Below are 72,089 nucleotides of genomic sequence, written 5' to 3'. Positions count from 1 at the left end.
TTTCATATACAATGAAACTCTGGAGATTATATATATATATATATACACACATATATACATATATATATATTCATTCTTATATACATTTCACCCATACTTATTTCTTTTCTGAAATTAAAACTTTGAATCAGCCGAAACTGGTTTGGCTCAGTGGATAGAGAGTCGGCCTGCGGACTGAAAGGTCCCAGGTTCGATTCCAGTCAAGGGCATGTACCTGGGTTGCGGGCACAATCCTGTAGGAGATGTGCAGGAGGCAGCTGATCGATGTTTCTCTCTCATCGATGTTTCTAACTCTCTATCTCTCTCCCTTCCTCTCTGTAAAAAAAAAAATCAATAAAACATATTTAAAAACAAACAAACAAAAAAAAACTTTGAATCATAGCGCAGTCACAAAATGTGAGTAAAACATATTTTTCAATAAATTATTTGGAAGAGAACAGCTCAATCACACACAAAAGGACACGTGATATGACTTAATTTATATGAGATTCCTCAAGTAATCAAGTTCGTAGAGATAGAAAATGAAGTGAAGGTTACAGGAGCTGGGAAACGAGTAATAGGACTGGTTAATGAAGACAGTTTCAGTTTGAGATGATGAAAAAGTTCTGGAAGTGGATGTTGATGTTGGTTGCACAACAATGTAAATGTACTTAATGCCACTGAGCTGTACACTTAGAAATGGTAAAGAGGGTTAATTTTATCTTATAAATATTGGAGAGAGGGAAAGAGGAAAGAGAAAGCTGTGTAAGTACAACTCTGATCAAGTAATCAACAGTTTTAGCTCCATAGAAGTCACCCATGTACCATTGCCAGTCACAAATCCTCCTGCTTCAAAGATAATCATGACCCTTTCTTTTATGGTATCTACTTTGTCACTTTTCTTTCTCAATTTGCTTCCTAAACATGCACTGCAGAATTTTGTAATTTTATTTTATTTTATTTTTAATCACATCTTTATTGAGATACCGTAATTCACATACCTTACATAATTCACATACCTTAACATTCATCCTTTAAAGCAGGGGTCCTCAAACTACAGCCCATGGGCCACATGCAAATACAAATGTATTTGTTCCCGTTTTGTTTTTTTACTTCAAAATAAGATATGTGCAGTGTGCATAGGAATTTGTTCATAGTTTTTTTTAAACTATAGTCCGGCCCTCCAACGGTCTGAGGGACAGTGAACTGGCCCCCTGTTTAAAAAGTTTGAGGACCCCTGCTTTAAAGTGTACATGTCGGTGGTTTGTACTGTGTTCAGAAACTTATGTAACTGTCACCAAATCAATTTTAGAACATTTTCTCACCCCCAAGGAAAATTCTAGTATCTATTAGCATTCCTCCCCATCCTCCCCTCCCCACAGCTCATGGCTCCCACCACTCTACTCTCTAGCTCAATGATTTTGTTTATTCTGGACACTTCATAGCAGTGGAATCCTACATGTGGTAATTTTCTGTGACTGGCAAATTTCACCTAGCATAATGTTTCCAAGGATCAGCCATGTGGTAGATTATGTCAAAACTTCCTTTCCTTTGGCCAAATAATGTTCTTTTTGTGTGCATATACCACATTTTTTATTAGATACATCAGCTGATGAAAATTTTGGTTATTTCTACTTTGGGACTATTGTGAATAATATTGCTATGGACATTTGAGTACAAGTTTTTGCATGGACATATGTTTGCATTTCCCTTAGGTAGATACTTAGGAGTGGAATGTTTGGTCATGTGAGAACTCTACATTTATCCTCTGGAGGAATTGGCCAACTATTTCCAAAGCATCTACACAATTTCACATTCCTGCCAGCAATGAGTAAGGATTTCATTTTCTTCTCATCATCACTAATATTTGTACCCCAATCAGGTATCAAACTCGCAACCTGGGTATGTACTCTGACTGGGAATCAAACCTGGAACCTTTTTGGTATAAGGGATGATGTTCCAACAAATTGAGTAACCTGGCCAGAGCAAGAAGTATTTCATTTTTTCTTTTAATTTACATTACTGAATTAAATAAATTTTTATAAGATACAAAAGTTATCTATTTTTAAGGGTACACTTAGTGAGTGGCATTAAGTGCATTCATAATGTTGTGCTACCTTCACTGCTAGCCATCTTCAGATTCTTCTTTTTGTAAAACTCAAACTCTGTATTCATTAATCTATAAACCCCCATGGCTTCCTTCTCCCCTACCCTAGGAGCTGTCATTCTACATCTGTCTCTATAATTTTGACTACTCTGAGTACCTCATACAGTGGAATCATATAGTATTGGTCTTCATGTGACTGGCTGATTTCACTTAGCACAGTGTCCTCAAGGTTCATTCCTGTTGTTATATATTGTTATATATTGTAAAATTTCCTTTCTTTTAAGTGGTGAAAACATTCCATTGTATGTACATACCATACTTTGCTCCATCCACTCATTTGTCAATGGATACTTTATTGTTTTTGTTTAGTTTTTAAATTAATAAACTTGATAGTTCTATGATTTGATTAATATCCATACTTCCCAAGAAGTTGATATTGACTGTACTAGTATTTGCTTCTATGGAGCAGGCAATTTTTGGAGGATGTTATTTTAACATTTTGGAAGTGATTTTCATTTTATCTCTTACCTTCCTCTGAATCCATATGGATGTCATGTTTACATATGATCTCTTTACTCTACCCAGTACTTATATTTACTTACTGATTTTGTGTGCTGCTACATTTCATTCCTTTCCATTGCTCTATACTGTGGATTTATCCAATTTAACATCCATTATATGTGAACACAGGGCTCTTTTCTTTTGCAGTACTTGGAAGATCAGCGATTCTCTACCTTTGGGTCGCGACCCCTTTGGGGGTCAAATGACCCTTTCACAGGGGTTGCCTAAGACCATCGGAAAACACATATATAATTACATATTGTTTTTGTGATTAATCACTATGCTTTAATTATGTTCAATTTGTAACAATGAAAATACATCCTGCATATCAGATATTTACATTATGATTCATAACAGTAGCAAAATTACAGTTATGAAGTAGCAACAAAAATAATTTTATGGTTGGGGGTCACCACAACATGAGGAACTATATTAAAGGGCATTAGGAAGGTTGAGAACCACTGCTGAAGAGGGCTTCAGTGACTATTATTGTCCAGTAACATGTTACAAATAACTAGACATTTCCATGGGTTTTCTCTAAGACAGGGGTCATGTCTGCAGTATGTATACAGCCCGTGAAATCATTTGGTCTGGTCCTGCCAAAGCATTAGGGGTGAGTTGACTAAATGTTTGACCAAGTATAGCAGGCTAGTTTTAAAGTTGATAATTTTGTATGGCCTGGGATTGTTCTTATAAATATCTAAATGGCCCTTGGCAGAAATCGGGTTCTGCACCCCTGGCCTAAGAGTAAAATATCTTAGTGATAAGGTACTTGAGACTTTAATTGGACTAGGAAATAAAAAGTGCTATTTCAAAGTGGCATACCAGTTTGCATTATGAGAGTGCCCACTGTTCCACAGTAATACTTGGAATTATCAATCTTATATTGCCCATCTTGTGGGTACATAGTGATATGCCCTTGTGGCTATATAACCTTCTTTCCTCTGAATATTCATGAGGTTGAACACCTTCAGAAATGTGTTTTGACTCATCTTTTATATTTTAACTCCACTAGAATGAGCTTTCATCCCCACCCATCCATCTAACCAGCTCCATTCCGGGTTGCCAATGAATAACCCTCTACTGTGAAATCAAATGATCAACATTTACTCCTCCCTTTATGGACCTACCAGCAACATTGAACAGATAATGGATATATTCTAATTTACCTTTTAAAAGGATCACTCTGCCTGCTGAGTTCAAAAGAGGCCATTGTGGGAGCCAGTGAGGAAGCAGAGAGACCCTTTAAAGAATTCTGCAGTTGTCTACCATGGAGTTGACGGTGACTTGCAGTGCATTGGAGAGTTGGTGGTGGTGAACAGAGGTCACATTCTAGATATATTTGGAAGGTAGAATCAAGAGAATCTGTGGATGGACTGGATTTGAAGTATATAACTCTTCTGAAAACACTTTATTCTCTTGGTTTTCAGGACAACACTCTCTTGGTGGTACTCCAACCACACCGGCCACACTCTGTCTTCCACTTCTTTCCTGAATGCTTCTCATCCCATCCACATCTACACATGGAATGCTATGGAGCTAAGTCCTCACCCCATTCTGGGATCTGTTCCCTTACCTAGCTATACTTGCTGCCTAGGCAGTCTCACCCAGTCCCATGGCTTGGAATGTCATCTATAAGCTGACAACTCACAAATATACATCTCTAGCTGACTTCTCTCCTAATTCCAGACACAATCATCATGCTGCATAGCTGAAGAGCCAACTTGGGTGTTTAACAGGCATCTCAAACTGAACAGGTTCCATCCCTGCTCTTTCCACATGCATCCCCATCTCAGTAAATGGCAAGGGTATTCACGCAGTTACTCAGAGCATAGCTACTGCAAAGACATCCTTCTTTACTACCTTCCTCTCACACTTTACATCTGTTTCATCAGCAAATCCTTTTAGCTCGACCTCATAATATCCCCAGATCAACCCTGTCTCAGCACTTCACCCACTCTCCCACAAGCTTCCAGAACACACTTTGACACATTTCAGGAGGTCTCTGTTTCTGCAGTTGCCCTTGCCTGTTGTTTACTTACTTAGCAGATGGAGTGGTCCTTCAATCCATTTCAGCTCTGGTCACTTCACACCTATTCAGGTCAGGTTTATAATTTTTTAAATTTTCAATGGATCAGAGAGACTTTGTCTTGTTTACTACTATTTCCGTAGAACTAGAACAATTCATAGGTACATACTCATTAGCGGTGGAATGAATAGGTGAACAGATGAATGAATGGATGGATGGATGGATGGATGGATGGATGGATGGATGATGAGTGGCAAATGTATCTGTTCATTACTTCACTTAGTCGTCTATAAAAAGCATCAAGCTTAGACAGAAAGGCCTGGAATTGCAAGACCTGACCTGAATCATATCCACGTAAGGACTGAAGATATGGTTAGAAGATGGAGAAAGCTAGAATCCTTGATTTAGTGTCCAAAAAAGCATGATTGCTTTTAAAGTCATGGTGGTCTTGAGTCAGGCTTTGAGGAAAAGAATAAAATGCCTCCCAGTCTTACCCATAACTGGGCCCAAGGCAGTGATTGCCACATTAACCAAATCTTGTTCCTCGTCCCCTAGAGATTTACAATTTAGTAGGAGAAATAGAATATGTTTTCAAATGACCATATGGTAGGTCAGAATGCTATAAGTATAAAGGAAATTCAGTGTTGTGACTTGATTGTAGATAATTGTTATCCTTACCAACATGGGTAACATCCAACTTTGAACAAGAAAAGCCACAAGACTGCTGGCTGCTGGGGAATCTGGACATAAGAGCACTACCGCAAAATCTGCTCAGCAAAAGGCAAAAAGCTGCCTGAGCTGTGAGGTGCTGGTAGGAGAGAAACCCACAGTTTCATTGTTGTTTTGTCTTTGCTTTTATTCTCTAAATCCAGCATGCAGGACTTTTCAATTGCAAACATTCACCAGAGGCTTTGTGCAAGGAGAGAGGCAGAGACTGAGGAGAGGCTGGGCAGGGAAGCAAGGCAGGGAGATGTGGCCAGGAGCCCTGCATTGGGACATTCTTAAGCTTCCAAACCTAAGTGGCCATTTCTCCCCAGAAGAACTAGCCTCTCCCAGTAGCCTCAAGACAGTAATACAGCCTGCCACACCCTGCAGTTTGAGCTTTCCAGAGGAAACAAACTGCAGAGGCCAAGCTTACAGGTCTGAATAGTCCCAAAGAGCCCTCAGGTACTGGATTGGAAGAGGAGCCTATCTGCCCTGTTGTTCTGGGAACCAGACTGATAAAAACTCCAGGTTGCTCCCAACCCCATTGGTCTCCATAAAAAGATCTCTGACCAAACAAGGCTAGAGTAATATTTTGGGCCACTTGCAGAGGAGTAGCTCTGGGTCAGGAAAAGAACACCCATCTTATTCCCTGAAAGCGAAACAGCACCAACCCACCTAAAGCCCTGTCAGAAACAGAGACTTGAGTAATTAAGACTGACAGCTGGCAGACAGGAAAAGAGGGTTGATTGGCCCCACCTGTTTGCAACCAATGCCTATGGAGACACATAAGCAGAGGACCTGTAGATCGTTTGGAGCTTCAAGCAGGGTGCCAAAAGCCAAAAGACAGTGCTTGAGAGTGGCCAGCACCTAAGTACCTAACAGGAATCCCAGGATTAGAAGACAGAACAGAGGAGTGGGGTCCTAAACCAGCTCCCATGGGGCATTAAAACTCTGCTGAAGTGAACGACACTTCCCTTTTTTATTTTTAAATTTTATTATTTTAAATTTTACTATCATTTTTTAATGTTATCTTTTTTAATTTTATTGTACTTTTTTCTTCCTCACTTTTCTTTTTTTCCTCCCATTTTTCTTGTCCTTTCCTTGTCTTAGTTTTCCTCTTTTCTCTTTCTCCCTTTTCAAAAATGATTTATCTGCTTTATTGATGTTATTGTTGGTTTATTCTAGTCTATGTTGGTTTATTCATATATCTAATTTCCTCTTCCCTGCTCCTACTCCATTTCCCCTTCTCTTTTTTTCTTTCTTCACTACTCAGTTTTTTCTTTTTATCTTCTCTTGTTTGTTTCTTCTCCTAATTTTTAAATTTGTTTCACTTCTTAAATTTAGGCCTATCTTCTCTCTCCTCTATTCTCCTTTTTTTAAAAAAAAAATTACTTTATTTTATTTATTTATTTTTCTTCTAGTCTTCTCATTTCTTTTCTCCCCTCTATTCTAAACCATGGACCTTCCCCTAGTCTTCCAATCCACTAACCTTATTTTTTTTCTATTTAAGCTCTGCATCTACAGATTCTGTGCCCCTTTGTTTTCTGGGTGTTTTTTTGTTTTGTTTGTGCTTTTTGTTTTATTTGTTTTTTTTGTTGTTGTTTTCTCCCCATATATTTTTTTTCTTTTTCTTTTTTTGTTTTGTTTGTTTCACTATCATTCTTACACTCTTTTCTCTTTTCTAATTCTTTTTTCTCTGGTGGTCACTTTTATTGGAGTCATAAGTGTCTTATGTACATTCATGTTCTTTTCCTTGTGTCGTGTCTTGTCATATTGTATTTTGTGCTGTCCAGTCAGTGCCTTCACAATGATTGGCACGACATGGGAGGGAGTGAGCCACATAATCAGACACCCTGAGAGGAGACTCCATCCACGACTGGAATAATAACATTCAGGACCCAACTATATCAGGAGAACTCAAATATCTCAAGTAGAGGGCCTCCCTATAACACCCAGTCCAGGATACCTGAGAGACCGCACCACTGGGTCCCACAAAACATCTATTACATAAGACCAATTTAAAAAATCTGGATGCCATAGTTTGATCTAATATATAGAAACAATTACAAAGGAACGGCAAAAATGGGGAGACAAAGAAACAACCCCCAAATGAAAGAAAAGGCGGAATCGCCAGAAAAGGAATTAAATGAAATGGAGGCAAGTAATTTGTCAGAGAAAGAATTCATAGTAATGGTTTAAGGATGGTCAAATGTCCGGATGAGAAATTCACCATGTGTAAGAATCAAGAGGAAATGAAGAATGACATAGCTGCAGAAAAGAACACAATGGAAAGTTTCAACAGTAGACTAGAAGAAGCTGAGGATCGAATCAGTGAGTTAGAAGATAAGGCAGAAAAAATACCCAACTGGAAAATAAAATAAAAAAGCAGGAGGAGAATCTAAGGGAGGTCTGGGACAACATGAAACAGAACAACATCTGCATAATAGGGGTGTCAGAAGGAGAGGGAGCTGAGCAAGGAATACAAAACCTGTTTGAAGAAATAATGACAGAAAACTTCCCTGACTTTGGGAAGAAAAAGGTCACACAAGTTCAAGGAACAAGATGAACTCCCAAAGACCAAAACCAAGACACATTGTAATTAAATGGACAAATATCAATGACAAAGGAAGAATCTTAAAGGCTGCCAGAAAGAGACAGAAAGTTACCTACAAGGGATCTCCCATTAGACTATCAACTGATTTCTCAATAGAAACACATCAGACCAAATGGAAATGGAATAAAGTACACAAAGTGATACAAAGCAACAGACTGAACCCAAGAATACTCTAATCAGCAAGGCTATCATTAAAAATTCACGGTGAAATCAGGAGCTTCACAGACAAAAAAAAAAAAAAAAAAAGAAAGAAAGGCTACTGGAGTTTATTATCACCAAGCCAGCAATGCAAGAAATGCTAAAGGGACTGTTATAAAAGGAAGAAATAGAAAGGGAAGAAGGAACACAGGCATAAAGAATAAAAATGACAACAAACAAGTACCTATCTCTATATTCAAAAGCCTAAGCGACCATTATGACCAGTCGACCACTTGACCGGTTGCTATGATGCACACTGACCACCAGGGGGCAGAGGCTCAATGCAGGAGCTGCCTCTTGGTGGTTAGAGTGCTCCCACAGCCAACTTCCCACGACTGGCCAACTTCCCATGGTCGCTCCCCCTGGCCGGCCAGCACCAATTGGCCTGATCACAGGCCAGGCCGAAGAACCCCACCCGTGCACTAATTCATGCACTGGGCCTCTAGTCAATAATAAACTTAAATGCAAATGGATTAAATGCACCAATCAAAAGACATAGGGTAGCTGAATGGATAAGAAAACATGACCCATATATATGCTGTCTATAAGAGACCCACTTTAGAACAAAGGACTCAGACTAAAAATGAAGGAATGGGAAAAAAATTTTCAAACAAGTGGAAATGAAACACAAAAGCAGGGACAGCAACACTTATCTCTGACAAAATAGACATCAAAGTGAAGGCCATAACGAGATAAAGAAGGCCACTTCATAATACTACAGGGATTAATGCAAGAGGCTATAACTCTGGTAAACATATATGCACCCAATACAGGAGCATCTAATTATATTAGAAAACTTCTGGAGGATATCAAGGGAGAGATTGACAGCAATACAATCAGAGTAGAGGATTTAATACCCCACTGACGTCACTGGATAAACCTTCTAGACAAAAAATCAACAATGAAACAGCAATCCTAAATGACACCCTAGAACAGATGGAACTAAATGACATCTTCAGAATATTCCACCCCAAAGCTATGGAATATACATTCTTCTCAAGTGCACATGGGACATTTTCAAAGATAGACCACATGTTAGGACACAAGCCAAGTCTCTACAATTTCAAGAAGATTGAAATCATATCAAGCATCTTCTCAGACCATAATGGCATGAAATTAGAAATCAGCTAAAATAAAAACGGTCAAATATAGGGAGGTTAAGTAGCATGCTATTAAACAATGAATGGGTTACCAAAGAGATCAAAGAAGAAATTAAAAACATCTGGAAACAAATGAAAATAAGCACACAACAATCCAAAACCTACAGGACACAGTGAAAGCAGTCCCGAGAGGGAAGTTAATAGCACTACAGGCCTACCTCAAAAAACAAGAAAAACTGGTAGTAAGTTATCTAACATTACAACTTAAATAATTAGAAAGAGAATGATAAGAAAAACCCAGAACAGGCAGAAGGAAGGAAATAAGATCAGAGCAGAAATAAATGACATAGAGAACAAAAAGACAATACATAAGATCAGTAAAACCAAGAGCTGGTTCTTCAAAAGCATAAATAAGATTGATGGACCTCTAGCCAGGCTCACCAGGAAATAAAAAGAGAGGACCCAAATAAACAAAATCAGAAACAAAGGAGGTGAAGTAACAATGGACCCCATAGAAATACAAAGGATTGTAATAAAATACTATGAATGACTTTATTCCAACAAATGGGACAATCTGGAGGAAATGGACATATTCCTAGAAAAATACAACCTTCCAAAACTCAATCAGGAAGAATCAGAAAACCTACATAGGCTGATAACTACTGATGAAATTGAAGTAGTAATAAAAAAAAAACTCCCAACAAACAAAAGCCCTGGTCCAGATGGATTCACAGGGCAGTTTTACCAAATATTCAAAGAAGAACTAACATATCTACTCCTAAAACTATTCCAAAATAATTCAAGAGGAAGGAACTCTTTCTATAAGGCCACTATCATCGTAATTCCAAAACCAGATAAAGACATGACAAAGAAAGGGAACTACAGGCCAATATCCCTGATGAACATAGATGCTAAAATCCTCAACAAAATTTTAGCAAACTGGATCCAGCAATACATTAAAAAGATCATACATCATGACAAAATGGGATTTATTCCAGGGATGCAAGGCTGATACAATATTCACAAATCAATAAATGTGATACAGCACATAAACAGATTGCAAGACAAAAATCACATAATCATATCAATTGACGCAGAAAAAGCATTTGAAAAAATTCAACATCGTTTTTAATAAAAACTCTCAGCAAAGTGGGAATAGGGGGAACATACCTAAACATAATAAAGGCCATATATGACAAACCTACAGCCAACATCATACTCAATGGGCAAAAACTAAAACCATTTCACCTAGAATAGGAACAAGACAGGAATGCCCTTTTTCACCACTCTTGTTCACCATAGTTCTAGAAATCCTGGCCATAGCAATCAGACAACAAGAAGAAATAAAAGGTATCTGAATTGGAAAGGAGGAAGTAAAACTCTCATTATTCACAGATGACATGATATTGTACGTAAAAAACACTAAAGACTCCTTAAAAAAACTACTAAATTTAATAAATGAATTTGGAAACATAGCATGATACAAAATTAACACCCAAAATCCATACATTTTTATACACCAATAGTGAACTCTCAGGAAGAGAAACTTAAAAACAACCCTATTTGCCATTGCAACAAAAAAATTAAAATACTTAGGAATAAACTTAACCAAGGTTGTAAAAGACCTGTCCTTGGAAACCTAAAGGACATTGAAAAAAGATAGAGGAAAATATAAACAAGTGGAAGAATATACCATGTCCATAGATTGGTAGAATCAACATCATTAAAATGTCCATGCTACCCAAAGCAATTTATAGATTCAATTTAATCCCTATTAAAATACCAATGGCATATTTCACAGACCTAGAACAAATACTCCAAAAATTGATTTGAAACCAAAAAAGACCCCGAACAGATGCAGCAATCTTGAGAAAGAAGAACAAGGTTGGAGGAATCAAAATACCAGATATCAAGTTATACTACAAAGCCACAGTACTCAAAACAGCCTGGTACTGGCACAAGAACAGGCATATTGAACAGAACGGAGAACACAGAAATCAACCCAAGCCACTATACCCAATAAATATTTGATAAAGGAGGCAAGAGCATACATTAGAGCAGAGACGGTCTCTTTAATAAATGGTTTTGGGAAAATTGGACAGATACATGCAAAAAAATGAAACTAGACCACCAAATTACACCATACACAAGAATAAACTCAAAATGGATAAAAGACGTAAATGTAAGACGTGAAACCATAAAAGTCCTAGAAGAAACCATAGACACCAAAATTTCAGACATATCTCATAGCAATATGTTTACTGATACATCTCCTAGAACAGTGGTCGGCAAACTGCAGCTCACGAGCCACATGCGACTCTTTGGCCCCTTGAGTGTGGCTCTTCCACAAAATACCATATGCGGGCGCGCATGTACAGTGTGATTAAAACTTCGTGGCCCATGCGCAGAAGTCGGTCTTTTGTGGAAGAGCCACACTCAAGGGGCCAAAGAACCGCATGTGCTCATGAGCTGCAGGTTTGCCGACCACTGTCCTAGAACAATGGAAATTTAGGAGAAAATGAACAAATGGGACTACATGAAAATAAAAAGCTTCTGCACAGCAGAAAAAACCACCATCAAAATAACAAGAGACCCTACTACATGGGAGAACATATTTGCCAACGATACATCTGATAAGGGGTTAATCTCCAAAATATATAGGAAACTCGTACAATTTAACAAAAGGAAGACACAATCCAATTAAAAAATGGACGAAGGGCCCTAACCGGTTTGGCTCAGTGGATGGAGCGTTGGCCTTTGGACTGAAAGGTCCCAGGTTCGATTCCAGACAAGGGCATGTACCTTGGTTGCGGGCACATCCCCAGTAGGAGGTGTGCAGGAAGCAGCTGATCAGTTTCTTTCTCATCGATGTTTCTAACTCTCTATCCTCTCTGTAAAAAATCAATAAAATATATTAAAATGTTTAAATAAGGGGACTCTTTCCCCTCCCCACGTGGGAGTCTATATGTTTTCAATAAATCTCCACCTTTGCTATACCAAAAAAAATTAAAAATTGAATGTTTAAATAATAGTAGTAACTAATATTTGAGCTATGCATTACAATGTTTTTTTTTTAAAAAAAAAATGGACAAAGGACCTAAATAGACACTTCTCTAAAGTGGTCATACAGAAAGCCAAGAGACATATGAAAAAATGCTCAAAGTTATTAATCATCCGAGAGATGCAAATCAAAACGGTGATGAGATATCACCTCACACCTGTCAGAGTGGCTATCATCAACAAATCAACCAATGACAAGTGTTGGCAAGGTTGTAGAGAAAAGGGAACCCTGCTACACTGCTGGTGGGAATGCAGACTGGTGCAGCCACTATGGAAAACAGTATGGAGTTTCCTCAAGAAATTGAAAATGGAACTCCCATTTGACCCAGTCATCCCACTTCTAGGAATATATCCTAAGAAACCTGACACACATCAGAAAGAATATATGCACCCTTATGTTCATAGCAGTGCAATTTTGCAATAGCTAAGACTTGGAAACAGCCTAAGTGCCCATCAGCAGATGAGTGGATAAAAAACTATGGTACATTTACACAATGGAATACTACTCAGCAATAAAAAAGAAAGAACTCTTACCATTTGCAACAGCATGGATGGATCTGGAGAGTATTATGCTGAACGAAATAAGCAAGTCAGAGAAAAGTACCACATGATCTCACTTATTGTGGAATTTATGAACCAAATTAACTGATGATCAAAAATAGACCCAGAGCCATAGAAACATGAACAGACTGTTGAACCTCAGAGGGAAGGCAGGGGAGGGTGGGTGGGAAGAGATCAACCAATGAACTTGTATGCATATATGCGTAACCTATAGATACAGGCAATGGGGTGATGAGGGTCTGGGATGGGGGGAGGATGGGAGAGGATTGGAAGAGGTTAATAGGGGAAAAAGGAGGACCTATGTAAACAATAAAGATTAAAAGAAAAAAGTCAATATTTTTTATTGAATAATTCTTAAAATAAATATTTTATAGGAAAAAAATTTATCGTCGCTGAACAACGTATGATTATTAACGTAACATTATTTTATACCAATCATCGCATTTGATTTTAGATCTTCTCAGCATTTATTTGACCACACACTTTATGCCTGGTACTGCACTAGAAACGGCACACATGTTATCTAATTTTATCTCTCATCCACTCTATGAGAGCATCCTTTGTGCGGCCATCTTACTAAAAAGAAAACCCAGACCCAGAAAGTGAAATTCCATGTGTAAGACCAATCAGCCAGAAAGTAACACCTGGGATTAAGGGAGATGAATATGAAAGCCATGTCAATCGGAAGAAAGCTGACTTACTTCTTTTAAACCGGTTTTTTTTTTCTCTCTCAGGAAATTCTTCCTGGTTGGATCTAGTAGGCTGGAAAAATACAAGACTCAAAGCATATACAGCACTCATTCGCTTAGCATCCAAGGAAAAGAAAAGGGCTCTCACAGTGCTTAGGAGAGAGAAATACTCTTATTTTCTCTTAGGCCTGAGTTGTTTTGTAAAATGTTTTAATATATTTATAGTGCTTATAAAAACACCTAAAATGACAACAGAGAGGAATAAAAATAGGATCTCTTCTGGAAAATTTTATGAATAAACCACAGGTTCTTATTTTAGGTGCCTTATATAAAATTTGAATACTTTAGTGTAGACTCTCAATAGTTGGAAGGTATCAGTACATCAACAGCTTGATGTACTGATATCATTTTGTTGCAATTTTCCTATAAAGAGATTCTTGTCTGTGAGCTTTTATTAAATCAAGACATATCAGTAACCTGAAAGCTGAGATCCATCATAATTTTTAAAAGCAAAGAATTAGTAGCCTTTGCTTTGTTTGGCATATTTATGTGATTTTCTTTAGTTCTACAGTGACCTAATTTATCCCAGAACTATGAAGGATGGCTTTGAGTGCATAAGTGGTCAGTGGAGGGCACCAGAAGAGCCTTTTCTCCTGTTCCCTGGCACTGATATTCTGTCTTTTTTTTTCATTTCTATTTTTCCTGTGAATTGTCTGCACTACCACCCAGCTCATGATTATTAGGTGACAGAATGCATTACTAGAAAAATGTTGTGGTTTCAGAGTTTATTCCTTTTATCTCCTACAAGATTTCTTTCCATTTCTCCACTAATGCATGAGTACCTCAGAATTTGGTATTCTGAGAACATGTTCCATGAATGAACAAACATATTTCTCACTCTCACTGTACCAATTAGAAATCTCACTCAACGCAACAATGCTTACATATCCCTGTTCTGTAGAAAACAACTGTTTGATGGTCTGTTTCAGACTAGTTTCCCCATAGGTTTTCTTCATGAGTATCCTCAAAGAGAACTCATGCTTCATTCAGTAGAGTAGAGGATGCTGTGTTGGATCAATTTCAAGATCCTCACTGGAGCTGTGAGAGCTGAACTAAATGAGCATATGGAAGAGCAAGGTCATTCAGTGGAAACAAGACTATGATGAAGAGCCCAGAGTCCAAAGTGGCCATGATGTATAATGAGCACAGAGATTCTTCCTGTTAGACATACTGATATGAGGAAATGCTTATTTTCAAAAGTCATAGGAGACAATGGTTGAAATGGACAGGACCACCCAATTGTCATAGGACATTAATGCCACAACAAGTTTACCTTGTCTACTCTAGATAACGGGGGAAGCAATGGAAGTTCCTAAACTCCAGTCTGTGGGGACAAAATCAGTGTTTGGGGTATGTTAGTAAGGATGTGACAGAGCCTATTTGGATTACAGCAATGAAATAGTCATGAGGTTGCAAACACTTGGTCAGTCATGATTCTGCCTCTGATGTTCTCTTCTTACATAAATTTAAACATGTTTTCTAACCATGAGAAGACACATCTTGGCGGTGTCAGTTACAAATTGATTTAAGAACTCCATATCCTCATTTATTTCACTCTAGCACAGCGGTTCTCAACCTGTGGGTCGCGACCCCTTTGGGGGTTGAATGACCCTTTCATAGGGGTCCCCTAAGACCATCGGAAAAATACATATATAATTACATATTGTTTTTGTGATTAATCATTATGCTTTAATTATGTTCAATTTGTAACAATGAAATTGGGGGTCACCAATGAGGAACTGTATTAAAAGGTTGCGGCATTAGGAAGGTTGAGAACAACTGCTCTAGCACAACCTCATGTAGGACTTCCATAATTAATTAAATAACAAAAGTGGTATTGTATCTTTCTTAGAAATTCTTCCATAGTTCAAAAAAATGTAAATCTTAATGTCCAGAGTGGAATAGTGTTAATGTTAAAGAGTCAGCATATTGCAAACCTTCTGTGCGGTAGTATGATCTTGCTTTTGACAAAACACGTCAGTGAGAAATTTGCCCAATGGAATACCAAAATTCTATTCTGAAATTAAGTTTGTAAACATGACAAGTTAAAAAATGTAAAATTTTTTATAAAAAAAATTTGTAACCTTTTAATGTAAAACTTTAGCAAAATTGCATCCTATTCTAAAGTTGGCTCTGGTTAAATCCTTCCCTTGGTCAGCATTTACTGAGCACTTACGATCAGCAGGGCCCTCAGAGCTGAACAAGATACAAACTTGCCTCTCCGTGATGTCAGAATGGAATGGGGAAAGAACACTTTCACCAATAATGACTACACAGTGTGATGGGTTCATAATAGAGAGCAGCATCCATTTCTAAGGCTTTTGTTCCATTAGAGTCAATGAGGGAAAAGCCATGTTCTGGACAAGTCAGTTGTCTTGGTTACTTTTTTTCTTTTATTTTTTTAAAAATATATTTAATTGATTTTTTACAGAGAGGAAGGGAGAGGGATAGAGAGTTAGAAACATCGATGAGAGAGAAACATCGATTAGCTGCCTCCTGCTCACCCCCTACTGGGGATGTGCCCGCAACCAAGGTACATACCCTTGACAGGAATCAAACCTGGGACCCTTCAGTCCTCAGGCCAATGCTCTAGCCACTGAGCCAAACCGGTCAGGGAGTCACTTTTTTTTTTCTTCTTCTTCTTCTTCTTCTTCTTCTTCCTTCTTCCTTCTTCCTTCTTCCTTCTTCCTTCTTCCTTCTTCCTTCTTCCTTCTTCCTTCTTCCTCCTTCTTCCTTCTTCCTTCTTCTTCCTTCTTCCTTCTTCCTTCTTCTCTCTCTTCTTTTTTTTTTCTGAAGGTAAAGCTCATGAGGCAGCTGGGATGGGATGCAGGTTCCACCTTTTACTAGCTCTAGAGCAAAACTCTTGTCTTTGTTTCCTCATGTGTAAGAAGATGGTCTAAAAGTGAATGGGAGGGTTAAGTTAAGAAAATGAACATACTAGTAAAGTTTTTAGAATAGCGTCTTGCACAGAATTGATAATGTTATTATTTTACAAGCTTTGTGTTCTCCCACAGACAATTAACAACCCTCCAATGCTTTGTACCTTTGGGTTGTATGGAATAATATAATAACTTAATAATGGAAATAAGAAATAAATATAAGATGTAAAGAAGAAAAAAACAGAAAAAAGGAAAAATGAATACTTCCAACTAGACTTAGCACTGGACAAGCTTGCCTCTTGCCTAAGTTGCTTACTCTCTCGCATGTACTTAGACACAGGGTGATCACACCACCCTGGATCAGATAGAGCCCTTCCAGAGAGTCCCAAATCTAAGGTTTATAGGCCACAGAAAGCCTAAATGATGCCTTATGTGAACACTGTTGTTTACATTTTAATTTAAAATCTATTTATTTTATGAGTATACTTCTCCAGTTCAAATAGAACAACAAATCAAACAACCTCCCTAATATAATGTGAAGTTGTGATTGGGATGAAAAACCTGGCACAGATATATATGTCAAACAAAGAGGATGGAAGGTAGCATTCTCTGAAAAACTGGCAACTCAAAAATTGGCTATACTAAGACAATACATTGATAGGAATTATTCATAAGAAAAGTTTATTTAAATGGTTTCATAAAATGTGAAAATGTAAAATGTTTTCTAAGTGCTTTTTCATATGCACATATAATTAATTACTAAAAGACAGAAGGATAAAATTCCTCCCCCGACATTAGTATATTTTTATAGTCTTTAGAGTCCCAATCAGAGCCACTGCCACTCTCAAATTTGTTTCAGATTTGTTCTACTGAGTCCTCTTCTGACCAAGTGTATGAACTGTTTGTTATAGAAGACTTGTCCCTATCACTACTCATTCTCTGTCTTTGGGGTTTGCTCTCCTATTACTTTCTCCTCTTCTTGTGCAACTGCTTCTTCACTTTCTTCTGGGGCCTCTTGTGAACACTGTGAAAAATCATTTCTAGCCCCAAGACTGGCACCTATAATTAGACATAAAAATATTGCTAAAAGAAACAAGGGGAATACGTACACTAACTGTCCTATGGTTTTGCTTTCATCTCTATTCTCTCCTCTGCCAAAACTACCATGATCAACACTATGACTTTTCCTTTCATCCTCACTTAGATTTTCATCCTCTATTTTGCCAGGAGAACCACTGTCCACACTCCCCCCATTTCCTGGAGTTCTGCAGTCGGGGGGTGCATAGCCAGCCTCACAGTGGCAGTGCCTTACATTGTTACAGACTCCTCTCCCATTGCACATTTCTGCTGGTCTGCAGTCATAGTTGAGCACAGCATGATCAGTGCAGGAGTAATTCATGCAGACTTTGTTTGGGGCACAAGCAGTGCCAGAGTGCACATCTCCCTCATCAGGGATATCAGTAATGTTATAGACATCCAAGCTCCAGCAGAAGTCACCTTCATAAGGAATCTGGATGAGTGTGTGATGGGGTTTGATGGATGGGACCCGTCTAATATTTGTACATATAATTTTCCCACAAAATACATTAACATCAAAACACTTAACATATCTTGACATTGCCGAGGTGGGATGGCCACAGTTTCCAAACCGGTCCCCTTTGCTGTTCATTGAAATGTAACAGTTTTCTGGGGCTGACCGTGCAGTGTCCCCATACATAGCCATGCATTGATTATCAGGGTTCCTACACAGACCCCCAACACAGTAGTGCAGTCTACCGCACGACGTCCCATCTTGCTTATAGGTGTCTGTGGGGCACTCTGCAGAGGTACCATCACAATACTCTGGGAGGTCACACTCTCCCAAAGCAGAACGGCACATGGATCCCTTATTCTTCAACCGGCAACCAAAACAGCAGAGTCCATCACTACATTCTGCACTCCCCTTCAGGCTACATGTTTGGTCACAGCACGGGTCAGTGTAACAGGCAGAACCACAGTCACACTGCTCCTCACCCTCCACCACACCATTTCCACAGTAGGAAGCCCTCCGCCAGCGGCCTTTGTGCCGCTGAGGGTTGTTAAATAGGCAGGCCCCTCTGTGTTCCTGGAGGAACTGGTAGAAGTCGTCAGAGCTACAGTTGCTGAAGCCACTTTCTTTAGTGATATTGTCTCGCATGAGGCAGAGGGGTTTGTCTTTACAAATGCAGGCTGAGTGGTCGTGCCGAATACCCAAGTTGTGCCCAAGCTCATGGACCATGAGCGCTGCAAACAGCAGGACATCTTCATGATGGAAGGATTCAACAGCTGCTGCAAAACCACTTGAACAGGCACCATTGAGAAATGCCTGTCCCATACCCTGTGCAGGATGCTGTCCGACAATCATGTGGGCAACATCATGCTTCACACGATGGAGGAGCTTCTCTTGTCTCCAGCTGTTGAAATTCCCGAGTGTAACTTGCAGGTCCACTGGGACCTGTATGAGGTCCCCCTCGGTCCAAATCTCCATTCCAGCCAGCACCACCTCTGTGTTTATTCCCCTAGTGAAGCTGTTGGCCAGGGCAATGATGTGCATCACTCTCTGGATCGTCTCATTGACGTTACTGCCCCACATTTGGAACCGCTGGTTGTTGACCACAACAAACATCTCCACATACTTGGTGAGTGACCACAAGTAGGACAGCTCCTGTAGACCGCCAGGCTTCCTGCTCCCTTGTTGTCGGCTGGTGGACACCACTGGGCTGTCTTTGGAAGTGACACTGCAGGAGACTGGTGCTTGATGGGCCATGGTGTACAACACATGTTCAAACTGTTTTGAAGAGTCCATGGGCTCAATGCCATAGGATTTCCCCTCCTTAATCAGGATGCCCCTGAGGCCTGAACAGGTGTTGACAGAAACAAAAGAACCCGGGAGTCCTTCTATGTAGCCTTCATAGTGACAGTCATGTGAGATGAAAGGCATTTCTTGTCCCAGGATGCCATTGTGGTAGCTGAAGACTGGAAAGTTCTTGATAAAATAGTCTGTCTTCACTTTCAGGTGAATCAGCTGTTTCTGGCCCTGCATAGATATCACATAAGATGCCTCTTCCCCTGGGTCTTGCCTTCCCTCAACTGTCAGAGCCTTGGGGATGACTATCTCATAGGATGAGTAATATGCTGATCCCAGGTTACTACAGAAGCTTGGCAGGAAACTCAGTACCAACACCAGCACAATCCCTAACCAGACACATGAAAATCCTGGCACCAGTACCAGCACCAAGCCCTTCATCTGGGCAGCCCAGTTCTGAAACATTCTGTTAGTCTCATACATAACCTCTTTGTTCTTCTGTAAGAAGGCAAGGAGACAGAGTCCCTACATGGCCCCAGTGAATCAGTGGGTGATGCAGGGCCTGTGTCCTTGAGCAGAAGCGCTCCTTGACATGCAGACCGTTAGGCACTGGGATTAGGTCCAGGTTTATGATGGCTGCATAAAGGATATGTCCTGCCTCCTGATAGCAACTGCCTACCTCTGACTGTGTCCTTTCTATTCTCTCTGATCTCTCTGTTATCCTCCAGATACTGTCTTTTCTGTGGCTTCCTTCCACAGCACTAGCTTCAGTGATCCTAGGCTACAGTCCTTTTTATATTTTTGTGATGTAATAAAAAAGAACTGCAGAATCTAAATTCCGAGCTTGTACCCTGAGAGAGGAAACCAAACCTCCAGGCCTTCTTCAACTGTGCCACACGGAACACCCCCACCCCCCAACTCACACACCACTCCTCCTGTGTCAGTTGCTTGGCCAACTCCTAATGTTCTAGACCAGGGGCTTGAAGATCATTGGTGGGCACACTCCATTGCCCATTTCCCCTCTTCTAAAACTTGCTCTGTAACACATGGGCGTCGTACTCAAGATGTTCTTAATCCCTCAATGAGGCTTTATGTTGTTATACACATCTCTTAGGCCAGACTGTTAGAAAGGGAGCAGGAAGCCTGGCTGTCTACAGGATCTGTCCTACTTGTGGTCACTCACCAAGTATGTGGAGATTTGTTGTGGTCAACAGCCAGCGGTTCCAAATGTGGGGCAGTAACATCAATGAGACGGTCCAGAGAGTGATGCACATCATTGCCCTGGCCTACACAGAGGGAATAAACACAGAGGTGGTGCTGGCTGGAATAGAGATTTGGAACAAGAGGGACTTCATAGAGGTCCCAGTGGACCTGCAAGTTACACTCGGGAATTTCAACAGCTGGATCCAATCTCATTATATGCAGTCATGTTTCTTCTTTATCAAACCATCACTCTCAGCCCACGTCACTCTCCAGTCACCATCTAAAATCTCTGTTTTATACATAATGACAATCTTTGGAAATATACATATATACATTCTGTTCCAGTGTGCACCACTAATTTTTTCGTTTCTGAAATTTAAATTGTATATCATAGCACAGTGAGAAAATGTGAATAAAACATAAATATATTTTTTCAGTAAATTATTTGAAAGAGAACAGTCACACACAAAAGGACATGTGTTATGATTTAAATTATATGAGGTTCCTCAAGTAGTCAAGTTCACAGACACAAAGTGAAGTGGAGGTTACAGGAGCTGGGAAAAGTGTAATAGGACTGGTTAATGGAGACTTTCAGTTTGAGATGATGAAAAAGTTCTGGAAGTGGATGTTGATGTTGGTTGCACAACAGTGTAAATGTACTTAATGCCACTGAACTGTACATTTAGAAATGGTAAAGAGGGTTAATTTTATGAATATTGGAGAGAGCAAGAGAGGAGAGAGAAAGCTGTAAGTACAACTCTGATCATATAATCAATAGTTTTAGCTCCATTGAAGTTACCCATGTGCCGTTGCCAATCACAAGTCCTCCTGCTTCAGAGGTAATCATGACTCTTTCTTTGATGGAATCTACTTTGTCACTTTTCTTTCTCAATTTGCTTCCTAAACATGCATCGCAGAATTCTGTAATTTTATTTTACTTGCCTTTTAATCACAGCTTCGTTGAGATATAATTCACATAGCGTAACATTTACCCTTTAAAGTATACACACCAGAGGTTTGTAGTATATTCAGAAATTTATGCCACTGTCACCAAATCAATTTTCTCACCCCCAAGCAAACTCCAGTATCTATTAGCAGTCACTCCCCATTCTCTCCTCCCTGTAGCTCATGGCTACCACTACTCTACTCTCTAGCTCAATGATTGTGTCTATTCTGGACACTTCATAGCAATGGAATCCTACATGTAGTAGTCTTCTGTGCTGGCAAATTTCACCTAGCATAATGTTTCCAAGGATTAGCCATGTGGAAAATTGCATCAAAACTTCCTTTCCTTTTGGCTCAATAATGTTCTTCTTGTGTGGATATACCATATTTTATTCTTAGATCCATCTGTTGATGAATGTTTTGGTTGTTTCTACTTTGAGGCTATTCTGAATAATACTGCTATAGACATTTGAGTACAAGTTTTTGCATGGACATATGTCTTCATTTCTACTGGGTAGATACTTAAGAGTGGAATTGTTTAGTCATGTGAGAGCTCTATATTTATCCTCTTGAGGAACTGACCAACTATTTCCAAAGAAGCTACACAATTTCACATTCCTGCCAGCAATGAGTGAGGATTCCAGTTTCTCCTTGTCATCACTGACATTTGTTATTGTCTACTTTTTTATTATAGCCATTCTAGTGGATGGCCATTCTAGTGGTTGTGAAGTGGTATCTCATTGTAGTTTTGATCTAAAATTCCTTAATAATTAACAATGTTACACACCCTTTTATATTCTTTTTAGCATTTATCTTCTTTGTAGAAATGTCTATTTACATCCTTTGCCCTTAGAAAACTGGTTGTCCTTTTCTTGTTGAGTTGTAAGACTCATTAATACTGGTTACTAGTTCCTAACAAACATGAATTGCAAATATTTTCTCTCATGCTGTGGGTTGTGCTTTCATTTTCTTGATGGTGTCTCTTACACTGGAGAAGTCTGCTCTCAGCTACTTATATAGTAAAACAATACAAAGGAAAATAGGCAAAAGGGCAGTTTACAGATATGGAAAAGGACTAGGGGTCTTCAAAGGGCTTAGTGACATGCAAGGGCTGGAGTTACATGGGGAAATAGCCCAAGGGAATGCCAGATGGGAAGTTAACAGGTAAGCAGGCTGGAGGTTTGCAAAGGCCAGCAGGTATGCAAAAAGGGCTGGGGATCTTCAAAGGGCTGGCTATTCTGGTTTCTGTAACAAATCTTTGCTAATCTTTCCATGATAATAGTGTTGTAATGTACCCCACGAATCACACAAGGATGCCTCAAGAAGTCGAATTAAGGAGTCACATTTATTGCAAATCTGGGAATACGAGGGGGCATTTTGCTCTCTCAAATCTCGTAGTAATTACCTAGCCCCAACACCAGATTTATATAGGCAAAAATCACAAAGGTATTGATTACATCTCAGGGTTTGGAATGAGAAACCTGGTTTGCAAAAAAGTTTACAGAAGCAGAAGCAGCGTGTTATCTAAATTATAGTTTTGGGTCTCCAGATCACTGAATTGACAGAAACACATTATCGAGAGCCCTGGTGTCTGGAATGAGGAACCTGGTTTGCAAAAAAGCAGTTTACAGAAGCAGAAGCAGTTTACTTAAGCATGTTATCTAAATTACAGTGTTTGGGTCTCGGATCACTGAGTCAACAGGGACACATTACCTGGAGCCCTCTGACCTTAGGATAATTGTGCTGGTCTTCCCAGGTAAAGGAAAATGTGCTTTCTAAGACCAGTATGACCACAACCAATGGGATATTCACGTTACAATCAATAGGGTATTTAATCGAATGGGACAATTTATATAATTCAGAAAATCAAAATAACCTTTCTATTGTTAAACAAAGCAAATAAGTACAGAAGCCAAACAGCAGGGTTAAACTATAGTTTCTACCTGAGATGATTGCTACTATACTTCAAAATAATGACAGAAGACAAGTCAGCAGGGTTAAAATATTAAATAGCAATTTCCACCCAAGCATGGTTGCCACCATGCTTCAATAGGGAGCTCCAAATAGGGAGAAAGGGCTGAAACGCCATGTCAGCTCCAGCCAGGGTAGAAGTCCTTCTTTAATCAGAATAAAACAATCATGGTTAACAGAGCATGATTAATATTTCTTATAATACTAGCTGGTTCCCCAACATTCTATTTTTGCCCCCATTTCATTTTCACTCTGTTCATAGTGGTTTTTGATGCACGATTTTTTTTTCATGGACTCCATGTTGTCTATTTTGTCTTTTGTTGCTTGTGCCTTTGGTGTCATATGTGAGAAATCTTTGCCAAATCTGAAATGAAATTTTTGGACTGGAACCGGATTCTTTGTCCACCAGAGTCGAAGAATGAATCCACAGACAGAGAGTGGTATAGCAAAGGTGGAGATTTATTGAAGAATTGTTATGCCCAGATTTCAGGTTCCCCAAGAAACCACACCAGGGAGCCAGCCGTGTCCAATGCAAAAGCATAAAAGTCTTTATTCAAGCCCGGGCTTGGCTCCCCTACCCTCCTTACTGATGCAGCAGCAAGTGGCAGAGAGAGAGAACTCTGTGTGGAGGGAGGTTTTATAGGGGGGTTGGAGTAAGGGGAGGAGAAAGGACTGTGGGCCCTGCGGATTGGCCAGGCACAAGTCGGTGTCTTGTTACACAGGATGTGGTCATATCTATGGTGCGCACTTCCCTTGATTGTCATTGGTTAGTTTAAAGAAGTCCTGGGTGTGGCTAGCAGAGGCTTGGGCTTCTGGGAAGAAGACTTGCCGAGCACATGGCTGCCCAAAAATGGAGGATCCAGGGTAAGATGGAGGGCGTAGCCCTTACCCTGGGGCAAGATGGAGGGCCTCGCTCTTTCAGAACAATTACAGACTCCCACCAGGGGAGAGAGAAAGAGTCCCACAGAGTGATCTCCCACGTGGGGAGGGGGAAAAGGGTCCCACTGAGTTCTTTTTCCCTATGGCTTATAAAGGCTGCAGATCCTGGTGCTTTGATATCCCCTCTGATTGGTCACTATTCCTTTAGACTGGTTACTATAATAACTCCTGAACTCAAAGGTCAAACACCACATAGGACATGTGATGCCCTCCTCCCCATTGTTCTTTTCTTTTTGGCTTTCTTCCTTCTTCTTTATTTTGTAAATATAGATGTATTTGGCTACTTCCAGCTCCCTTGTCTTATGTTAATGCAACTGTTACTGCTCCCTGCACCTGGCTTCTTTGTGTTATGGAGATGTACCTATTGCTGCTTCCTTGTCTTATGGAAATGTAACTGCACCTGGCTTCCTTGTTGAGAAAGAATGGGGGCTGTCTCAAAAGGGGAGAGCAGCAACCCGTGCAGAGGTGAGCACTCCTTTTGAGGGGAGAAATGGGAAGGAATGGGGGCTTCGGGTACTTAGTGCGCACTGATTGGTGGCTTAATGTATGGTCCATACAAGGTACCTTCTCCCAATCTGTAGCCCTGTGTTTTTCCATGGACCCCAATTTTAAAATTTTTCTAAGCCTGCCTATAGTCCCCTAAAATTTCTGTTTTAAATCCAATGCCGGAAACTTGTGCCTGTTGTTTTTTACTACAGTTTTCTAGCAAGCCAAGCCCAGTGAATGAGGATTTTTCTAGGGAACTGCCAGACATGTAAATTAATAGCAACTCTATGGCCATAGGGCTTTGGTGGGAGCTCCAAAATTTTGTGCCATTCCACAGGCAACTAGGCTGCCTGCACAGCTACTATAGTTATGATTGTTAGAAATTCTCTCAACAATGTCCCAGGAATGAGACAAACACTGGAAACTGGATCGGCAAAGCAAATTTAGTTCTGCACAGAAGGGTGCTCCTGCCAACTGGAAATCATGGCCAAAAGCAAACTGAACAGGAAGTCCCTTTGGGTTTTATTTCCTGACATGGGGTCTGCCCTGCCCCTCACTATGACCTCTAACCTGATTGGTCAGGGTTCAGAGCTCGAATTCCCATTATTTCGAGATTGGCTAATTCAGAGGAAGGGGAAGGTACAGTGGTAGCCCTCCTGGGAGCCTGAAGGTCATATCAAGATCGCAGAACCTAATATGGTGGCCCCCTGAAAGAATCTGAAGGTCATACCAAAATGGCGGGACATAAGATGGCTGCAAGCTCCTTTCTTTGACAGAAAATATCGCTGGTTGACTCTCATAGTGATGATGGGGTTTTTCAAGGATAGGAGGACCTGAGGAATAGGGCAGTAAAAACTTCATATAGTTTGCTGCCCTTACCATAATTCAACTGTTTTGTTGTTTTTGTTTAGTTTTTAAATGAACAGACTTGATGGTTCTATGATTTGATTAATATCCATACTTCCCCAAAAGTTGATATTGACTGAATTTGCTTCTATGGAGCAGGCAGTTTTGGAAGATGTTATTTCATTTTATGTCTTACCTTCTGAAAGACCAGTCAGGAGCCAAAAACCAGGATTACAGGCTTTATTAGGAGAAAGACCTGCCGGGCTGTCTCAAAAGGGGAGAGTGGCTTAATGTATGGTCCATATAAGGTACATAGTTAGGCACTCAGGTACTTAGGAACAAGGCTTAGGGTATTTGGCAGGTGCTGATTGGTGGTTCAATGTATAGTCCATATAAGGTACATGGTTAGGCACTCAGGTATTTCTGGGCTGCATTCTATGTCATGTTTGCTTTAACTCTGCCCACCAGTTGGGGTAAGGGAGGATCTATCACCTTCCTCTGAATCCATATGAACGTAGTGTTTACATATGACCTCTTTATTCCACCTAGTACTTAAATTTACTTACTGGTTTTGTGTGCTGCTATAGTTCATTCCTTTTCATTGCTCTACACTTGTGTTTCTTTGTGTGGATTTATCCAATTTAACATCCATTATGTGTGAACACAGGGCTCTCTTCTTTTTTTTAAATATATTTTATTGATTTTTTAAAAAATTGTTTTATTGCTTAAAGTATTACAAAGAGTATTACATATGTCTCCTTTTTTCCCCGCCCTTGACAATCCCCTGGCCTCCCCTACCCCCCAGTGTCTTATGTCCATTGGTTATGCTTATATGCATGCATATAAGTCCTTCGGTTGATCTCTTACCCTCCCCTCCTGCCCCGAAACCCTCCCTGGCCTTCCCACTGTAGTTTGACGGTCTGTTCGAGGCTGCTCTGCCTCTGTATCTATTTTTGTTCATAAGTTTATAATGGTCTTTCTTATACATAAATGAGTGAGATCATGTGGTATTTTTCCTTCATTGACTGGCTTATTTCACTTAGCATAATGCTCTCCAGTTCCATCCATGCTGTTGCAAATGGTAAGAATTCCTTCTTTTTTACAGCAGCATAGTATTCCATCATGTAGATGTACCACAGTTTTCTAATCCATTCATCTACTGATGGGCACTTAGGCTGTTTCCAAATCTTAGCTATGGTGAATTGTGCTGCTATGAACATAGGGGTGCATATATCCTTTCTGATTGGTGTTTCTGTTTTCTTGGGATATATTCCTAGAAGTGGGATCACAGGGTCAAATGGGAGTTCCATTTTTAGTTTTTTGAGGAAACTTGATACTGTCTTCCATAGTGGCTGCACCAGTCTGCATTCCCACCAGCAGCGCACGAGTGTTCCTTTTGCTCTTAGCATTTTAATTATGATGTGTCTTGGTGTGGTCCTCTTTGGATTCCTTTTGTTTGGGGTTCTCTGCGCTTCCTGGACTTGTACGTCTATTTCTTTCACCAGGTAGGGGAAGTTTTCTGTCATTATTTCTTCAAATAGGTTTTCAATATCTTGCTCTCTCTCTTCTTCTGGCACCCCTATAATTCAGATGTTGGTACGCTTGAAGCTGTCCCAGAGGCTCCTTACACTATCTTCGTATTTTTGGATTCTTTTTTCATTTTGCTTTTCCGGTTGGGTGTTTTTTGCTTCTTCGTATTTCAAATCTTTGACTTGATTCTTGCGATCCTCTAGTCCTGCTGTTGGGAGTCTTTATAATATTCTTTATTTCAGTCAGTGTATGCTTAATTTCTAGTTGGTCCTTTATCACAACGTCCTGGGTCTCATTAGATTTCTTGAGGGTCTCATTAAGTTATCGGCAGTTTCTTGAAAAACCTTAAAAGTGTGGTTTTGAACTCTATATCCAGTAGTTTGCTTTCCTCCATTTCTGTCATTTGTGACCTGTTTCTTTGTCTCCACATTTTTTATGCTTCCCTGTGTTGGTAGAGTGGCTTTGTGTGCTAGGTGTCCTATAGGGCCCAGTGGCTCAGCCTCCCCAATTACCTGAGGTGGACACTCTTGGTGCACCCCTTTGTGGGCTTTGTGCACAGTCTTGTGGTAGTTAAGCCTTGATTGTTGTAGGTATACTGGGAGGAATTGACTTCCAGGCCAATTGGCTGTCAGAATTAGCTGTGTCTACAGTGGGAGAACTTCTGTGCTGAAACCACCCTTATGAGGCAAGACTTGCTTTAGTGGAGCTTTGGTGCTCACTGAGTCTGCCCCCTGAATGTGTCCCTTATGGATCTGAGGAGTTGTAATTGGATGGTCCCACTCTGACCACTGGGTACAATGGCTCTTGGATCTAAGGAGGTGCTAATTTAGCCTCTGCCTGAGGCTAACCAGCAGGAACTATGAGGAGATCTGCAGATTCCCCTTCCTTTTTTTGGGTTTGGAGGTGCTCAAATGAGGCCCAGCTGTGAAGCAATGCAAGCTGCTGTGGGGCCTTGGGCCTTCTCTTGGAAGTTCTGGGTCTATCTGGCCCAGCTGCAGTTTGTTAGGTAATTTTCAGATTGCAAAGGGCCAGACCATTCATATGCAAAAGCCTCTGCCCACAGCTTGGGTGGGGCGGGGTCTCAGGGAATCAACAGGGCAGAGCAAGCAGCTATGGCTGATCCTCAGCCCTGTCCTAAGGGGCCCCGCGTCTCAGTGTCCCGGTAATCGCTGCAAGCACCTTTGAGAGAAAGCCGCCCTCAAATTCCGAGTTCTGCCCGCTGCCAGACAGTCCAGTTTCTCCCCATATGAGTCTAGGTCCCCAGAGACTCAACCAGAACTGGAGTTCAGAGCAGTCAGGGGCTTGTGACTCCCTCCCGATTCAAAAAGACTGCCGCGTCTTCAGTTGCCAGCCCTTGCCGCGTGCGCCTCCGTACCTCTGCACTTCCGCACGTCCTCTGAGTCTCAGTGTGCTTTTCTCTTTCCTTCTAGTTGTAGAATTTCCACTCAGCCAGCCTTCCTGTGGTTTTGGATGATGTCCGTTTTGTCTTTTAGTTATATTTTTGAATTTGTTGTTGGAGGCAGCAATTTCCGGTGTTTACCTATGCCGCCATCTTGGTTTCATCCCAGCAAGCTAGTTTTGAAGTCGATAATATTGTATTGTTGTATCGTAAATCAGCGAGCTAGATACAAGACACCTTAACAAGCCAATTAATTAGGAGTCTTTATTATATGTGGGCTCAGAGAAAAATATCTCTGTCAAATTCTGAGCAAACAAAGGAAGAAGCATTCTCTTTTTATATCTTTTCAGGTCTTTGTGTATATTACTTTTGCAGATAACTTGTAACCTTGAGTACATTTCATATCCAATAAACACCTGGCTTGAGAATTTTATTAGTATCAGTGTATCAGCCCCTTACGTTATATGGCTAGCTTGCAAGGTCAGACAGTTAAGTTTATCTTTTCTATTATTCAAACTAAAACAGTTATTTTACAGAATAAGGGACTATCTAAAAATAACAGAGTTTACAATGACAGAGTTTATAGGACAAGGAATTATCTAACAATAGCAGAGAATTTCAAACAGCAGTCTTTATACAAGGTGGAGGTTACTATGCTTCAGTATCACCCGTGCATGATGTTATAAATATCCAAATGGCCCTTGGCAAAAAAAAAGGTTCCCCACCCCAGCCTAAGAGTAAAATTGCTTAGTGATAAGGTACTTGCAACTTCAATTGGACTAGGAAATAAAAAGTATTATTTTAGAGTGGCATACCAGTTTGCATTATAAGAGTGCCACTGTTCCACAGTAATACTTGGGATTTTCAATCTTATATAGCCCATCCTGTGGTTGCATAGTGTGATATACCCTTGTGGCTATATAATCTTAATTCCTCTGAATATTCATAAGGTTGAACACCTTTAGAAATGTGTTTTGACTCATCCTTTATATTTTGACTCCACTAGAACAAGCTTTCATCCCTACCGTCCATCTAACCAGCTCCATTCCAGGTTGCCAATGAATAACTCTACTGTAAAATTAAATGATCAATACTCACTCCTCCCCTTATGGACCTAGCAGCAACATTGAACAGATAATGGATCTGTTCTGACTTACCTTTTAAAATGATACTCTGCCTGCTGAGTTCAAAAGAGGTCATTGTGGGAGCCAGTGAGGAAGCAGAGAGACTCTTTAAAGAATTCTGCAGTTGTCTACCATGGAGTTGATGGTGACTTGCAGTGCATTGGAGAGTTGGTGGTAGTGAACAGAGGTCACATCCTGGATATATTTGGAAGGTAGAGTCAAGAGAATCTGTGGACAGACTGGATTTGTAGTGTATAACTCTTCTAGAAACACTTTATTCTCTTGGTTTTTAGGACAACACTCTCTTGATGGTACTCCAACCACACTGGCCACTCTGAGTCCCACTTCTTTCCTGAATGCTTCTCATCCCATCCACATCTACACATGGAATGCCATGGAGCTAAGTCCTCACCCCATTCTGGGATCTGTTCCCTTACCTAGCTATACTTGTTGCCTAGGCAGTCTCACCCAGTCCCATGGCTTGGAATGTCATCTATAAGCTGACAACTCTCAAATATACATCTCTAGCTGACTTCTCCCCTAATTCCAGACACAATCATCATGCTTTATAGCTGAAGAGCCAACTTGGGTGTTTAACAGGCATCTCAAACTGAACATGTTCAACCCCTGCTCTTTCCACATGCATCCCCATCTCAGTAAATAGCAAGTGTATTCATGCAGTTGCTCAGGGCAAAGCTACTGGAGAGGCATCCTTCTTTACTACCTTTCTCTCACACTTTACATCTGTTTGATCAGCAAATGCTTTTAGCTCAACCTCATATTTCCAGATCAACCCCTTCTCACCACCAGCACTTCAACCACTCTCCCACAAGCTTTCAGAACACAGCTTGACACACTCTAGGAGGTCTCTCTTTCTGCAGTTGCCCATTGCCCTGCTCCTGCCTGTTCCTGATTTACATAGTGATTGGAGTGATCCCTCAATCTGTCTTAGCTCCCATTATTCCAAACCTACTCAGGGAAGGTTTGTAGTTTTTTAAATTTTCAGTGGATCAGAGAGATTTTGTCCTGTTTACTACTATTTCCATAGAACTAGAACAATTCATAGGTACAGACTCAGTGGTGGTGGAATGAATGGATGGGTGGATGGATGAGTGAATGAATGAATGAGGAGTGGCAATATGTATCAGTCCCTCAGTTTACTAGATGTCTGTGCAAGAGCTATCCTGAATCATTTACACATAAGGATTGAGGATATGGTTAGAAAGGGAGAAAGTTAGAATCCTTAAGTTAGTTTCCAAAAAGCATGAATGCTTTTAAAGTCATGGTGGTCTTGAGTGGGGCTCTGAGGAAAAGAATGAAATGCCTACCAGTCTTACCCATAACTGGGCCCAAGGCAGTGATTGCCATGTTAACCAAATCTTGCTCCTTTCCCCCTGAGATTTACAATTTAGTAGAAGAAATAGAATGTGTTTACAAATGACCAAATGGTAGGTCAGAATGCTATAGGTATAAAGGAAAATTCAGTATTGTGACTTGGATTGTGAATTTAATTTTATCATTTCCAAACAAAATATGATTTAATAACATAAATCTTACACTATTCATTGCATTTGATTTTAGATCTCAGAATTTATTTGAACAGCCACTATATACCCAGTACTGCACTACAGACTGTACACATGCTATCTAATTTAATCTCTCATCCACTCTATGAGAGCATCCTTTGTGCAGCCATCTTACTGAAAAGAAAACTCAGGCCCAGGAAGTGAAGTTCCATGTGGAAGGCCAGTCAGCCAGAAAGTAACACCTGGGATTTTATGAACGCCATATCACTCTGAAGAAAGGTGGCTTTCTTCTTTTAAAAAGGGTTACTTTTTTGCTCCTGGGAAATTCTTCCCGTTTGGATCTGTTAGGCTGGAAAAACACAAAATCAAAGCATACACAGCACTCATGCACTTAACATCCAAGGAGAAGAAAAGGGCTCTCACAGTACTTAGGAGAGAAAGTGACTCTTGTTTTCTCTCAGTCCTGAATTGTTTTGTAAAACATTTTAATATATTTACAGTGCTTATAAAAACATCTAACATGACAAGAGAAAGCAATAAAAATTATATCTGTTCTGGAAAAATTTATGAATAAACCACAGGTTCTTTTTTAGGTGCCTTATTATATAAAATGTGAATACTTTAGTGTAGACTCTCAGTAGTCGGAGGAGTTGATATACTGATATCATTTTGTTGCAACTGTTATAGTTTTCCTATAAAGAAATTCTTGTCTGTGAGCTTTTGTTAAATCAAGACACATCAATTACCTGAAAGCTGGGATCCATTGTAATTTTTAAAAGCAAAGGATTCATTGGTAGCCTTTGCTTTGTTTGGCATATTTATGTGATTTGCTTTAGTTCTAGGATAACCTATTTATCTCAGAACTGTAAAGGATGGCTTTGAGTGGATAAGTGGACTCTGGAGGGCTCCCGGGAGAGCCTTTTCTCCTGTTCCCTGGCACTGATATTCTGTCTTTTTTTTTCATTTCTATTTTTCCTGTGAATTGTCTGCACTACCACCCAGCTCATGATTATTAGGTGACAGAATGCATTACTAGAAAAATGTTGTGGTTTCAGAGTTTATTCCTTTTATCTCCTACAAGATTTCTTTCCATTTCTCCACTAATGCATGAGTACCTCAGAATTTGGTATTCTGAGAACATGTTCCATGAATAAACAAACACATTTCTCACTCTCACCATACCAATTAGAAATCTCACTCAACGCAACAATGCTTACATATCCCTGTTCTGTAGAAAACAACTGTTTGATGGTCTGTTTCAGACTAGTTTCCCCATAGGTTTTCTTCATGAGTATCCTCAAAGAGAACTCATGCTTCATTCAGTAGAGTAGAGGATGCTGTGTTGGATCAATTTCAAGATCCTCACTGGAGCTGTGAGAGCTGAACTAAATGGGCATATGGAAGAGCAAGGTCATTCAGTGGAAACAAGACTATGATGAAGAGCCCAGAGTCCAAAGTGGCCATGATGTATAATGAGCACAGAGATTCTTCCTGTTAGACATACTGATATGAGGAAATGCTTATTTTCAAAAGTCATAGGAGACAATGGTTGAAATGGACAGGACCACCCAATTGTCATAGGACATTAATGCCACAGCAAGTTTCCATTGTCTACTCTAGATAACGGGGGAAGCAATGGAAGTTCCTAAACTCCAGTCTGTGGGGACAAAATCAGTGTCTGGGGTATGTTAGTAAGGATGTGAGAGAGCCCAGTTGGATTATAACAATGAAACAGGCTTGAGGTTGCAAAACTTGGTCAGTCATTAATCCACCTCTGATGTTCTCTTTTAAATAATTTAATAATTAATAATAATTAATCTCTTAATATAAAACTTTAGCAGAATTGCATCCTATCCTAAGATTGGCTCTGGTTAAATCTTTTCCTTGGTCAACATTTACTGGGCACTTAAAATCAGCGGGGCCTCAGAGCTGAACAAGATACAAACCTGCCCCTCCATGATGTCAGAATGGAATGGGGAAAGGACATTTTCACTGATAATCACTACACAGTGCGGTAGATTCATAATAGAGAGCAACATCCATTTCTAAGGCTTTTGTTTCATTAGAGTCAATGAGGGAAAAGCCATGTTCTGGGCAAGTAAGGACATGTCAGTTGTCTTCCTGCTCACCTTTTTTTTTTTTTTTTACTGAAGGAAAAGGCTCATGAGGAAGTGGAGAAGGTACATTCAGTCATAGCTGGGGTGAGATGCAGGTTCCACCTTTTACTAGCTCTAGAGCAGTGATTCCCAAAGTGGGCGCTACCGCCCCCCAGTGGGCACTGCAGCGATCCAGGGGGGCGGTGATGGCCACAGGTGCATTTGGGGGCGATGAGTAACTGCTATTAAAATTTTAAAAAAATTAATTTCCAGGGGCTGAGCAATATTTTTTCTGGAAAGGGGGCGGTAGGCCAAATAAGTTTGGGAACCACTGCTCTAGAGCAAACATGTCAAACTCAAAGGCTAACACGGGCCAAATATACAAGGTTTAAGTTTATGTGGGCTGCAAAAAAACAGAAGCTTCAATTTTCATAGAAATGTATGTTTTTTTCTATAGAGACATGCTGAATACAAAGGGCTGAAATAAAGTAGTCGTTAACATAAAATAATAGAACATTTTAATAAAAAAATTAATATTTTTCTTGAACATTAACTTACCAGACACTGAATAACTAACTGCACAAACTAATAATGCAAATAAACCAATTTTTCTTGTTCTCCAAAAGCGAAATATTTCCTGTTGTGCACACTAAACAAGTCAGTACAAGACTAATTACCTGACAGTCGGCTGCTAAAATATTCACTGCTAGTATTAGTGGAGAGAAATGGTGCACCTGCAAATAAGGTGCATAAGGGAAATGAATGCAACACGACTATAGTAATCAGTCATTAGCAAACATTGTAAATTGTTATTAATAATTATGTACAATAGAATATTGTAAAAATTAAGTTACAAATTTTTATTAAGACGTTCCTTACATACCATTATATAGGCTGGGCCGCAAAAATACTCATTGTGGGCCATGCAGCATAGGCCGTGAGTTTGACATGCTTGCTCTAGAGCAGTGGTTCTCAACCTTCTGGCCCTTTAAATACAGTTCCTCATGTTGTGACCCAACCATAAAATTATTTTCGTTGCTACTTCATAACTGTAATGTTGCTACTGTTATGAATCATAATGTAAATATCTGATATGCAGGATGGTTAGGCGACCCCTGTGAAAGGGTCATTCGACCGCCAAAGGGGTCGTGACCCACAGGTTGAGAACTGCTGCTCTAGAGTAAAACTCTGTCTTTGTTTCCTCGTGTGTAAGAAGATGGTCTAATAGCTTGAATGGGAGGGTTAAATTAAGACAATGAATGCCCTAGCTGGTTTGGCTTAGATAGAGCATCAACCTGTGGACTGAAGGGTCCCAGGTTCAATTCTGGTCAAGGGCACATTTCTGGGATCCCCAGTAGGGGATGTGCAGGAGGCAGCTGATCAAATATTTTCTCATCATTGATGTTTCTATCTCTCCCTTCCTCTCTGAAATCAATAAAATAAGAATATTTTTTAAAAGACAATGACTGTAAAGTGTTTAGAATAATGTCTTCCACAGAGTTGATAATGTTATTATTTTACATGCTTTGTGCTCTCCTACAGATAATTAACAACACTCCATTGCTCTGTCCTTTTGGATTGTCAGGCATATTAATTTAATAATGCAAATGAGAAATAAATATAATAAGAAAAGTAGAAACAGGAAAAAGGAATATTTCCAACCAGACTTAGCACTGGACAAGCTTGCCACTTGCCTAGGTTGCTTACTCTTTCCCATGTACTTAGACACAGGGTGATCACACCATCCTGGATCAGATAGAGCCCTTCCAGAGAGTCCCAAATCTAAGGTTTATAGGCCACAGAAAGCCTAATTGATGCCTTATGTGAACACTGTTACTTACTTTTTAATTTAAAATATTTTTATTTCATGAGTTTACTTCGCCAGTTCAGATAGAACAACAAATGAATTAACAACCTTCCTAATATAATGTGTAGTTATGATTGGGATGAAAAAACCTGGCACTGCCCTAACCGGTTTGGTTCAGTGGATGGAGGGTCAGCCTGCGGACTCAAGGGTCCCAGGTTCGATTCCGGTCAAGGGCATGTACCTTGGTTGCGGGCACATCCCCAGTGGGGAGTGTGCAAGAGGCAGCTGATTGGTGTTTCTCTCTCATCGATGTTTCTAACTCTCTATCCCTCTCCACTCCTCTCTGTAAAAAAAATCAATAAAATATATTTTAAAAAAAAACCACCTGGCACAGATATATATGTCAAACAAAGAGGATGGAAGGTGGCATTCTGTGAAAAACTGGTAATTCAGAAATTGTCCCAACTAAGATAAGAAATTTATGAGAATGATCCATGAGAAAAGTTTATTTAAATGGTTTCATGAAATGGAAAATACAGTAAAATGTTTTATAAGTGCTTTTACATAAGCATATATAATTAATAAGTAAAAGACAGAACAAAATCCCTCCTTTACGTTGTACACTTCTATAGTCTTTACAACCCTGATAAGAGCCACTTCTACTGCCAATGCCCACTTCACATTTGCTCTACTGAGCCTCCTTCCACCAAGTGTATGAAGTACTTGCTATAGAAGACTTCTTCCTACCACTAATCATTTTCTTCCTTTGGGTTTTCCTCCCTTAATGCCTTTTTCCTCTTTTGTGCCACTGATTCTTCACTTTCTTCTGGGGCCCCTTTTGAGCGCTGTGCTAAATTCAATCCAGCTTTAAAACCGACACCAATAACTAGACCACAGAGTAATGCTAAGAGAAAACAAACAATACAGGGGTAAAAAAAAGGAATAAGAAGTAATGCTAAAATAAGCAAGGGGATTATGAACAGTAATTGGCTTGTCATTTTGCTTTCATTTGTATTCACACCACCTTTGCCAAAATTTTCATGATCAACACTGTAACTGATTCCTTCGTCCTCACTTGGATTTTCATCCTCTGTTTTGCCAGGAGAACCACTGTCCACACTCCCCCCATTTCCTGGAGTTCTGCAGTCGGGGGGTGCATAGCCAGCCTCACAGTGGCAGTGCCTTACATTGTTACAGACTCCTCTCCCATTGCACATTTCTGCTGGTCTGCAGTCATAGTTGAGCACAGCATGATCAGTGCAGGAGTAATTCATGCAGACTTTGTTTGGGGCACAAGCAGTGCCAGAGTGCACATCTCCCTCATCAGGGATATCAGTAATGTTATAGACATCCAAGCTCCAGCAGAAGTCACCTTCATAAGGAATCTGGATGAGTGTGTGATGGGGTTTGATGGATGGGACCCGTCTAATATTTGTACATATAATTTTCCCACAAAATACATTATCATCAAAACACTTAACATATCTTGACATTGCCAAGGTGGGACGGCCACAGTTTCCAAACCGGTCCCCTTTGCTGTTCATTGAAATGTAACAGTTTTCTGGGGCTGACCGTGCAGTGTCCCCATACATAGCCATGCATTGATTATCAGGGTTCCTACACAGACCCCCAACACAGTAGTGCAGTCTACCGCACGACGTCCCATCTTGCTTGTAGGTGTCTGTGGGGCACTCTGCAGAGGTACCATCACAATACTCTGGGAGGTCACACTCTCCCAAAGCAGAACGGCACATGGATCCCTTATTCTTCAACCGGCAACCAAAACAGCAGAGTCCATCACTACATTCTGCACTCCCCTTCAGGCTACATGTTTGGTCACAGCACGGGTCAGTGTAACAGGCAGAACCACAGTCACACTGCTCCTCACCCTCCACCACACCATTTCCACAGTAGGAAGCCCTCCGCCAGCGGCCTTTGTGCCGCTGAGGGTTGTTAAATAGGCAGGCCCCTCTGTGTTCCTGGAGGAACTGGTAGAAGTCGTCAGAGCTACAGTTGCTGAAGCCACTTTCTTTAGTGATATTGTCCTGCATGAGGCAGAGGGGTTTGTCTTTACAAATGCAGGCTGAGTGGTCGTGCCGAATACCCAAGTTGTGCCCAAGCTCATGGACCATGAGCGCTGCAAACAGCAGGACATCTTCATGATGGAAGGATTCAACAGCTGCTGCAAAACCACTTGAACAGGCACCATTGAGAAATGCCTGTCCCATACCCTGTGTAGGATGCTGTCCGACAATCATGTGGGCAACATCATGCTTCACACGATGGAGGAGCTTCTCTTGTCTCCAGCTGTTGAAATTCCCGAGTGTAACTTGCAGGTCCACTGGGACTTCTATGAGGTCCCCCTCGGTCCAAATCTCCATTCCAGCCAGCACCACCTCTGTGTTTATTCCCCTCGTGAAGCTGTTGGCCAGGGCAATGATGTGCATCACTCTCTGGACCGTCTCATTGACGTCACTGCCCCACATTTGGAACCGCTGGTTGTTGACCACAACAAACATCTCCACATACTTGGTGAGTGACCACAAGTAGGACAGCTCCTGTAGACCGCCAGGCTTCCTGCTCCCTTGTTGTCGGCTGGTGGACACCACTGGGCTGTCTTTGGAAGTGACACTGCAGGAGACTGGTGCTTGATGGGCCATGGTGTACAACACATGTTCAAACTGTTTTGAAGAGTCCATGGGCTCAATGCCATAGGATTTTCCCTCCTTAATCAGGATGCCCCTGAGGCCTGAACAGGTGTTGACAGAAACAAAAGAACCCGGGAGTCCTTCTATGTAACCTTCATAGTGACAGTCATGTGAGATGAAAGGCATTTCTTGTCCCAGGATGCCATTGTGGTAGCTGAAGACTGGAAAGTTCTTGATAAAATAGTCTGTCTTCACTTTCAGGTGAATCAGCTGTTTCTGGCCCTGCATAGATATCACATAAAATGCCTCTTCCCCTGGGTTTTGCCTTCCCTCAACTGTCAGAGCCTTGGGGATGACTATTTCATAGGATGAATAATATACTGATCCCAGGTCACTACTCAAGCTTGGCAGGAAAGTCAGTACCAACACCAGCACAATCCCCAACCTGACACATGAAGATCCTGGCACCAGTACCAGCGCCAAACCCTTCATCTGGGAAGCCCAGTTCTGAAGCACTCTGCTAGTCTTATACATAACCACTTTGTTCTTATGTAGAGAAGGCAAGGAGGAGGCAGAGTCCCACAAAGGCAGCCACTGACATGGCCCCAATGAATCAGTGGCTGATGCAGGGCTTGTGTCCTTGAGCAGAAGCGCTCCTTGGCATGCAGACCATTAGGCACTGGGATTAGCTGTAGGTGTTTGCTCAATGCATAAAGGGTGAGTACTGCCTACCTCTGGCTGTGTCCTTTCTAGTCTCTCTGACATCTGTATTATACTTCAGATAGTGTCCTCTGTGGCTTCGTTTCACAGCTTTAACTTCTGTGATTCTTGGCTATAGTCCTTTTAATATTATGGTGATGTAATCACAAAGGACTGCAAACTCTAAAATGCAAGATTGTACTTTGAGAAGGAAATAAAACCTCTGTGCCTTCTCAACTGTACCACACGGAACACCCTCAACTCCTGTGTCCGTTGCTTGGCCAATTCTTAATGTTCCAGACCAGAGGATTTAGAGATCGTTGGTGGGCACACTCCATTGCCCATTTCCCCTCTTCTAAAACTCTTGCTCTGTAACACATGGACATCATACTCAGGATTTATTGATTCCTCAATGAGGCTTTATAGTGATATGTACAGCTCTCATGCCAGACTGATAAGGCAAGGGGGTGGCTGCCCTGTGCCCAGGATATATCCAAAAGGACTGGTGATTATGGGGCAAGGGTCAAGACTCCAATTTTTTATAATTATCAAAATTCAGTTTCTCGAGTTTTATTTATAATACTGCCAATAAATGTGTATGGGAGTTGCCAACAGAGCTGTCTTCGCATATGTGTGATTTTCCTGGGCACAATTGCTGGTAACTCCAGGTCCACTGCCTTCTCTGGATGGCTTGGATCAGGGGTCCTCAAACTACGGCCCGCGGGCCACATGCAAATACAAATATTGTATTTGTTCCCATTTTTTTTTTTTTACTTCAAAATAAGGTATGTGCAGTGTGCATAGGAATTTGTTCATAGTTGTTTTTTTTTAAACTATAGTCCGGCCCTCCAATGGTCTGAGGGCCAGTGAACTGGCCCCCTGTTTAAAAAGTTTGAGGACCACTGGCTTGGATATTTTGGTATCCTAAAGTTATATCAGTTGAAGATTAGGTAGCCCAAAAGTCTTCGCTGTGTTAGAAAATGACCTACATGTATCCAGTGCCCACTTCTGTTTTCATCCTTATTTGAAAGGATGAACTACCCGGCCACTGTGAATAGTCAGTCCACTCCCTTTCTATGCCCCTTTCTATTATATTCACCAGTTTATTCTATTCATCAGATTATTGATTCACTTGATTTTTAGATTCACTTGTTGATATGTATTTGTTGTTCATAATTTGTATCTTTACCTTTTTCTTCTTCTTCCTCTTCTTAAAGGATACCTTTCAGCATTTCATATAATACTGGTTTGGTGGTGATGAACTCCTTTAGCTTTTCCTTATCTGTGAAGCTCTTTATCTGACCTTCAATTCTGAATGATGGCTTTGCTGGGTAAAGTAATCTTGGTTGTAGGTTCTTGCTATTCATCACTTTGAATATTTCTTGCCACTCCCTCTGGCCTGCATAGTTTCTGTTGAGAAATCAGCTGACAGTCGTATGGGTACTCCCTTGTAGGTAACTGAGTTTCTTTCTCTTGCTGCTTTTAAGATTCTCTCTTTGTCTTTTGCTCTTGGCATTTTAATTATGATGTGTCTTGGTGTGGTCCTCTTTGGATTCCTCTTGTTTGGGGTTCTCTATGCTTCCTGGACTTGTAAGTCTATTTCTTTCACCAGATAGGGGAAGTTTTCTTTCATTATTTCTTCAAATAGGTTTTTAATATCTTGCTCTCTCTCTTCTTCTGGCACCCCCATAATTCAGATGTTGGTACGCTTGAAGTATCCCAGAGGCTCCTTACACTATCTTCATATTTTTGGATTCTTTTTGCTTTTCTGGTTGGGTGTTTTTTGCTTCTTCGTTTTTCAAATCTTTGACTTGATTCCTGGGATCCTCTAGTCTGCTGTTGGATCTCTGTATATTATTCTTTATTTCAGTCAGTGTATGCTTAATTTCTGACTGGCCCTTTTTCATTTTTTGGGGCATTCTCACTAAGATCCTTGAAGGTCTCACTATGTTTCTCAGAGGTTTCTAGAAGATCCTTGAGTAACTTATAACTGTGGTTTTGAACTTTATATCCAGTAGTTTGTTTTCTTCCATTTCTTTCATTTGTGACATGTTTCTTTGTCTCCACATTTTGGCTGCTTCCCTGTGTTTGTTTCTATGTATTGGGTAGCTGCTAAGTCTCCTTGAGTTGATAGAGTGGCCTTGTGTAGTAGGTGTCCTATAGGGCCCAGTGTCTCAGCCTCCCCAATCACCTGAGGTGGACACTCTTGGTGCACCCCTTTGTCGTCTGTGTGCACAGTCTTATTGTAGTTGAGCCTTAATTGCCGTTGGTATCACTGGGAGAAATTGACCTCCAAGCCAATTGGCTGTAAGGACCAGCTATGTCTACAATGGAAGAGCTGCTGTGCAGGATTTGCTTCATTGGGGCTTTGGTGCTACTGAGTCTGCCTCTTGAGTGTGTCACTTATGGATGTGAAGAGTTGTAATCTAGTGTGGTCTCACACTGACCACTGGGTACACTGGCTCTTGGATCTCCAAGGAGGTGCAGAGTCAGCCACTACTTGGGGCCACCCAGCAGTAGCTACAGAGAGATCTGCAAATTCCTCCTCTTTGCATCAGGTTTGGAAATGCCCAGACGAGGCCCAGCTGTGAAGCAAGGCAGGCTGGTGCTGGTGTGGCCTTGGGCCTTCTTTTGATAGCTTTGGGGCTCCCTGACCCAGCTGCAGTTTGTTTGACAGGTTTTAGGCTGAGAAAGGACAGGCCCTTCATATACAAAAGCCGCTGCACACAGCTTGGGTGCGGTTGTAAATTGGGTAGGTCAGGGTCTCAGGGAATCTCCATGGCAGAGCAAACAGCAATGGCTGCCAGTCAGCCCTGCACCGGGAAAGTCCCAGCACAGGAACAATGACCCTTGTGAGCACCTCCATCTGGATGAAAGCTGCTCCCGTGTTCTTGCCCCAGTGCTGGACAGTCCAGTTCTCCCCATATGTGTCTGGTCCCCCCAAGTCTCACCCGGCACTGGAGCTCAGAGCAAGCAGGAACTTGTATCTCCCTCCCGATTAAAAAAGCAGCACACCCAGGTGCCAGCTCATTCTGCACCTCTGCACCTCCTACCAGTCTCAGTGTGCTTTCTTCTTTACCTCTCTAGTTGTAGTACTTCCACTCAGCCAGCTTTCCTGCTGTTCTGGATTATAGTTATTATGTATTTTAGTGTTAATTTTGATGTGGTTGTGGGAGGCAGCAAGTACAGGTGTTTACCTATGCCGCCATCTTGGTACTCCATAGCATGATGCTTTTAAAGTCTAGTTTGTCAGATGTGAGTATTGCTACTACAGATTTTTTTTTCTTTTCCATTTGCATGGAAAATTTTTTTCCATCCCTTCACTTTCATTCTGTGTATGTCTTTCATTTTGAGGTGGGTCTCTTGTAGACAGCATATAGTTGGGTCATGTTTTTATATCCGTTCAGTTACCCTACACCTTTTGATTGGAGCATTTAATCTGTTTACATTTAGGGTTATTATTAAGTGGTACATATTTATAGACATTTAAATTCTGTATGGCTAGGTTTCTCTCAGTGTTTCTTCTCAGCAATCCCTTACAACAATCCCTTTAGCATTTCTTGTAATGCTGGCTTGATGGTGATGAATTTCTTTAGCTTTTTTTGTCTGAAAAGCTCTTTATTTGACCATCTATTTTGAATGATAGCCTTGTTGGATATAGTAATCTTAGTCTCTGATCCTTGCTTTCCATTACCTTGAGTACTTCATGCCATTCCCTTCTGGCCTGTAGAGTTTCTGATGAGAAATCAGGTGTTAGCCTTATAGGAACTCCTTTGTAGGTAACAGTTTTGTTTTCTCTTGCTACCTTTAAGATTCTCTCTTTGTCTTTAATTTGGGGCATTTTAATTATGATGTGTTTGGGCATGGGTCTGTTTGGGTTCTTCTGGTTTGGGTTTCTCTGTGCCTCCTAGACTTGTCTGACTTTTTCCTTTACCAGGTTAGGGAAGTTTTCTACCATTCTTCAAACAACTTCTCTATTCCTTTCTCTCTTTCTGCCTCTTCTGGTACACCTACTATTCTAATATTGTTATGTTTCACATTGTCCCATAGCTTCCTTAAGCTGTCCTCCTGTTTTTTAATTGTTTTTTCTTTTTGGTTCTCTAATTGAGTGTTTTTTTCAACTCTGTCTTCTAATTCACTGATTCAGTCCTCAGCTTCCCCTAATCTGCTGGGTATTCCTTCCAATGTGTTCTTTATTTGTGTTATGTCATTCTTTATCTCAGACTGTTCTTTTTTCATAGTTACTATATCTTTTTTCATACTGTTGAGCATTTTTAACATCATTACTCTGAATTCTGTTTCAGATAAATTTCTTATCTCTGCTTCACTTACCTCTTTCTTCTTCTGGAGAATTCGCTAATTCTTTCATTTGGGGGTTGTTTCTTTGTTTCCTCATTCTGGGTGTCTGTTTGGGTTTGTGACTATGTTTTAGGTATATCTCTATACCTCTGAATCTCTAGTGCAGGACAGTGTTAAAGGCTGTTTCTGACTAATTGGATCAGGCAAGGACTCAAAGCCTCCAGAGACCTCTGTCTACAGACTAATAGGATTCCAACTTGAATTGCACCCAGGCAATTGTCCTCAGGTGTGATGGGAGTTTTTCAGCAGGGTGGGGCAGTTGCTTCTGACTGGAGGCTAATTGTTACTTTTAATCTTTTAAGTGGCCTCAGGGCAAGGTGTTTTCCACCTTGTGTGTCGACTGTTTCCCCCCCAGGCAAGGCAGATGTCTGTAGGAAAGATGTCCTGTGTGAGGGAATGACTCAGCTCTATCCCTTGAGTCCCCAGTCCTGGGTTCTCCTCTCACTTCACCCTCCCTCTGCCAGAGCACAAGGTGCGTGGTTCCACAGGGAACTTTTGTACACTGGCCCTTTAAGAGGGTGCCCAAACTTTCAGCTGCCACTCCCTGGCAGACAGCACCCCACTGCTTTTCATAGCTAGATGTTCTGTGGGTACCCTCCTCAGATTGATGCTCTCTGCTGCGGAGCCCAGATTCTGGATTAGATCCCGTAGTTCTCAGTTGAGATACCTCTCCAGGACTTCAGTTGCTGACTGTGGGTGCCTGGCCAGCCCTTTTGTGCCTTTTGTGCCTCCACCCCTCCTACCAGTCTCTATGTGGTTTCCACCTTCAGTCCTTGGGTATCAGGGTTCTCTCCTGTGAATTTTCCATTGATGATTCAGGAAGCATTTCTGTATTTCAGTTGTAATTCCATCTTGTTCCTGGGAACATGTCCATGGAGCATCCTCCTACTCTGCCACCATTTTTTATTTTATTTTATATATTTTATTGATTTTTTACAGAGAAGGGAGAGGGATAGAGAGTTAGAAACATCGATGAGAAACATCGATCAGCTGCCTCCTGCACGCCCCCCACTGGGGATGTGCCTGCAACCAAGGTACATGCCCTTGACTGGAATCGAACCTGGGACCCTTCAGTTCGCAGGCCGACGCTCTATCCACTGAGCCAAACTGGTTCGGCTCTGCCACCATTTTTTATCTCTCTGCTAACCATCTTCTGACTCTTCATCTTGTAAAACTCAAACTCTGTATTCATTCATCTATAAATCGCCATTGCCTTCTTCTCCCCTGCCTTAGCAGCTGCCATTCTACTTTCTGTCTCTAAAATTTAGACTATCTGAGTACCTCATACATTGTAATCATACAGTATCTGTCTTTCTGTGTTGGCTTATATAACTTAGCATAATGTCCTCAAGGTTCATTCATGATTTAGTATATTTCAGAATTTCCTTTCTTTTTCATGATGAATACATTCCATTGCATGTACATAGCATACTTTATTCATCTATTTGTTTTTCAGTGAGTACTTATGTTGCTTTATATTTTAGCTGTTGTAAATAATGCTGCTATAAACATGGGCATACAAATATAATTTCAGGCCCCTACTTTAGATTCTTTTGGGTACATACCCAGAAGTTGATGTTGAGTATCTTTTCCTGTGCTTATAGGCCATTTGTGTATCTTTATTGAAGAAACTAGAGACCCGATGCACAAAATACATGCAAGGGGCTTGGCCCTTGCAGCCATGGTGGCTTGCCTGGGTTCTCACACCCTGGCTTTGTCCAGAAGGTCGTCTGGAAGGACATCCAGAAGGTTGTTCGGTTTACTAATTAGTTAGCATATTATACTTTTATTATTATAGATATTCATTTGAGTCCTTTGCCCATTTTCTGAGTCAGGTTGTTGTTTTTTCTGTTGTTGAGGCTTAGGAGTTCTCTGTATATTCTGGACATTAATCTCTTCCCTGCTATGTGATTTTCAAATATTTTCTCATTCTTTGTGTTACCTTTTTACTCTGTTCACAGTGTTTTTTGACCCATGATTTTTTTTTTCATGGACTCCATTTTGTCTATTTTGTCTTTCGTTGCCTGTGCTTTTGGTTTTATATGTGAGAAATCTTTGCCAAATCCAATGCCAGGAAACTGTGCTTGTTGTTTTTTACTACAGTTTTCTAGCAAGCCAAGCCCTGTGAATGAGGATTTTTCTAGAGAACTGCCAGACATGTAAATTAGTAGCAACTCTATGGCCAAAGGGCTTTGGTAGGAGCTCCAAACTTTTGTGCAATTCCACTGGCAACTAGGCTGCCTGCACAGCTACTGTAGTTGTGATGATGGGGTGTTTCAAGGATAGGGGCACCTGAGTAGAAAGTATGGGAATATGGCAGTAAAAACTTCATATAGTTTGCTACCCTTACCATATTCAGCTGTTTTGTTGTTTTTGTTTAGTTTTTAAATGAACTAACTATGATTTAATATCCATACTTTCCAAAAAGTTGATATTGACTGTATTTGCTTCTATAGAGCAGCCGATTTTTGGAGGATGTTATTTTAACATTTTGGAAGTGATTTTCATTTTATCATTTACCTTCCTCTGAATCCATATGGATGTCATGTTTATATATGACCTCTTTACTCTACCTACTACTTAAATTTACTTACTGATTTTGTGTGCTGCTATAGTTCATTCCTTTCCATTGCTCTACACTTATAATTCTTTTTGTGGATTTATTTCGTTTAACATCCATTATATGTGAACACAGGGCTCTCTTCTTTTGCAGTACTTTGAAGAGGGCTCCTATGAACATTATTGTTTGTAACATGTCGCTAATAACTAGACATTTCCAGGGGTTTTACCTAAGACAGAGGTGGGGAACATCATGCCCTCAGTTTATATAAGGCCCTCGAAATCATTTGGTCTGGCCCAGCCAAAGCATTAATGTGAGTTGACCAAATGTTTGACCAAATAAAGCAGGCTAGTTTTGAAGTTGATAATTTTGTATGGCCCATGAATGATGTTATAAATATCCAAATGGCCCTTGGCAAAAAAAAAAAAAGGTCCCCCACCCGTGGCCTAAGAATAAAATTGCCTAGTGATAAGGTACTGTAGCCTTCAATTTGACTAGGACATAAAGAGTACTATTTCAGAGTGGCATACCAGTTTGCATTATGAGAGTGCCCACTGTTCCACAGTAATAATTGGAATTTTCAGTCTTCTATAGCCCATCTTGTGGGTGCATAGTGATATATCTTTGTGACTACATAATCTTCATTCCTCTGAATACTCATGAGGTTGAACACCTTCAGAAATGTGTTTTGACTCATCCTTTATATTTTGACTCCATTAGAATGAGCTTTCATCCCCATGCATCCATCTAAACAGCTCCGTTTCAGGTGGAATGAATAATTCTACTGTGAAATCAAATGATCAACACTCACTCCTCTCCTTAGGGACCTACTGTTACAGAGAACCGGAATAAATCACTTTATTCACCGCAGTGGGCTCAGAGATAATGAATTCAAATTCTAAGCAAAGCTACAAGCAGAACTTCCCTTTTTATTAAAGAGCCAGCCCTATGTGTGCTTAGTGGTTATCTCGCTGGTAGCCTTGAAAACAACACAGTTCTATCCAATTAAAAAATACACCTGGCATGGCATTGCGTGTATCTAGTCTCTGGCCTACAAGGTCAGACAGCTAAGTTTATCTTCCTTATTTGTGAGAGTCCACGGCCAGCGTGGCTTTTGCGGGTTCAAAGACTTGGAGGGAGGGCTGACACACAAATGATACACAAGACGAAATATTAATTTTTTGATTACCAGGGGAACCAGAGGACAGCTTAACCATAGCGGTCAAGCTCTCTCCGTTGCTCCATTCCCAGCTGCTTTTATTAGCTAGAATACACAATTGCCTTTAGGAATGCAAACAGACATATCAATGGTAATGTTTAGTAAACAGTCAGGTTTTGGGGGAGTTTGCTTTAGGCCATTGAGTCAGCAGCAGGTAATAAAATGTAGATATTCACCCTGTGAATATCAAAAGGAGTCCTGGTCAGCCTTCTGCCAGACTCCTCACATTTATATCAATTACTGTTGATCTTGGTCTCCAGCACTTATTATTCAAGCAGGCTAAAACAGGCTAGAAATCAGACTAAAACAAGCTAGAAATCAAAGTTACTATTGTTTTGTTTTTTAGAATGAGAGTCCGTCTAAAAAAATAGCAGAGAATTCCAAACAGTAGTTTTATAAAATAGGGGTTAGCCTTCTCACTACCAGCAACATTGAACAGATAATGGATATGTTCTGATATACCTTTTAAAAGGATCACTCTGCCTGCTGAGTTCAAAAGAGGCCATTGTGGGAGCCAGTGAGGAAGCAGAGAGACCCTTTAAAAAATTTTGCAGTTGGCTACCATGGAGTTGATGGTGACTTGCAGTGCATTGGAGAGTTGGTGGTGGTGAACAGAGAGATCATTTTCTGGATATATTTGGAAGACAGAGTCAAGAGAATCTGTGAATGGACTGGATTTGAAGTATATAACTCTTCTGAAAACACTTTCCTCTCTTGGTTTTCAGGACAACACTCTCTTGATGGTACTCCAACCACACTGGCCACTCTGAATCCCACTTCTTTCCTGAATCCTTCTCATCCCATCAACATCTTCTACACATGGAATGCCATGGGCTAAGTCCTCACCCCATTCTGGGATCTGTTCCCTTACCTAGCTATACTTGTTGCCTAGGCAGTCTCACCCAGTCCCATGGCTTGGAATGTCATCTATAAGCTGACAACTTTCAAATATACATCTCTAGCTGACTTCTCTCCTACTTCCAGACACAATCATCATGCTGCATAGCTGAAGAGCCAACTTGGGTGTTTAACAGGCATCTCAAACTGAACATGTTCAAACCTTGCTCTTTCCACATGCATCCTCATCTCAGTAAATAGCAAGTGTATTCATGCAGTTGCTCAGGGCAAAGCTACTGGAGAGACATCCTTCTATGCCCCCTTCCTCGCACACTTTACATCTGCTCCATCAGCAAATGCTTTTAGCTCAACCTCATAATATTCCCAGATCAACCCTGTCACCACCAGCACTTCAACCACTCTCCCACAAGCTTCTAGAACTCAGCTTGGCACATTTAAGGAGTCTGTGTTTCTGTGGTTGCCCATTGCTTTGCCCCTGCCTGTTCCTTGCTTACATAGCAGATGGAGTGGTCCTTCAATCCATCACAGCTCTGGTTACTGCACACCTACTCAGGGCAGGTTTGTAATTTTTTAAATGGATCAGAGAGACTTTGTCTTGTTTACTACTATCTTCATAGGATTAGAACATTTCATAGGTACAGACTCATTATTGGTGGGATGGAAGGATGAGTGAATGAATGAATGATAAGTGGCAATATGTATCAGTCCCTTAATACACTTTGATGTCTGTAAAAAGCATCAAGCTTAGACAGCAAGGCCTAAAATATGCAAGACCTGTCCTTAATCATTTGTGCATTAGGTCTGAGGATATGGTCAAAACAGGGAGAAAGCTAGAATCATTGATTTAATTTCCAAAAAGCATGATTGCTTTTAAAGTCATGGTGGTTTTGAGTGGGGCTCTGAGGAAAAAGAATAAAATCCCTACCAGTCTTACCCATAACTGGGCCCAAGCAATGATTGCCATATTAACCAAATCTTGTTTCTCATCCCCTGGAGATTTACAATTTAGTAGAGGAACTAGAATATGTTTGCAAATGACCAAATGGTAGGTCAGAATGCCTTAAGTATAAAGGAAATTCAGTGTTGTGACTTGATTGTGGATTAATTTTACTGTCACCATCAATATATGATCCTATATATAAAAGAGAAACATGCAAATTAACCATCCCCCTGCTATGCTCAAGCCACACCCACAAGCCACACCCATGAGCCAATCAGGAGTGAGTATGCAAATTAACCCAACTAAGATGGCAGCAGCCACAGAGCTGGAGCAAGCAGGAGACTTGGGTTGCCCCTGGCAATGGAGGAAGCCAAGCTTCCCACCTGCCCTGGCCAGCTCTTGGCTCCGCTCAAGGCTACAAAGTTTCAATTATAGGAGATAAATAAATCCCAGGGGGAAAAAAAAGAAGAAGAAAAGGAGAGGCTGGGAGCTTGGGTCGCCGGGGGTGTGGCCAGCCTGAAAATTGCCATCAGCCCCTCACCCAGGCTGGCCAGACACCCCAGTGGGACTCCCCCACCCTGAAGGGGCTGTGGGCAGCCTGAAAACGGCCCTCAGCCCCTTACCCAGGCTGGCCACACCCCCATGGGGTGAGGGTCCCCGCTGGGGGGCTTGGCCAGCCTGCAAACAGCCATCAGCCCCTCACCCAGACTGGTCAGGCACCCCAGCGGGACCCCCTACTCTGATTCGGGACACCCTTCAGGGCAAACCAGCCAGCCCCCACCCGTGCACCAAGCCTTTATCCTATATGATAAAAGGGTAATATGCAAATTGACCCTAACAGCAGAACAACTGGGAATGACTGGTCACTATGACACACATTGACTACCAGGGGGCAGATGCTCAATGTAGGAGCTGCCCCCTGGTGGTCAGTGCACTCCCACAGGGGGAGCTCTGCTCAGCCACAAGCCAGGCTGCCAGCTGCCAGCACAGCAGTGGTGGCGGGAGCCTCTCCCACCTCCTCAGCAGCGCTAAGGATGTCTGACTACAGCTTAGGCCTGCTCCCTGCTGACAAGTGAACATCCCCCAAGGGCTCCCAGGCTGCCAGAGGAATGTCTGGCTGCCAGCTTAGGCCCGATCCCCCGGGGGGCGGGCCTAAGCTAGCAGGTGGACATCCCCTGAGGGGTCCCAGACTGTGAGAGGGCACAGGCCGGGCTGAGGGACCCCCCAAGTGCACAAATTTTTGTGCACTGGGCCTCTAGTTAATAACATAATCTTACACCAAACATCGCATTTGATTTTAGATCTTCTCAGCATTTATTTGACCACCCACCAGCCCAGTACTGCACTAGAGACAGCACACATGTTATCTAATTTAATCTCCCATCCACTCTATGAGAGCATCCTTTGTGTAGCCATCTTACTGAAAATGAAACCCAGACCAAGGAAGTGAAGTTCCATGTGTAAGACCAATCAGCCAGAAAGTAACACCTGGGATTAAGGGAGATAAATATGAAAGCCATGTCAATCGGAAGAAAGATAACTTTCTTCCTTTAAAAAGGGTTACTTTTTCAGCTCTCGGGAAGTTCTTCCTGTTTGGGTCTGTTAGGCTGGAAAAACACAAGACTCAAAGCATACACAGTATTCATATGCTTAGCATCCAAGGAGAAGAGAGGAGCTCGCACAGTGCTTAGGAGAGAGAGTGACTCTTATTTTCTCTTAGGCCTGAGTTGTTTTGTAAAACATTTTAATACTAGAGGCCTGGGTTATGGATTCATGCACTGGTGGGATCCCTCTGCCTGGCTTGCACCCTCTCGCAATCTAGGACCCCTCATGGGATGTTGAACTGCCAGTTTCAACCTGATCCCCACAGACCTGGTTGGCCAGCGAGGATCAGGCCAAAACGGGCAGTCCAACATCCCCCAAAAGATGTAGTAGTGCATGAAGCGGCAGGCGGCTGAGGAGGAACCCGAGCACAGGCCGAGTGCTGCGCCACTACCACTCATCCTGGCTGTGCCAGCTGCCACCGCTGCTCGCGGTACTGCTGCCGCAGAGGCAGGAGAGACTTGTGACGCCACAGCTGCGCTTGCCAGCCGTGAGCCTGGTGTCTGGCACCCATCGGTCAGCTGAGTGGCACTACCACTGTGGGAGCACACTGACCATCAGGGTGCAGCTCCTGCATTGAGCGTCTTCCCCCTGGTGGTCAGTGCACGTCATAGCGACCGGTCGAATGGTCGACCAGTCAAATAGTTGATCAGTCGCTTAGGGTTTTATAGATAGATAGATAGATAGATAGATAGATATTTACTGTGCTTATAAAAACATCTAACATGACAAGAGAGAGCAATAAAAATTGTATCTGTTCTGAAATTTTTTATGAATAAACCGTAGGTTTTTATTTTACGTGCCTTATTATATAAAATATGAATATTTTAGTGTAGACTCTCAATAGTTGGAGGGTTTGATGTACTGATATCATTTTGTTTCAGCTGTTTTAGTTTTCCTGTAAGGAGATTCTTATCTGTGAGCTTTTGTTAAATCAAGACACATCAGTTACCTGAAAGTTGGGATCCCTTCCAATTTTTTTTTATTTTTTAAATATATTTTTATTGATCTCGGAGAGGGAGGGAGAGGAAGAGAGAGACAGAAACATCAATAATGAGAGAAAATCATTGGTCGGCTGCCTCTTCCACGCCCCACACTGGGAATTGAGCCCATAACCTGGGCATGTGCCCTGACCTGGAATGGAACTATACCTCCTCGTTCATAGGTGAGTGCTCAAGCACTGAGCCATGCTGGCCTGATCATTCTAATTTTTAAAAGGAAAGATTCATTGGTAGCCTTTGCTTTGTTTGGCATATGTATGTGATTTTCTTTAGTTCTACATTGACCTAAATTATCCACAGAACTATGAAGGATGGCTGAGTGAATATGTGGTCAGTGGAGGGCACCAGGAGAGCTTTTTCTCCTGTTCCCTGGCACTGATACCCTGTCTTTTTTTCAGTCCTATGAAATTGTCTGCACTACCACCCAACGCATGATTATTAAGTGACTGAAAATGCATTATTAGAAGAAATGTTGTGGTTTCAGAGTTTATTCCTTTTATCTCCTACAAGATTTCTTTCCATTTCTCCACTAATGCATGAATACCTCCAGAATTTGATATTCTGAGAACATGTTCCATGAATAAACAAACACATTTGTAACTCTCAGAGTATCAGTTAGAAATTTCACTCAATGCAACGATGCTTACATATCCCTGTTCTATAGAAAACAACCGCTTGATGGTTCGTTTCAGACTGAGTTTCCCCATAGGTTTTCTTCATGAGTATCCTCAAAGAGAACCCATGTTTCATTCAGTAGAGTAGAGAATGCTGTGCTGGATCAATTTCAAGATCCTCACTGGAGCTGTGAGAGCTGAACTAAATAGGCATATGGAAGAGCAAGGTTACTCAATGGAAACAAGACTATGATGAAAAATCTAGAGTCTGATGTGGCCATGGTATGAAATGAACAGAGAGGTTCTTCCTGTTAGGAGGACTGATATGAGGAAATGCTTATTTTCAAAAGTCATAGGAAACAATGGTTGAAATGGATAAGACCACCCAATTGTCACAGGACATTAATGCAACAGCATGTTTACATTGTCTACTCTAGAAAACGAACGTTAGAGAGCCCAATTGGGTGATAGCAATAAAAGAGGCATGAGGTTGTAATCACTTGGTCAGTCAAGATTCAACCTCTGTTGTTCTCTTCTTAAATAATTTTAAATATGTTTTCTAACTGGTAAAGGAGCCACCATGGCTTTGTAATTTACAAATTGATTCAAGAACTTCATATCGTAATTTATTTCATTCTAGCACAACCTATGCAAGACTTCCATAATTTTATTAAATAACAAAAGTGATATTGAATCTTTCTTAGAAATTGTTTAGAGTCAGCATTTTGCAAACATTCTTGGCCAAAGTCTGCTCTTGCTTTTGAGAAAACATGCCAATTTTTTTGCCCAGTGGAATACCAAAATTCTATTCTGAAATTAAGCTTGTAAACATAACAAGTTTAAATAATGTAAATTTTGCTCTAACCACTTTGGATCAGTTGTTAGAGCATCAGCCCAAGGACTGAGCCCAGAGGGCCGGTACCTCCAGCTGTGATCCAGGGGCATATGCATGCAGGGAGGCAACCAATGTCTTTCTTTCTCTCTGTCTGTTTCTCCTCCTACCTTCCAAACTCTCTAAATATCACTGGAAAAAATATCCTTGGATGAGGATTAACAACAATAAAAAAGTAATTTTTTTAAATAAAAGTGTTTGTAACCTTATGAGGTAAAACTTTAGCAGAAGTGCATCCTATCCTAAGGTTGGCTCTGGTTAAATCCTTCCCTTGGTCAACATTTACTGAGCACTTACAATCAGCGGGGCCCTCAGAGCTGAACAAGATACAAACCTGCCCCTCCATGATGTCAGAATGGAATGGGGAAAGGACACTTTCACTGATAATCACTACACAGTGCGGTAGGTGCATAATAGAGAGCAACATCCATTTCTAAGGCTTTTGTTTCATTAGAGTCAATGAGGGAAAAGCCATGTTCTGGGCAAGTAAGGACATATCAGTTGTCTTCCTGGTTACTTTTTTTTTTTTTTTTTACTGAAAGAAAAGGCTCATGAGGCAGTGGTGAAGGTACATTCAATCATAGCTGGGGTGGGATGCAGGTTCCACCTTTTACTAGCTCTAGAGCAAAACTCTTGTCTTTGTTTCCTCATGTGGAAGAAGATGGTGTAATAGGGTGAATTGGAGGGTTAAGATAATGAATGTAAAATGTTTAGAATAGTGTCTTGCACAGAATTAATAATGTTATTATTTTACATGCTTTGCGCTCTCCTTACAGACAATTAATTACCCTCCAATGTTCTGTTCCTTTAGATTGTCAGTCAATAATATATAAACTTAATAATGGAAATGAGAAATAGCCACTTTGGCTCAATGAATAGAGCATCAGCCTACAGACTGAAGGATGGCAGGTTGGATTCCATTCAAGGGGAAATACCTCGGTTGTAGGCCCAATCCCCGATCCTGGTCTCCCCATAATAGGTATGTCTCTCTCACATCGATGTTTCTCACTCTGTCCCCATTCCTTCCACTCTCTAAAAATCAATGGAAAAATGACTTCAGGTGAGGATTAACAAAAATAAAATTAAATAATGGAAATCAGAAATAAATATAATACATAAACTAGAAAATCAGAAAAAAAGGAAAAATGAATACTTCCAACCAGACTTAGCACTGGACGAGCTTGCCTCTTGCCTAGGTTGTTTACTCTCTCCCATGTACTTAGACACAGGGTGATCACACCAACCTGGATCAGATATAGCCCTTTACTGAGAGTCTCAAATCTAAAGGAGACCTAGTTCATAGGCCACAAAAAGGAGACCTAGTTTATGTACCTTATCTGAACACTGTTATTTATTTTTTTAAGTATTTTTTATTGATTCAGAGAGGAGGGCAAAGGGAGAGAAAGAGAGAGAACCATTGGCTGACTGCCTCCTGTATGCCTCCCACTGGGGATCAAGCCCCAACTCTAGCATATGCCCCAACCTAGAATCCAGCTGAGAACTCGTGATTCATAGATTCACACTCAACCACTAAGCCACATGGACCAGACTTATTTTCAGTTTAAAATCTTTTCATTTAATGAGTATATTTCACCAGTTAAATAAGAACAACAAACCAAATAAACAACCTTCCTAATATAATGTGTAGTTGTGATTGGGATGAAAAACCTAAAACAGATATATATGTCAAACAAAGATGATTAGAAGGTAACATTCACTGAAATGCTGGTAACTCAAAAATGTCCCAATTAAGACAAGACATTGATAGGAATGGTCCATGAGAAAAGTTTATTTAAATGGTTTCATGAAATGTGAAAACGGGAAATAGTAGTAAAAGTCTTGAAATGATTTCACATATGCATATGTAATTAATTAGTAAAAGAAGAAGAAAATCATCTCTCTCTCCTCCCACATCAGTACATTTCTACAGTCTTTAGAGTCCTGATCAGAGCCAATGCTGCTGTCAATGCCCACTTCACATTTGCTCTACTGAGCCTCCTTCCACCAAGTGTATGAAGAGTTTGCTATAAAAGACTTCTTCCTATCACTACTTATTTTCTGCTTTTGGTTTTTCGTGATTTAACTCCTTCTTCTCTTCTTGTGTAACTGCTTCTCCACTTTCTTCTGGAGCTTCATGTGAACATGGAAATAAATTCTTTCCAGTCCCAATACCAGCACCAAAAAGTAGACCAAACATCAGTGCAAAAAAACAACAACAGCAACAGCAAATTGTAAATGAAAAAAGTACTGCGAAAATGAAAAAGGGGATTATCAACCCAACCTCTTCCGTGGCTTTCCTTTCATTTCTATTCTTACCACCTCTGCCAAAATTACCATGATCAACACTATGACTTTTCCTTTCATCCTCACTTAGATTTTCAACCTCTGTTTTGCCAGGAGAACCACTGTCCACACTCCCCCCATTTCCTGGAGTTCTGCAGTCGGGGGGTGCATAGCCAGCCTCACAGTGGCAGTGCCTTACATTGTTACAGACTCCTCTCCCATTGCACATTTCTGCTGGTCTGCAGTCATAGTTGAGCACAGCATGATCAGTGCAGGAGTAACTCATGCAGACTTTGTTTGGGGCACAAGCAGTGCCAGAGTGCACATCTCCCTCATCAGGGATATCAGTAATGTTGTAGACATCCAAGCTCCAGCAGAAGTCACCTTCATAAGGAATCTGGATCAGTGTGTGATGGGGTTTGATGGATGGGATGATGGATGGGACCCGTCTAATATTTGTACATATAATTTTCCCACAAAATACATTATCATCAAAACACTTAACATATCTTGACATTGCCGAGGTGGGATGGCCACAGTTTCCAAACCGGTCCCCTTTGCTGTTCATTGAAATGTAACAGTTTTCTGGGGCTGACCGTGCAGTGTCCCCATACATAGCCATGCATTGATTATCAGGGTTCCTACACAGACCCCCAACACAGTAGTGCAGTCTACCGCACGACGTCCCATCTTGCTTGTAGGTGTCTGTGGGGCACTCTGCAGAGGTACCATCACAATACTCTGGGAGGTCACACTCTCCCAAAGCAGAACGGCACATGGATCCCTTATTCTTCAATCGGCAACCAAAACAGCAGAGTCCATCACTACATTCTGCACTCCCCTTCAGGCTACATGTTTGGTCACAGCACGGGTGAGTGTAACAGGCAGAACCACAGTCACACTGCTCCTCACCCTCCACCACACCATTTCCACAGTAGGAACCCCTCCGCCAGCGGCCTTTGTGCCGCTGAGGGTTGTTAAATAGGCAGGCCCCTCTGTGTTCCTGGAGGAACTGGTAGAAGTCGTCAGAGCTACAGTTGCTGAAGCCACTTTCTTTAGTGATATTGTCCTGCATGAGGCAGAGGGGTTTGTCTCTACAAATGCAGGCTGAGTGGTCGTGCCGAATACCCAAGTTGTGCCCAAGCTCATGGACCATGAGCACTGCAAACAGCAGGACATCTTCATGATGGAAGGATTCAACAGCTGCTGCAAAACCACTTGAACAGGCACCATTGAGAAATGCCTGTCCCATACCCTGTGCAGGATGCTGTCCGACAATCATGTGGGCAACATCATGCTTCACACGATGGAGGAGCTTCTCTTGTCTCCAGCTGTTGAAATTCCCGAGTGTAACTTGCAGGTCCACTGGGACCTCTATGAGGTCCCCCTCGGTCCAAATCTCCATTCCAGCCAGCACCACCTCTGTGTTTATTCCCCTCGTGAAGCTGTTGGCCAGGGCAATGATGTGCATCACTCTCTGGACCGTCTCATTGACGTTACTGCCCCACATTTGGAACCGCTGGTTGTTGACCACAACAAACATCTCCACATACTTGGTGAGTGACCACAAGTAGGACAGCTCCTGTAGACCGCCAGGCTTCCTGCTCCCTTGTTGTTGGCTGGTGGACACCACTGGGCTGTCTTTGGAAGTGACACTGCAGGAGACTGGTGCTTGATGGGCCATGGTGTACAACACATGTTCAAACCGTTTTGAAGAGTCCATGGGCTCAATGCCATAGGATTTCCCCTCCTTAATCAGGATGCCCCTGAGGCCTGAACAGGTGTAGACAGAAACAAAAGAACCCGGGAGTCCTTCTATGTAGCCTTCATAGTGACAGTCATGTGAGATGAAAGGCATTTCTTGTCCCAGGATGCCATTGTGGTAGCTGAAGACTGGAAAGTTCTTGATAAAATAGTCTGTCTTCACTTTCAGGTGAATCACCTGTTTCTGGCCCTGCATAGATATCACATAAGATGCCTCTTCCCCTGGGTTTTGCCTTCCCTCAACTGTCAGAGCCTTGGGGATGACTATCTCATAGGATGAGTAATATGCTGATCCCAGGTCACTGCACAAACTTGGCAGGAAAGTCAGTACCAACACCAGCACAATCCCCAACCTGACACGTGAAGATCCTGGCACCAGTACCAGCGCCAAGCCCTTCATCTGGGCAGCCCAGGTCTGAAGCACTCTGCTTGTCTCATACATCATAACCTCTTGGTTCTTCTGTAGAGAAGGCAAGGAGGAGGCAGAGTCCCTCACATAGGCAGCCACTGACATGGCCCCAGTGAATCAGTGCCTGATGTAGTGCCTGGGTTCATGAGCAGCAGTGCTTCTTGACATGCAGACCCTTAGGGTCTGGGATTAGCTGCAGGTGTTTGCTGGCTGTGTAAAGGGTGAGGACTGCCTACCTCTGGCTGTGTCCTTTCTAGTCTCTCTGACCTCTGTGTTATCCTTCAGAGAGTGTCCTTTCTGTGGCTTAGTTCCATATCATTAGCTTCAGTGATCCTTGGCTATAGTCCTCTTGATATTGTGCTGATGTAATAAAAAAGAAAGACTGCAAACTGTAAAGTGCAAGATTGTACCTTGAGAGAGGAAACAAAACCTCCGTGCCTTCTTCAACTGTGCCACACGGAACACCTCAACTACTGTGTCCGTTGCTTGGCCAACTCCTAATGTTCCAGACCAGGGGGCTTGGAGATCATTGGTGGGCACACTCCATTGCCCCTTTCCCCTCATCTAAAACTCTTGCTCTGTAACACATGGTCATCAAACTGAAGCTGTTCTTGATCCCTCAGTGATGCTTTATAGTAATATGCACATCTCTCAGGCCAGTCTGTTATATAGGCAAGGGACTGGCTTCCCTGTGCCCCAGAATAGACCTAAATGGGCTGGTGACCATGGGACAAGGGACAATACTCTAATTTTTTAACATCATCCAAATTCAGCTTCTCAAGTTTTGTTTATAACATTGCCAAAAAATGTGTATGGGAGAAGCCAACAGAGCAGCCTTATTTTATGTATGATTTTCATGGGCACGTTGGCTGGTAACTCCAGGCCCACACCATTCTTTGGATGGCTTAGACATGTTGGTTCCCTAAAATTAAGCCAATTAAATACTAGGTATCCCCAAAGTCTCCCTGTGTTAGAAAATGTTCTACAATAGCCTAGCCAGTTTGGCTCAGTGAATAGAGGGTCGGCCTACAGACTCAAGGGTCCCAGGTTCAATTCTAGTCAGGAGTACCTACCTCAGTTACAGGCTCCTTCCTGGCTCAGGCCCTGGTTGGAGCTTGTGCAGGAGGCAACTAATCGATGTGTTTCTCTCACATTGATATTTCTGTCTTTCCATATCTCTTCCACTCTCTCTAAAAAAAACCAATGGAAAAATATCCTCGGGTGAGGATTAAAAAAAGAAAGAAAGAAAATTACCTGCATGTATCCATTGCCCAGTTCTGTTTTCATCCTTATTCACTCAGGTTTAAGAGTAGATAAATTAACCAGGCCAATATGGTTCAGAGATTGAGCATTGACCTAGGCTCCATGAGGTCACTGGTTAGATTCTGGATCAGGGCACATGCGTGCATGTCATGCTGGATCCTCACGTTGATGTTTCCTTCTCAGATGTTTCTATCTCTCTCCTCCTTCCTCTCTTTCAAAAAATCAGTAAGAACATATTGTTAATAAAAGAGTAGATTAACTAGAATTACTTATTGAAGGAATAAATGACTCCCAGGTAAAAGTGCGGTCATGTCTCATCTGTTGTATGTTATTGGTTTGTGCTTGCATCAGACCTGCCCTGAAAGAATGAAAATGTCTCTAGAAAAACTGTGGACAAATGGTACATTCGTGAACTCAGAATGTACCTCTCTCTTCCTACATTTTGCTGGTCAGTTCACTTCCCTAATGTCTTCGTGCCTCATATTTCCCTGAGAAAAATAAAAGCAATCAAGAGTACTTTGACATGGAGACACCACATGAGTCACATGTATCTAAATTTTCCTCCAACTCTGGTGGATAAATTGTCCATATTCCAACTAAGGCCAGTTCTCCTACTTGTGAGTGGGGTCTACTTCCCTTTCAATTTCTCATGAACTTCACTTTTTGAACTGTCCCTTCTGTCCTTTATTTCCGAAACATCAGTTTGTCCGTTGGATCCAATCTCATTATATGCAGTAATGTTTCATCTTTATCAAACCATCACTCTCAACCCACATCACTCTCCAGTCACCATCCAAAATCTCCTCTAGACCACAAACTTACACCATACACAAAAATAAACTCAAAATGGATAAAGGATTTAAACGTAAGATGGGAAACCATAAAAATCTTAGAGAAATCCACAAGCTGCAAAAATCTGACATATGTCGAAGCAATATCTTCAGCCTAGGGCAGTGGTCGGCAAACCGCGGCTCGAGAGCCACATGCAGCTCTTTGGCCCCTTGAGTATGGCTCTCCCACAAAATGCCATGTGCGGGTGCGCATGCAGTGCGATTGAAACTTCGTGGCCCATGCGCAGAAGTCGGTTTTCGGCCTGGGCGAGTCTGTTTTGAAGAAGTACTGTTGATATTTGGCTCTGTTGACTGAGTTTGCCGACCACTGGCCTAAGGCAATGGAAACTAAAAAGAAAATAAACAAATGGGACTACATCAAAATAAAAAGCTTCTGCACAGAAAAGAAGCCATCAACAAAACAACAAGAAAGCCCACTGCATTATAGGACATGTTTGCAATGTTATCTCTGATAAGGGTTTAATCTCCAACATTTACAGGGAACTCGTACAACTTAAAAGGAAGATAAACAACCCAGTCAAAAAAATGGGTTGCCCTAACCCAGTGATGGCGAACCTATGACACATGTGTCAGAGGTGACACGCGAACTCATTTTTTGGGTTGATTTTTCTTTGTTAAATGGCATTTAAATATATAAAATAAATATCAAAAATATGTCTTTGTTTTACTATGGTTGCAAATATCAAAAAATTTCTATATGTGACACGGCACCAGCGTTAAGTTAGGGTTTTTCAAAATGCTGACTCACCGAGCTCAAAAGGTTTGCCATCACTGCCCTAACCGGTTTGTCTCAGTGAATAGAGCGTCGGCCTGCAGACTCAAGGGTGCCAGGTTTGATTCTGGTCAAGGCCATGTACCTTGGTTGCGGGCACATACCCAGTAGGGACTGTACAGGAGGCAGCTGATTGATGTTTCTCTTTCATCGATGTTTCTAACTCTCTATCTCTCTCCTTTCCTCTCTGTAAAAAAAATCAATAAAATATATATATATTTTAAAAATGGGCAACAGACCTAAATAGATACTTTTCGAAAGAGGACATAAGGAAGGCCAAGAGATATATGAAACATGCTCAAAGTCACTAATCATCTGAGAGATGCAAATCAAAACGACAATGCAATACCATCTCAAACCTGTCAGAATGGCTACCATCAACAAATCAACGAATGACAAGTGCTGGCGAGGATGCAGAGAAAAAGAAACCCTCGTGCACTGCTGGTGGGAATGCAGACTGGTGCAGCCGCTGTGGAGAACAGTATGGAGTTTCCTCAAAAAACTAAAAATGGAACTCCCATTTGACCCAGTGATCCCACTTCTAGGAATATACCCCAAGAAACTAGAAACACCAATCAGAAAGGATATATGCACCCCTATGTTCATAGCAGCACAATTTACAATAGCTAAGATTTGGAAACAGCCTAAGTGCCCATCAGCAGATGAGTGGATTAAAAAACTGTGGTACATCTGCACAATGGAATACTATGATGCTATAAAAAGGAAGGAACTCCTACCATTTGCAACAGCATGGATGGACCTGGAGAGCATTATGCTAAGCGAAATAAGTCAGTCAGAGAAAGATAAATATCACATGATCTCACTCATTTATGGAATATAATGAACAACATAAACTGATGAACAAAAACAGATCCAGAGACAGAGAAGTATCGATCAGATGGTCAAACCTCAGAGGGAAGGTAGGGGAGGGTGGGGTAAGGGGGAGAGATCAACCAAGCCTAACCAATGGACACAGACACCACGGGGGTGAGGGCATGAGTGGGGATGGAGGGGGTCAATGAGGGGATAAGGACACATATGTAATACATTAATCAATAAAAAAAAGATCTCTTTCATACATAATGAAATTCTGGAAATATATATACATTCTGTTCCAATATGCACCCATACTTTTTTCTTTCCTGAAATTTAAATTTTGAATCATAGCATAGCCACAAAATGTGAATAAAACATAAATATATTTTTCAGTAAATTGGAAGAGAACAGCTCAGTCACACACAAAAGGACATGTGTTATGACTTAATTTATATGAGGTTCCTCAAGTAGTCGAGTTAATAGAGACAAAGTGAAGTGGAGGTGACAGGAGCTGGGAAACGAGTAATAGGACTGGTTAATGAAGACAGTTTCAGTTTGAGATGATGAAAAAGTTCTGGAAGTGGATGTTGATGATGGTTGCACAACAATGTAAATGTACTTAATGCGACTGAGCTGTACACTTAGAAATAGTAAAGAGTGTTAATTTTATCTTATGAATATTGAAGAGAGAGACAGAGGGAGGGGAGCTGTGTAAGTACAACTCTGATCAAGTAATCAACAGTTTTAGCTCCATAGAAGTCACCCATGTGCCATTGCCAGGTCCTCACGACCCCTTTCTTTGATGGTATCTACTTTGTCACTTTTCTTTCTCAATTTGCTTCCTAAACATGCATCACAGAATTATGTAATTTTATTTTATTTGCCTTTTATCACACCTTTATTGAGATATAATTCATATACCTTAACATTCATTATTTAAAGTGTACATGGTGGTGGTTTGTAGTGTGTTCAGAAAATTATGCAGCTGTCATCAAATCAATTTTCTCAGCCCCAAATAAAACTCTAGTATCTATTACCAGTCACTCCCGATTCTCCCCTCTCCACAGCTCATGGCTACCACTAGTCTATTCTCCAGCTCAATGATTTTGTCTATTCCGGACACTTCATAGCCGTGGAATCCTACATGTTGTAATCTTCTGTGACTGGCATATTTCACCTCACATAATGTTTCCAAGGATTAGTCCTGCAGTATATTGCATGAATTCTTCCTTTCTGTTAGCCAAATAATGTTCTTTTTTTGTGGATATGCAAGATTTTACTTTTAGATCGATCTGTTGATGAATGTTTTGGTCGTTTCTACTTTGGGACTATTATGAATAATACTGCTATGGATATTTGAGTACACGTTTTTGCATGGACATATGTCTTCATTCCTCCTGGGTAGATACTTAGGAGTAGAATTGTTTGGTCATGTGAGAACTCTATGTTTATCCTCTTGAGGAACTGCTCAACTATTTCCAAAGAAGCTGCACAATTTCAAATTCCTGCCAGCAATGAGTGAGGCTTCTAATTTCTCCTGATCATCACTCACATTTTTTATTGTCTACTTTTTTTATTATAGCCAGTCTAGTGGATGTAAAGTTGTATCTTATTTTAGTTTTGATCTGCAATTCCTTAATAATTAATTATGTTACCCACTTTTTCATGTTCCTTTTGGTCATTTATATCTTCTTTGTAAAAATTTTTATTTACATCCTTTGCCCTTATAAATCTGGGTGTCCTTTTCTTGTTGAGTTGTAAGACTCGTTAATGTTTGCTGGTTACTAGTTCCTATCAGATATGAGTTGCAAACATTTCCCTTATTCTGTGAACTCTCTTTTCACTTTCCTGAAGATATCTTGCCCTAGCTGGTTTGGCTTAGTGGATACAGCATCAGCCTGTGGACTGAAGAGTCCCAGATTTGATTCCAGTCAAGGGCATGTACCTCGGTTGCAGGTTCCCTGGCCTTGGTTGGGCTGCATGCAAAAGGCAGCCAATCGTTGTGTCTCTCTCACATCAATGTTTCTCTCAGTCTCTCCCTCTTCCTTCAACTCTCTAAAATAAATGGGAAAATATCCTCGGGTGAGGATTAGCAAAACAACAACAAAAAGATGTCTCTTATAGTGGAGAAGTATTTAAGTTTTTTTAAAATCCTCACTCAAGAATATGTTTTTGTTTAAAATATCTTCTTATTTATTTTTAGAGAGAGGAATGGAGAGGGACAGAGAGATAGAAACTTCAATGAGAGAGAAACACCAATGGCTGCCTCCTACATGCCCCATACTGGGGATTGAGCCCACAACCCGGGCATGTGCCCTGATAAGGAACCTCATTTGTGACTTCTTGGTTCTTGGGCCGAAGCTTAAACACTGAACATCACTGGCCTGGTCCAGGAATAAATGTTATTGATTTTAGAGAGAAGAAAGAAAAATGGATGTGGGAGAGAAACATTGATCGTTTGCCTCCCATACACGCCTCAGATGGGAATTAAAGTCCAACCTGGGTATGTGCCCTGACAGGCAGTTGAATCCAAAATCTTTATGGTGTATGGGATGATGCTCCAACCAACTGAGCAACCTGGCCAGAGAAAGAAGTATTCCATTTTTTCCCAATTTATTTGTGTTAAATAAACTTATATAAGATATTAAATTATATCTTATCCATTTTTAAGTGTATGCTTAGAGGTATTAAATACATATCATCACCGCTAGCCATCTTCTGACTCTTCATCTTGTAAAATTCAAACTCTGTATTCATTAATCCCCATTGCCTCCTTTCCCCCGCCCTAGCAGCTGCCATTCTACTTTCTGTCTCTATAATTTTGACTACCTGAGTGCCTCATACAGTGGAATCATACAGTATCTGTCTTTCTGTGACTGGCTTATTTTACTTAGCATAATGTCCTCAAGGTTCATTCTGTTGTGGACCAACATTCGCGAGAATAAGACCACCAACTCCAATTAGGTCTTAAACAGCAAGCGAGGATTTATTGAACTGGCCAGTGACTGCCACAGGCTTTCTCCTGTCACAGCCCCGAGCTTTGTGTTCCACGAGGTTTTATACACAGAAACCACAAACGTTCTTGATTTACAGTTACAAGGGTCTAATCAGGACCTTGACGCCGATGTCTGGGAGTGGGAGACTTGGAGTTATGCCTGGTTACCTATCCTTGACCCCATCCTTGTTAAAATTTTTTACTGACATTCAATTCATCTCAATTCATGTTGTAGCATATTACAGAATTTCCTGTCTTTTTAATGATGAGTACATTCCATTGTATGTACATACCATACTTTATTCATCCATTCATTTGTCAATGGACACTTAATTTGCTTTATATTTTAGCTGTTATAAATAATGCTGCTATGAACATGGATATACAAACATAACTTCAAGCCCCTGGTTTAGATTCTTTTGGATATATACTCAGAAGTTGTATAGCTGGACCATATGGTAATTCTATCTTTAATTTTTTTATGTCATATTGTATTCCATAGGGCTGTGCCGTTTTCCATTCCCACCAACAGTACACAAGGGCTTCCATACTCTTCAGATCCTCTCTCACACTAGTTATTGAAGAAACATCACTGGCCAGGCCCAGGAATATGTTTTATTGATTTTAGAGAGAGGGTTGTTTTTTTTTTATAAGGTGTGAGGTGGTATCTCATAGTAGGTTTGATTTGTAGTCTCCGAAGATTAGTGATGTTGAATATCTTTTCCTGTGCTTATAGGCCATCGGTGTATATTTATTGAAGAAATATTCATTTGAGTCCTTTGCCCGTTGTCTGAATCAGGTTGTTGGTTTTTTTGTTGTTGAGGCTTAGGAGTTCTCTGTATGTTATGGATATTAATCTCTTCCCTGCTATGTGATTTTCAAATATCTTCTCTCTTATTCTAGTGTTATCTTTTTACTCTGTTCATAGTGGTTTTTGATCCACAAAACTTTTTTATTTTCATGAACTCCAGTTTGTCTTTTGTTGCCTGTGCCTTTGGTATCATATGTGAGAAATCATTGCCAAATCCAATTGATAGGGGCAGAAATAGAATGTTGGGGAACCAGCTAGAATTGTAAGAAATATTAATCATGCTCTGTTAACCGTAATTGTTTTGGTCTGATTAAAGAAGGCACGTTCTAACCTGGCTGGCAGTTACACACAGTCCTTTGAAGACCCTAGCCCTTGCATATCACTAAGCCCTTTGAAGATCGCCAGTCATTTTGCATACCTGCAGGCCTTTGCAAATCTCCAGCCTGCTTACCTGTTAACTGCCCATTTGGCATACCATTTGGCTCTTTCCCCATGAACCCAATATAAGCAGCTGGCTTATGGTGGGGTGCAGAGCAGATTTTTGTGGATGACCTGCTGCTCTGCCATATTGCCAGCAGTATTAGAATAAACATTCATATATGTTTGACTGGTGTATATGTTAGATTCTGGGGAAAGGTGGCCACCACATGGGTCTTTGAATTATATATATCCTATCTAATAAAAGGCTAATATGCAAATTGTCCCCTCGACTGGGAGTTTGACCAGGAGTTCAACCAGGGAATGGGGCTGGCCGGCCAACAGCCCGCTGCCCCTCCACCCGGCCAGCCCCACCCCCATCACCCCCCCAATGTGGGTGGGGCCAGCTGGACCCCACCTGTGCACAAATTTGTGCACCCGGCCTCTAGTATATATATAAAAGGCTAATATGCTAAGTGTCCCTTCTACCTTCCAACCAGTCACTATGATGTGCACAGACCACCAGGGGGCGGACGCTTAACGCAGGAGCTGCTGAGCTGCAGTGACTTGGCAGCAGCGGTTCTTGGGTGACACACCCTGAAACCAGAGAGGAGGGAGCCAGATTCCTCGCGGGGCCACGTGATTCCACCTTTGGCCGTGAGTTATGTTTTTGCTGGGGCACTGTTGGCCACAAATCTGGTTTACTGCACACTTGCGTTTGCATTCCACACCCTGTATGACAGCAACTTTGCATAGTACCCTCTCACATTCCGGGACCCCTCGGGGGATGTTGGAGAGCTGGTTTCAGCCCATTCCCCTCAGATCAGGCCGAGGGACCCCACCTGCCAGAGGGATCCCGCTCACTCTGCAGACACAAGGGAGGGACCACGGGAGGTTGGCTCCAGGGCGTGTCTGGCCTCTCTCGCCCACTCCCGCCCTGCCGGCCACCTTCTAACTAATTTCCTTTCAAAGTGCACAAATTCGTGCACCAGGTCACTAGTTGTACTATATTAGAGTTAGAATCTTTTCGTAAAAGGTTCAGGGAAATGGGGAGAAATACAATATATGCAGGCTTTTATGTCATTGCATAATTTTGATTCTGATGGAAATAAGGAAGTAACTAAGCTGATGGTTCAGAGAAAAGATGAGGTACCGGTAGTACCAAAAAGTAGAGAACATGAGGAGAAGGAGAAGGAGGAACAGGAACAGGAGGAGGCTGCTTTAGGGTCCATTGTTAAGGCTGTCCTCCGGTGTCAGGAATGGGATGATATACAGGCTCCAAGTGCTCCCAACAGCAAAGGAGCTCCCTCCCATCCTGGAATCTCAGATGCTGTAGACGCTGTGAGAAAGCCTGAGACGGTTGACCCCTTCCCCTCAAAGATGAGGTGGGGTACTGAATTTGGAGGGAATAGGGCTAACTCCTTAGCAGGGCAATTTCCCCTCTGGGCCATATACCAGTGGGAGCCACAGGGGATGGGCACCCAGCAGGATATTACTGGGCCCATTCCCCTTTCTTTACTTCAGATCTACTCAATTGGAAAAACTCCAACCCCTCTTACCGAGATGACCCTTTAAAAATTACAGGTTTGTAGATTCCATCTTTGCCACTCACAACCCCAATGGGGCCGATATTCAGGCCCTGCTCAACATCCTTTTAACTGAGGATGAAAAGAGACTAGTGCTTGGTAAAGCCAGAGAGGAAGCACTTCGGTTACATGAGAAAGGCCCGAATCACACCCCAGACCCTGCTCAAGGTATTCTGCTTGTCCAGCCTAGTTTAATTTAAACTAAACAACTTGAACACTATCAGAAGTGTATAGTAGGGGGGCTTAGGAAGGGGGTCCCCAAACAAAAGAGTTCGCATATGATACAGGCAGTTCGACAGAAAGTAGATGAAGATCCCTCTGCCTTCAAGAACGAATCTTTTAGGCTTACCAGAAATATGCGCATATAGATCCCCAGGCTGCAGAAAATATTCCTGTGGTTAACTGGACTTTCACTAGCCAGAGTTTTCCAGATATTAGAAAAAATGCAGAAGGTTGACGGGGCACATGGAATGGATCCCTCATAATTAGTTTATATTGCTTTTAAAGTTTTTAATAAAAGAGAAAATGAGAAGGCAACTGTCTTCCTGGGGCAAGCACATCATCAGAAACCATGGAGCAGGAAAGGGAAAGGAATGGGAAGAAAAGCCCCTCTGGAATATGATCAGTGTGCATTCTGCAGAGATAAAGCCACTGGAAAAGCTAGTGCTGAAAGAGGAAGGCGTTCCTAGGCCAAAAGGGAGCAGGCAAGAAATGCCTGAGGTCATGTTGAACAAAAGTCATAGGAGACTGTGATTTAAATGGAATGGACCTCCCAATAGTCAGAGGATTTTATTGCCACACCAAGTTTACATTGCGTACTCTAGATAACAGGGGAAAGCAATGGAAGTTCCTGAACTCCAGACTGTGGAGACAAAATCAATTTCTGGGTTATCTTAGTCAGGACATGAGAGAGCCCAGTTGGATTACAGCAATGAAAGAGGCATGAGGTTTTACACACTTTGTCAGTCATGGTTTCACCACTGATGTTCATTTCTTAAATAATTTAAAAAATGTTTTCTAATTGTGAGAAGAGCCGCCATGGCATTGTCAGTTACAAACTAATACAAGAACTTCATATTCTCATTTATTTCATTCCAGCACAACCTCATGCAGGACTTCTACATATTTATTAGGTAACAAAAGTGGTATTGGATCTTTCTAAGAAATTTTTTAAAGAGTCAGCATTTTGCAAACATTTTTGGCAGAAGTCTGATCTTGCTTTTGAGAAAACATGTCAGTGAGAAATTTGGTGTCCAGTGGATCACTAAAATTCTATTCTGAAATTGTTTGTAAACATGACAAGTTAAAAAATCTAAATATTTAAATAAAAAATGTTTGCAACATTGTAATGTAAAACTTAGCAGAATTGCATCCAACCCTAAGGTTGGCTCTAGTTAAATCCTTCCCTTGGTCAACATTTACTGGGCATTTACAATCAGCAGGGCCCTCAGAGCTGAACAAAAGATACAAACCTGCCACTCCATGATGTCAGAATGGAATGAGGAAAGGACACTTTCACCGATAATGACTATACAATGTGGTAGAAAGCAGCATCCATTTGTAAGGCTTTTGTTTCATTAGAGTCAACGAGGGAAAAGCCATATTCTGGGTGAGTAAAAACATGTCAGTTGTCTTCCTGGTCACTTTTTTTTTTTTTTTTTTTTTTTTACTGAAGGAAAAGACTCATGAGGCAGTGGAGAAGGTACATTCAGTCATAGCTGGGGTAGGATGCAGGTTCCACCTTTTACTAGCTCTAAGCAAAACTCTGTCTTTGTTTCCTCATCTGGAAGAAGATGGTCTAATAGAGTGAATGGGAGGGTTAAATTAAGACAATGAACGTGAAGTGTTAAGAATGATGTCTTGGCCCCTGCTGGTTTGGCTCAGTGGATAGAACATTGGCCTGCGGACTTAAGGGTCCCAGGTATGCTTCTGGTCAAGGGCACGTGCCCAGTGATTCTTTCTCATCATTGATGTTTCTATCTCTCTCTCCCTCTCCCTTCCTCTCAGAAATCAATAAAAATATATTAATAAAAAATGAATAATGTCTTGCACACAATTGATAATATTATTTTACATCCTTTGTGCTCTCCTACAATTAACAACCCTCCAATGCTCTGTCCCTTTGGATTGTCAGGCAATAAAATATTAACTTAATAATGGAAATCAGAAATAAATATAATAAGAAAAGTAGAAAAAAAGAAATAGGAAAAAGGAATATTTCCAACTAGACTCAGCAGTGGACAAGCTTGCCTCTTGCCTAGGTTGCTTACTCTCTCCCATGTACTCAGACACAGGGTGATCACACCACCCTGGATCAGATAGAGCCCTTCCAGAGAGTCCCAAATCTAAGGTTTATAGGCCACAGAAAGCCTAAATGATGCCTTATGTGAACACTGTTACTTACTTCTTATTTACTTTTTTATTTATATATTTTGTTAATCCTCCTCCAAGGATATTTTTCCAATGATTTTTAGGGAGAGTGGAAGAGAGAGGGGAAAAGAGAGAGAAGCCCTAGCTGGTTTGGCTCAGTGGATAGAGCGTCAGCCTGCAGAATGAAGGGTCCCGAGTTCAATTACGGTCAAAGGCACATGCCTGGGTTGCGGGCCTGGTCCCCCGTAGGGGGTGTGCAGGAGGCAGCTGATCAATGATTCTCTCTCATCATTGATGTTTCTATCTCTTTCTCCCTCCCCCTTCCTCTCTGAAATCAATAAAAATATATTTTAAGAGAGAGAGAGAGAGAAACATCAATGTGAGAGAAACACATCAATTGGTTGCCACCTGCACATGCCCAACCAGGACCTGGGCCCCAACCAGAGGAGGAGCCTGCAACCAAGGTACATGCCCTTGACTGGAATCTAACCTGGAACCCTTTGGTCTGCAGGCCAACACTTACTCCACTGAGCCAAACAGGTTAGGGCTATTTTTTAATTTAAAATATTTTTATTTCATGGGTATACTTATTCAGTTCAATGAGAACTACAAATCAAATAACCTTCCTAATACAATGTGTAGTTGTGATTTGGATGAAAAAAAACTGGCACAGATATATATGTCAAAAACAGAGGATGGAAGGTAGCATTCTCTGAAAAACTGGTAACTCAAAAATTGGCCCAACTGCCCTAACGGGTTTGGCTCAGTGGATAGAGTGTCAGTCTGGGGACTGAAGGGTCCCAAGTTCGATTCTAGTCAAGGGCATGTACCTTGGTTGCTGGCACATCCCCAGTAGGCGGTGTGCAGGAGGCAGCTGATCGATGCTTCTCTCTCACTGATGTTTCTAACTCTCTATCCCTCTCCCTTCCTCTCTGTAAAAAGTCAATAAAGTATATTAAAAAAAAATTGGGCCAACTAGGACAAGACTCTGATAGGAATGATACATGAGAAGAGTTTATTTAAATGACTTAATGAAATGTGAAAAAGGAAAATATAGTAAAATGTTTTATAAATTATTTCACTTATACACATATAATTAATTAGTAAAAGATAGACGAAAATCCCTCCTTTACATTAGCACATTTCTATAGTCTTTACAGTCCCCATCAGAGCCACTTCTGCTGTCAATACCCACTTCACATTTACTCTACTGAGCCTCTTCCACCAAGTGTCTGAAGTGCTTGCTATAGAAGACTTCTTCCTATCACTACTCATTTTCTGTTGTTGATCCTTCCTCTCTTAATGTTGTCTTCCTCTTCTTATGCAAGTGTTCTCTTCTTTTGGAGGCCACTTGTGAGCTCTGTAAAAAATCCTCGTCAGCCCCAAGATGGGCACCAATAATTAGACCGAAAAATATTACAAAAAATAAAAAACAGTAAAAGAAGATACACAAACAAAAAATAAATATTACTAAAACAAAAAAGGGGAATATAAACAATAACACATCCTTGCTTTCATTTTCATCTCTATTCTCACCACCTTTGCCAAAATTTTCATGATCAACACTATAACTGTTCTTTTCATCCTCACTTGGATTTTCAACCTCTGTTTTGCCAGGAGAACCACTGTCCACACTCCCCCCATTTCCTGGAGTTCTGCAGTCGGGGGGTGCATAGCCAGCCTCACAGTGGCAGTGCCTTACATTGTTACAGACTCCTCTCCCATTGCACATTTCTGCTGGTCTGCAGTCATAGTTGAGCACAGCATGATCAGTGCAGGAGTAACTCATGCAGACTTTGTTTGGGGCACAAGCAGTGCCAGAGTGCACATCTCCCTCATCAGGGATATCAGTAATGTTGTAGACATCCAAGCTCCAGCAGAAGTCACCTTCATAAGGAATCTGGATGAGTGTGTGATGGGGTTTGATGGATGGGACCCGTCTAATATCCGTCTAATATTTGTACATATAATTTTCCCACAAAATACATTATCATCAAAACACTTAACATATCTTGACATTGTTTCCAAACCGGTCCCCTTTGCTGTTCATTGAAATGTAACAGTTTTCTGGGGCTGACCGTGCAGTGTCCCCATACATAGCCATGCATTGATTATCAGGGTTCCTACACAGACCCCCAACACAGTAGTGCAGTCTACCGCACGACGTCCCATCTTGCTTGTAGGTGTCTGTGGGGCACTCTGCAGAGGTACCATCACAATACTCTGGGAGGTCACACTCTCCCAAAGCAGAACGGCACATGGATCCCTTATTCTTCAACCGGCAACCAAAACAGCAGAGTCCATCACTACATTCTGCACTCCCCTTCAGGCTACATGTTTGGTCACAGCACGGGTCAGTGTAACAGGCAGAACCACAGTCACACTGCTCCTCACCCTCCACCACACCATTTCCACAGTAGGAAGCCCTCCGCCAGCGGCCTTTGTGCCGCTGAGGGTTGTTAAATAGGCAGGCCCCTCTGTGTTCCTGGAGGAACTGGTAGAAGTCGTCAGAGCTACAGTTGCTGAAGCCACTTTCTTTAGTGATATTGTCCTGCATGAGGCAGAGGGGTTTGTCTCTACAAATGCAGGCTGAGTGGTCGTGCCGAATACCCAAGTTGTGCCCAAGCTCATGAGCCATGAGCGCTGCAAACAGCAGGACATCTTCATGATGGAAGGATTCAACAGCTGCTGCAAAACCACTTGAACAGGCACCATTGAGAAATGCCTGTCCCATACCCTGTGCAGGATGCTGTCCGACAATCATGTGGGCAACATCATGCTTCACACGATGGAGGAGCTTCTCTTGTCTCCAGCTGTTGAAATTCCCGAGTGTAACTTGCAGGTCCACTGGGACCTCTATGAGGTCCCCCTCGGTCCAAATCTCCATTCCAGCCAGCACCACCTCTGTGTTTATTCCCCTCGTGAAGCTGTTGGCCAGGGCAATGATGTGCATCACTCTCTGGACCGTCTCATTGACGTTACTGCCCCACATTTGGAACCGCTGGTTGTTGACCACAACAAACATCTCCACATACTTGGTGAGTGACCACAAGTAGGACAGCTCCTGTAGACCGCCAGGCTTCCTGCTCCCTTGTTGTTGGCTGGTGGACACCACTGGGCTG

At 41.5% G+C, this 72,089-nt stretch overlaps 3 protein-coding genes and 1 pseudogene across 3 annotated transcripts; all 4 read right to left on the bottom strand.

Moving 5' to 3' along the window:
- Positions 1-17,470: 17,470 nt before the first annotated feature.
- LOC102420165 (disintegrin and metalloproteinase domain-containing protein 1a-like) lies at positions 17,471-19,849 on the bottom strand. Its single transcript, XM_006099056.1, has one exon. The coding sequence runs from the start codon at positions 19,847-19,849 to the stop codon at positions 17,471-17,473; it is 2,379 nt and encodes a 792-aa protein (XP_006099118.1).
- A 16,138-nt stretch (positions 19,850-35,987) lies between these two features.
- Positions 35,988-38,393, bottom strand: LOC102419851 (disintegrin and metalloproteinase domain-containing protein 1a-like). The gene has a single exon (XM_023762687.1). It carries the CDS (start codon positions 38,376-38,378, stop codon positions 35,988-35,990), a length of 2,391 nt encoding a protein of 796 aa, XP_023618455.1. The 5' UTR covers positions 38,379-38,393.
- Positions 38,394-54,677: 16,284 nt separating this feature from the next.
- Positions 54,678-57,191, bottom strand: LOC102439903 (disintegrin and metalloproteinase domain-containing protein 1a-like). The gene has a single exon (XM_006099034.2). The coding sequence runs from the start codon at positions 57,189-57,191 to the stop codon at positions 54,678-54,680; it is 2,514 nt and encodes an 837-aa protein (XP_006099096.1).
- Positions 57,192-69,891: 12,700 nt separating this feature from the next.
- LOC111827959 overlaps positions 69,892-72,089 on the bottom strand; it is a 3,464-nt pseudogene continuing 1,266 nt past the window's right edge.

Source organism: Myotis lucifugus, unplaced genomic scaffold (genome assembly GCF_000147115.1).
Source record: "Myotis lucifugus unplaced genomic scaffold, Myoluc2.0 scaffold_256, whole genome shotgun sequence".
Taxonomy (NCBI): Eukaryota; Metazoa; Chordata; class Mammalia; order Chiroptera; family Vespertilionidae; genus Myotis; species Myotis lucifugus.
The sequence above is the reverse complement of the archived record's forward strand: the minus strand, read 5'-3'. Positions and strand labels throughout refer to the sequence as shown.

Bases quoted from the DNA above. Each gene is read 5' to 3' on its own strand.
- LOC102420165 (XM_006099056.1), bottom strand. From the start codon at position 19,849: ATGTATGAGACTAACAGAATGTTTCAGAACTGGGCTGCCCAGATGAAG.
- LOC102419851 (XM_023762687.1), bottom strand. From the start codon at position 38,378: ATGAAGGGTTTGGCGCTGGTACTGGTGCCAGGATCTTCATGTGTCAGG.
- LOC102439903 (XM_006099034.2), bottom strand. From the start codon at position 57,191: ATGTCAGTGGCTGCCTATGTGAGGGACTCTGCCTCCTCCTTGCCTTCT.